This window comes from Dermacentor silvarum, chromosome 9 (assembly GCF_013339745.2).
Source record: "Dermacentor silvarum isolate Dsil-2018 chromosome 9, BIME_Dsil_1.4, whole genome shotgun sequence".
In the NCBI taxonomy this organism is placed as follows: Eukaryota; Metazoa; Arthropoda; class Arachnida; order Ixodida; family Ixodidae; genus Dermacentor; species Dermacentor silvarum.
In genome coordinates this window covers 38,003,532-38,075,620 of record NC_051162.1, presented here as the reverse complement: position 1 = coordinate 38,075,620, position 72,089 = coordinate 38,003,532, and the positions used below count along the sequence as shown (strand labels likewise).

At 46.2% G+C, this 72,089-nt stretch overlaps 1 protein-coding gene across 1 annotated transcript; it reads right to left on the bottom strand.

The window, feature by feature from the left end:
• Nucleotides 1-21,034: 21,034 nt before the first annotated feature.
• Nucleotides 21,035-69,058, bottom strand: LOC125939817 (uncharacterized). The gene is made up of 4 exons (XM_049655268.1): nucleotides 68,738-69,058; nucleotides 56,172-56,855; nucleotides 54,009-54,134; nucleotides 21,035-21,364 (listed from the first exon to the last, which is right to left on the bottom strand). Exons 1-4 carry the CDS (start codon nucleotides 69,020-69,022, stop codon nucleotides 21,035-21,037), a joined length of 1,425 nt encoding a protein of 474 aa, XP_049511225.1. The 5' UTR covers nucleotides 69,023-69,058.
• Between the last annotated feature and the right edge of the window lie 3,031 nt (nucleotides 69,059-72,089).

The window sequence follows — 72,089 nt, the reverse complement described above, 5'->3', positions numbered from 1 at the left end:
AAGCACTGCGACGATTTTTTTACGCGACGTTTACTGGCGCACTTTGGTTGGCAGCATCTTGGTCCAATGAGTGTTGCTGCTTCTGCATCTTGAGAGAAAGGGTAGGGAGGTGTTTCACTGTCATCAAAAATAAAGAAAAAGCGGATGCATAGAAAATTTTCTTTCACACATAGGCGCATCTTCGCATCAGTCGCTGAAAACGTAGTAGACTTGCTTCAGGCAACGTGGTGATTGCCTATTTGGAAAGATGCCGCTGCGTGTTCCACTTGACGAAAGAAGGCACATTGTGCGTTTATTTATAGAGGGAATACCTCAGCGCGAAATCTGCCGCCGAACCAACAGGAGCCGGACTGCCGTGAATAGGATTATTCAAGCTTTCCGCGACGATGACAGATTCACAGATATGGAGCGCAGTGGGCGTCCAAGGGCCACGACTGAGGAAGAGGACCGCCTGATTACGGCCGCCATCGTGGCTGATCCTTTTCAAAGTGCAGAGGATATCCGAGAAGCACTCTCGCTCACGGTATCGTCTGAGACTGTACGAAGAAGGCTGAGTGAGCATGGCCTGCAGTCTTTCTTAGCAGCACAGAAGCCCTGCCTCTCAGACAGCCAGCTACAAGAACGACTCATGTTCGCTACAGCAATGAAAGATTGGACAACAGAGAAATGGGGCGATGTCATCTTTAGCGACGAGTCAACTTTTTCCACGCGCTGGGACCAACGGAAGCGGGTTTGGCGTCCACTAAACTGCAGGTGTGTTTACAGTGTATTGGCAGTTAATTCACGAAGCTAATTCTGCATCACAACATGTTTCACGTAAAATGAGCTTTTGGACATTACGAGATTTTTCTGTAGTGGTATTATGTTGAAAACATTAACGATTGTTTCATAGTACTACTTACTCTGAAGCTAATTAAAAGCTGCCAGTGAGTCTTTCAGTACTATCTAATGATGTTTGCACGTTTTCTATTGCAACTCTATAGCAGCATTATAAAGTTCATACGCAAGAGGAATCACAACATTTTTAGACGCGCCGCTGGAACCCAATTGTATGCTATTTCTTGCAGATATCTGCCTAATTACACACAGAGTGTTCTATCCATTGGACGGTGTTCCGTGAGCGTGTGGGGAGCAATCAGCAAAGATGGCCTTGGTCCCCTTGTGCGTCTGGAAGGGCCCTTCACTGCGTCACGGTACTGCGACGTCATCACTAGACACCTCGTTCCGTATGCGCTGGACGGTCCCTTCAGCGACGGCTGCTATTTTTTTCAACACGACCGCGGCCCGATCCATAAAGCACGTATCGTCCAGTCATTGCTAGAAGAACATGCTGTTTGCCAGCTTGAGTGGCCTCCATGTGGCGCCGACTTGAATCCCATAGAAAATGTCTGGGGCATGTTGAAGAAACGGCTGTCCACACGAGCCAACCGCGGCCGCACGGCCGATACGCTGTGGCAAGCGATCGCACAAGAATGGGAAAGCCTGCGCGGTCGACCGGAGATTACTGAATCTTTGTACGAGTCGATGCCCACACGCATCAATAAGGTGCTAGAAAACGGCGGACATTTCACTTCCTACTAGATCATTGAGAGACCTATGTTTCATGACACTTCCGTAAATGTCTTGTGAATAAATTCATCCCCTTCAGACACGAATTATGATGCACTGTCTGCAAATGCGTCAAATGCGCATGGCATCATTTCAAGACGCTCACTATTACATTCCAAGAAAGAAGACGAAGCAATGTGCTGTTTTGTGCGAGTTTCAGTAAAAAAAATTAATTAGCGTATAACTCATTATCTAATTATTCTGAAATCCGTCAGCTTCAATGCTTGCATAAAAAGAATCAACTATTAGGCCCGAAACGCATGCACACTTGCTTTTTCGGTTGTATTCTTGTCGACCGGAGAAAAAAAATACTCTTGACGTTGGTCTTGGAACGCGGCAGGTCGAACGATTGTCTAACATGGTAGTGTCTCCAGCAAAGTGATCATCTGCAGCAATACGCAGGACAATGAAGTTAACTGACCGCTAGTTGTCCCATCAGGAAGCGGACACGAATGTGCACACTGAGTTTTAGGTCATTTGAAGAAACACGTGGCGTGGGACGCGCCTCCGAAGTTCGAGTCCCCAAACGAGGACGCCGTGTCGCAAAGGGTTATAAAAAGAGTCATCGCACCCGATTATTTCTTAATTTCCTAAATGTAACCACTATAGCAGCGCTGTGGTTCGGGCTTTGCGCCGCAAAACCTGGGCGCAGGCGATCAAATCCCGGCCGCTACTGTCACTTAGCGATGGGGGAGGAACGGAAAAATTCTGCCTACTGACTAAGCATCTGTGTCCCATGGCTGCCTCACCGCTCACTCACGCACTCACGAAAAAAAAAACAGCGTGGCTACGCGAAAATAGAACTGATAACAGCCGAAGAATACGCTGTCTGATTACTTGTACTGATATTCTGCTCTCAAAATATAAGCAAGTAGCCCTGGCTAACAAAGAGCGCGTCACGTTGAAAGAGATAGGTAGAAAATATTTGCGCACAGTGCGAAAATAGACAGGCCATAGATTTAAGGAGGGATGCGTCTTCAACGTAGCGCTGCTGTCGATCGCTGGTGACGTAGCGGAAGTGTCGCGAAGAAGCTCTTGGCCACGTGCTCGCGTGGTCCGCAAACTTTTGTGGTTGACTGTACGTCGACGTCGAACACAAGATGTGGGATGCCATCCTTCCGTACGGACCTTAGCATACAACACGGCCATGCAAGAAACGACGCACATGGCGCCGTTCAACCTGGTCTACGGAAGGAAACCGGCAACGACGCTTGACGCCAAGCTACCGGATCTCTCCGACGAAGAAAATCTCGACGTTGCCACCTATTTGCAGCGTGCCGAAGAAAGTCGACAGCTCGCCCGCCTGCGCATCAAGAACGAGCAGAGAACCGACCGCCGACACTACAATCTTCGACGACGCTACGTCGAGTACCAGCCCGGAGACCGTGTTTGGGTCTGGACTCCGATATGCCGACGAGGACTTAGCCTACGTTCACACTTGGGAAGCGGCAAGCGGGCGGAAAGGCCAAAGCGGCCGGAAAATTTTTTCCGCGCCTGTCCAAGGTGTTCACATTTGTTTTGCAACCGCCGCGGCCGCCGTTGCCGTTTTTGTCCACATCCATCTAGTCTGCGTACGTTTGTCGGCGTGGTGGCGCTCATTATCGCATGATTTCGAGCCGTATGTTCATTCATTGACCCACGTACCGTCATCAAAAGTGATCATTTTGCGCAACTTCGCGTGTCATCTGCGACCTTCGGTAAATTCCTCGTTGGCGTTCCGTAATTCTCCTCACACGGGCGCGGTAGCGTTGAGTCACAGGTTGGCGCCTAGGCGTGATAGTATTTCTTTAATAGCTTTTATTTACAAGTTGTAATAACAATTCATCATTTCGTATTGTCGGCGCCTCCAGGACACCAAAGGGGCAACGGGAACACCACAGCTAAAACCCGGGCTGGCCCTTATGTTGGGGCTCGCCAAAGCCTGTGCGTACTACAAGAGACCTACGCTCCCAATCCATCGTCGCGACGAGAAAAGCAGCCCGCGACTTCGGCAACATACCGTGCACGTGCGAGGAGAATTATGGAGCGCAAACGAGGAGTATGCCATGGAAGTGGAAGAAGAAATGGCTTTTATACTTCTACCTACTTGTTTTCTAGAAATGGACTATGAATAAACGGAAGACGCGGACACCTCGGAAACGGAGGTGGTGGGTTCGCCTGACTTTGCAAAAGCGCGAGAAGTTGGGTCTCGCCAAGGCTTCGTTGCCGCACCTCCGGTCGCGCGACGTTTGATACTATCGCGAGTATTGCTGACAGTACGTTTTAGTACCACTCTTGTCGCAGAGAAAGGGGTGGTTCTTGATCGCGTCGATCAGCATTGCAGCCTACACCTTTGGTGCCATGTTCAAGTTTACGACCGGTTTACATGCTAGTGTAGCTTCCAGTGAAGCAAACGACTTTCCGCCGCGTTTCCGCTTCGCCATGGCGAAAAAATCGCTCCGAGACCGATTTGGCTCGCCGCCTCTTTTTCTGCCTGTTTTGCCGCCTAGGCGGGCGGATTTTTGCAAGATTTTGCTGCTTCCGACAGCTTCGAGACCAAGGCGTGAATTTAGCCTTAGCGAGAAACTCTTACGTCGCTATTTCGGACCATATAAGATCATCCGACGGATTGGCGCACTGGACTATCAGGTCGTGCCAGACAGTATTTCGCAATCAAAGCGGCGCCGCGCACGACCTGAAGTCATCCACGTGGTGCGTCTTAAGCCTTTCTACGCCCGCTGACGAACTTAGGTCCTTTGTTGCTTTGTTATTTTTGTTCCTTCCTGTACGCGTGGTTTTGTTTTCGCTTTCGTGTTTGTAGCATCGGGACTATGCTTTTTAAGGGGAGGGTATTGACTCGTATACATGTTTATCTTTCACCGGTGGCCGCTTTCCACCGGCTAACAAATGTTAAACATTATCGCTTGGCGCAGGGCGCGCCTTTATCGGAAGTTTCTAGAACGTTATCGATGCTTCTTTCCGTTGCCTGTTTTCACCGACGCTTATGTTATCTGATTGTATGACCGACGCGAATTGTCTAGAACTTTCTGGAAGACCCGTGGGCATCATGGATTAATCTGGAACCTTCGATGACTCAGGTATAAAAGCCGACGCGTTTCGCCCCTGATCAGATTTCGACGACCGCCGACTGTGTTCGCCGCTTTCGTTGTGCTTCGAGCGCAGCTTGCTTTTATGGGCACAGGTTCGCCCAATAAAAAATAAGTTTTGTCATACACAGTTTTACGACTGTTTACTTCAGCGTCACTACTACGTGACAGTATAAATATTCACCAAGATAATTTCCAATAGCATCAGGGCGACACTTGACTTTAACCAACCAAGGGAACAGGCTGGCTTCAGGAAGGGATATTCTACGATGGATCATATCCATGTCATCAATCAGGTAATCGAGAAATCTGCGGAGTGCAATCAAGCTCTCTATATTGCTTTCATAGATTATGAAAAGGCATTTGATTCAGTAGAGATACCAGCAGTCATAGAGACATTGCGTAATCAAGGGGTACAGGAGGCATACGTGAATATCTTAGCAAACATATACAAGAATTCCACAGCAACCTTGGTTCTCCACAAGAACAGTAGAAAGTTACTTATCAAGAAAGGGGTCAGGCAAGGAGACACAATCTCTCCAATGCTATTTACTGCATGCTGAGAAGAAGTATTCAAGCTATTAGACTGAGAAGGCCTAGGAGTGAGGATCAACGGCGAATATCTCAGCAACCTTCGGTTTGCAGTTGACATTGTCGTATTCAGCAACAATGGAGACGAATTACAGCAATTGATGGAGGACCTTAATCAAGAAAGTGTAAGAATTGGGTTGAACATGAATATGCAGAAGACAAAGATAATGGTCAATAGCCTGGCAAAGGAACAAGAATTCAGGATCGCCAGTCAACCTGTAGAGTCTGTAAAACAGTACGTTTATCTAGGTCAATTACTCACAGGGGACCCTGATCGCAAGAAAGAAATTCACAGAAGTATAAAATTGGGTTGGAATGCATACGGCAGGCATTGCGAAATCCTGACTGGGAGCTTACCACTGTCGTTGAAAAGAAAAATGTACAATCATTGCATTCTACCGGTGCTAACATATGGGGCAGATACTTGGAGGTTAACAAGGAAGCTCGAGAACAAGTTAAGGACCGCACAAAGTGCGATGGAACGAAATATTTTAGGACTTACGTTAAGAGGCAAGAAGAGAGCGGTGTGGATCGGAGAACAAACGGGGATAGCTGATATTCTAGTTGACATTAAGCGGAAGAAATGGAGCTGGGTAGGCCATGTAATGCGTAGGATGGATAACCGGTGGACCATTAGGGTTACAGAATGGATACCAAGAGAAGGAAAGCGCAGTCGAGGTCGGCAGAAAACCAGATGGGATGATGAAGTTAGGAAATTTGCAGGCGCAAGTTGGAATCAGCTAGCGCACGACAGGGGTAAGTGGAGATCACAGAGAGAGGCCTTCGTCCTGCAGTGGACATAAATAGGCTGATGATGATCATGATGATGATGATGAAGAACGTGCCAACCTTTGCCGTACACTCTATGGCGGTGTACCGTAGCGACCATAAGGCTATGATCCCTGCGGTCACTAAATAAATGAAAACCTCCGGATCATATATATTTCTCATTCTTTAATATTTCAAATAACCAATTACACCATCACATCTTAATAGTCATAATTTGGAATACATAATTCCCACCGTAGTACAGCTTCGCTGGTCTTCCATCTCGACCCCAGTAGAAGGGCTGACAATTATTTTAATATATATTTTTAGACTGTATATTAACATTTGATGTGTTACAGAAATATTTTGCATACTTTTACACGCATCTCGCTCATCCTGCACAACGTCTGTGTCATTCTCTATGTGTAAGAGTGTGTGCTAGGAGAGAAATATATTGAGGCACGCAAAGTGGTAGAATTCTAAGGTATAGAACTCGAGAGCTGCAGCTTCGAGCTGAACAAGTAGTGCCGCCTGCGACGCGGAGCGCTACTAATAAGTCGTTGTTCAGCGAGAATATGTGCGGGCGAAAGCATAGCAACTCGAAAGAACGACGCAGAATCACGCTCAAAAAAGAGTGTAATTGTGTACTGTTGCGTGTACTGCTACAAGAGCTACAGAAACACCACCGGTAAGCTCCCAAAGATAAAATTTCATTAAATTTCTGGGAAATTTACCGCAAAGAGCTACGGGAGTGCGTGGATTCGGGCCGTGCGAGGAGTGAGGTAAACAAAAACGCTGTTGAATTTTTAGCGTTTCTTTCTTTTTGTTTTGTTTTTCTACCATTAGAAATTTGCTCATCGTGGTCATGAACTTTGTCTTTTTTATCCCCGAACCGGGCCTTTGGCAGCCTGTGAAGAACCAAACCAAACACAGCCAGGGCCGCGTCGTATTTACACCGCCCTTGGGATTCAGCCTTACATGTGCAGCTCGCTCCCACAATGTGCCTTCAGCGTGAAGACAACTGAGTAATAAAAAAGCGAACGAATGAGACAGAGTGAACGAATAACAATCGTTTTGCTTACCTGAAGCCGCAAGTTATAGTCGACGCTTTTAATTTGCGCTACACATCTTACCAATAACATCGGAGCTTGGGGCCCACTGCACTCATAATTTCTTCTCTAACGCCGTAAACACGATTGCTGACGTTAAAGATCATTGCCTCGGAGCAAGCTGCTTCGTTTGGAATACTTTTCCACGCTTTCAATTCTGCGAAATCCTCAAAATAAAACACGCTGCTGGTTTTGCACGGCCATTGCTCCCGTAGGCCGGCGTTGCGCGCGGTAGAAGCAGGGTAAGCGCCTGCAACAAGTCGCGACGTGTCTGCGCGCACCGCCGCTAATCGCGGCGCTGTCTGTTCTAGCGCCTCAGCGCCACCATACCAGCTCTCGAGCTCCAATAGAGGGACGCGCGTGTCACAGTTGTTTAATGGAGTAAACGCAGTACAAAGCTTTCTTAAAATGAGGAACAGTGTGTTTCGAAATTTTTGATAAAAGATTGTTAGAATGCACGCTGTATTAGCGCAAGTTTTGACTAGCTTGTCTCACATTTCAGGTTTTTTTCGGGACACCCTGGGATCGTACGACAACCTCTACGCCATGCTAGGCGCCGTAAATCTTCTTGCTGCAGCGATGTTGTCTATCCTCGTTTACCGTGACTGTGTTCATCGTAAATGCAACTGGACGTTGGAGAGCTGTAACCGACCACAGCTTGCATTGGCGAACGTTAGAGTGCTGACTTGAGCTCCTGCTTTCGTGGGGACACAATTGTTTATTGACAAGCCTCAGTATTTTCCACCGCTTGGAGATCACAGTACACAGCTTCGACTTGAAAATTCGCACAGTGGAAATATTTTGCGAGCATTTCATTGGTCTTAGTTAATACACAAGTAGATTTGTTACAATTGCCGTAAAAGTAATCGTGTTCTAGCCGCGTCCATTGTTGCGGGGAGATCCCATGCTAGGAACAAGGCGTTTCCCAAAATGCGCAAGGGGCGGTTATAGTGCAGCAGCTACATTCAGCTCTCCGGCACTTGTTAGAGGCTGTTTAAAGCATGCTTGTGCAATGTGGCTGTAAACGTCTTGTGATGATAATGGTTTGAAGACGTAATTTCATCAACGAATAATCGTGCCACGAAATTTTTGTGCGGTCTGGCCAGTCTGCAACATGTCGATTCTCATTTCCTACACTGTAAAAAATTTCTTCAGTTTACGGTGAAAGTTGAACGTAAAACGTTGCCGGACACTTTTCCGTAGATTAAAAGCGGAGTTTCCGTAAAACGGACCGTCTGTAAAATTTTTGTCCGTGGAATGGAAAACGGTGATTTGCGTAGTTGTGACCACGGAATTATCTGTATATTCCAAATACAAAACGGTGAGCTCCGTAGAATGGAAATTCTGTAAATTGAGCTCTGTAATTTCCTAATTAAAAACGGACAGACCCTGGTGAGGAAAGGTGTGCACATAAAACACACAAAAAGAACAAAAAGGAAGACAGAAACATCTTTTTTTTTGGTTGTTCTGGTGTCCATGTTTTCTATGCTTGCATTCCTGTACCATGAATCCGTACGAACTTGTTCAGCTTTATCTTGCTTCGTATCAACAGGTGCTAAATTTCTGTTTTGTAAATGATGATGCGGGTTTCTCCATCCAATGAGAAAATTGAAAACTTTCATTGAAATAAGTTATACCAAGTTGTACATTACAACATGGATAACTCACATCAGATATAGCTTGAAATGGGGCAGAATCAATGCACATAAGCGGTCATGCACCATACTGAACATGCTGTGTGTGCACGTTTCCTCCTTGTGTCACTGTCTTCTACACCGCTTCATCTTCGTGTCAGTGTTGCCATGTTGTATTTGAGTTCCGTACATGACGTGTACAAAGCAGACAATAAAATTCGTGGCCAAAAAGCAACAAGCCACCTGAATCCGAACGAAACTGCGTGTTTATTGTGTTGTACTAAAAAAAAGAGCTTGCATAATAAGACACAAGAAGGATTGGTTGAGAATCGCAATGACTGATTCCTTGCAGATGCCTCCTGCTTTGCCCGAAAAGCAAAAAAAAAAAAATCAATTAAGACTCTTTAATATTAGTAAAATCTCGTTACAAGAGACACTGCTACAAGAGACACTCGGTTATAAGAAACATTTGAAAATGGTTTGGTTGGTTTTCCTATGTTCGCCATGTTAAAAAAATTGCATACAAGATACACTCGGTTACTAAGGACAACTTTTTTAGGTCCTTAGAGCAAATTGTTCGCTATTTATAAGAGACACAACCCAGACACGCTCACGTAACGCGGCTAACGTCGTACTTACCGGTATGCACTGCAATTTTCATTCCTTTGGCTCGATTTTATTCCGTTCCGCAGCCGGCTGTCATTCCTCGCATGGTTGAGGCTAGAGCACTGCACGGGCCGATTTTTGCGGCCCGGGCCCGGCCCGGGCCCGCTTTTACATTGGGCGGCCCGCCCGAGCCCGATCAAAACTTTTATGGCGAGACCCGGGCCCGGCCCGGGCCCGGGCCCGGAAATAATCTACGTAACCCGCCCGGCCCGGCCCGCCACCCCTTTACCTTAAGCCCGAGCGCGACCCGAGCCCGAGTCGAACCCGGCCCGAACCCGGCCCGAGACCAAAAAATACATGTTTTTCAGAGTTGAGAAGCCCGAGAATAACTCGCAGAAAGCCCGAGCCCGGCCCGGGCCCGCGTCAAAAAACCCGAGCCCGGCCCGGGCCCGGGTCAAAAAGCACACGCCGTGCCCGAGCCCGGCCCGAGCCCGTGTAAAAACTCCTCTACCCGGCCCGGCCCGGCCCACGGGCCGGGCCGGGCCCGGGCTTTCGGGTAAGCCCGAGCCCGTGCAGTGCTCTAGTTGAGGCTACTAATTGCAGTGAATTTTCTGCCATTATGCTTCTACAATCGCCGTCGCACTCCCACACCGACTGTGCGACAAAATACCATTGAGTTAGATTTCCATCACAGTGTCTGCGGTGCTGCTTGCTTTGTATGCCGGTAGTACATTGTACTCCGGAGCCATTGCCATATTTCCATGAGACAGATCTGTTCGCATCAAAGATGTGTTTAAACACACTTTGGTGCTGATGTATAATAAAGTGGTCTAGTGCGACTCCCCAGTGCTTTTAGAATTTTCGGTTACAAGAGACCTTGGTTACACGAGACATGTTTCCCGGGTCCCTTGAGTGTCTCTTGTAACATGGTTTACTGTACTACTATCATCACCATTTTTACTCGGATACAACAATAAATTATTTCCAATTCACAAATGTAATTACCAGTGCTTTGGTCAAAACAAATGGTTCATAAAAAATGTCATACTCAGCCGTGTTGGTATATGTTCTTACCCTTATAACATGAAAAACTTCAGATGAAACCTACCCAAGTCAATTGATGGCTCGCTTGGAACAGGCAAAGCTGTCAAGTGCACATTGACATTCAGAGATTGCATTTTCTGCATGTAGGTAGAGCTACCACGACTTTCAGCTTTCACTGCTCCAAAAGAAAACCTTGCAGATTCCACTATTTTCCAAAAACAATGAAGCACTCTTGAAACGAGCTCAAACCACTCATGTTGTACAATTACGATGCAAAACACGCAAGCCAGAGGTACTGTCCAGATCACAAGCGTATAAATTAGTAACAATATTGACACGTATACATGTTTATCTTTCAGCGGTGGCCGCTTTCCACCGGCTAACAAATGTTAAACGTTATCGCTCGGCGCAGGTCGCGCCTGCATCGGAAGCTTCTCGAACGTTTTTGATGCTTCTATCCGTCGTCTGTGGTCAGCGACGCTCATGTAATCTGATTGTATGAGCGACGCGAATTGTCTAGAACTTTCTAGAAGACATGCGGGCACCAGGGATTAATCTGGAACATTCGATGACTCACGTGTAAAATCCGACGCGCTTCGCCGCAGATGAGAGAACACCGACTGTGTTCGCCGATATCGTAGTGCTTCGAGGGCACCTTGCTTTTGTGGGCGCAGGTTCGCCCAATAAAGTCCGTATCGCCATTCGCAGTTTTACGATTGTTTACTTCAGCGTCACTACTACGTGACATCTGGTGGAGGTTCATGCACCGAACGCCCCCGCAAAGCCGCGATCCAAGTCCGAAACAAGAGGACAACGCCAACGTCGCCAAGGACCAGCGAGGTAGCCGTAGGCAGCAAGGACTTCTACCGTAGTACGGACTTCTTCCCGAGAAGACCACAGCGATCACGGTCAAGTCAACAACACCAATGGCAGCCCCAGCGTCCCCTATCCTGCTGCAACAACCTCGGGAGCCACCGACCTTCGATGGATCATCGGCTGAAGACCCTGAAACCTGGCTGGAGACATACGAGAGGACCGCGACGTTCAACAAATGGAGCGACGAGGACAAGCTGCGCCATATCTATTTTTCGTTGGATGACGCTGCTCGGACCTGGTTTGAGAACAGAGAGACCACCCTGGTGACATGGAACCTATTTCGTGAGAACATGAGAACCTTCACGAGTGTCGTACGAAAGGAAAGAGCTGAAGTTCTCTTAGAAACCAGAGTTCAATTGGCGAACAAGAACATCGCGATCTACACGGAGGAGATGACTCGCCTCTTCCGCCATGCCGACCCCGACATGTCTGAAGAAAAGAAAGTTCGGTTCTTTATGCGGGGTGTCAAGGAGCAACTATTCGCAACCCGTCCAAGACTGTCGCAGAATTTGCTTCGGAGGCCACAACGATCGAGAAGACGCTTGAAATGCGCGCCAGGCAATACAACCGCCGTGCCCTGGCCAACTACGCCGAAGCTCAGACGCTAGGCGCCGACGACCTGCGAGAGACGATCAGAGCGGTCGTACGGGAAGAGTTACAGAAGTTATGTCTAAGATCGCCGCCTCAGCTGGACTCGATCGCTGACATAGTTAAAGAAGAGGTTCAGCGGTCACTGGAAGTGCCAGAAGTTCCGGCATCGCCTCAGCCACAACCGGAAGTGATGACCTATGCCGCCGTCGCCCGCCGTCAAGGACCACCTCCGCGCTCGCGCCAGGGCCCCGTAACGCCACAGTTCCGTCGTCCACCACCGCCGCCGCCACCAGCACGCCCGCCCGTCCCCCAGCGCAGCTACCCGAGAAAGACAGACATTTGACGCGCCCCCGACCACCTCCCGCTATGTGATCACTGCGGGGAAGCCGGCCATATCTACTGCCGATGCCCATACTGCGAGATGGGCCTACGAGGGTTCGCCGTCAACACGCCACGTCCACAGCTTGGCGAGTGGCGACGCGATAGCGCCGACTACATAGCCGGAACGCAGTGGAGACCCCGACGTCCTTCGCGATCACCATCGCCGGGACGCTACCTGTCGCCGCAGCGCCGACCATACACTGGCCCAACCCGGGGCCGGTCCGTGAGCCCCTATCCGGGAAACTGAAAGCAGCAACCGATGGAGGTGAGGTAGCTGTACGACGCAATGCCGAAGTTCCTCCGCCGCCCAGGAAGAAGATTCGCGAATCTTCACGACGAGGTATCAGCAGGCCGCCTGGAAAGAGCCTTGAAGACAACCCTTCGCCGCCGCAAGAAGGCCGGCCGACGCGACGTAGCAGCAGCGGAGCAAGCCGACGCAGCCGTCATCGGACGCCATGACTTAACCGTAATCCTAGACGACGGTCTACCGACTTAGACGTGCTGATCGATGGTCATAGTGTCACCGTTCTCGTCGACACTGGAGCCGACTATTCTGTCTTCAGTGGCCCGTTCGCCGCCAAGTTGAAGAAGGTGAAAATGGCCCGGCAAGGACCCGATATCCGGAGAGCGGGAGGCCACTTAATAGACAGTTTTAGTTTAGCGTGCGCTATGCCATTGTGTACGCTATAAAATAGCGGGTCATCACTGCGCATGCGCAGAGCGCTATCAGACCGATAGCGTATAGCGTACGCACGCTATTTCTCAGATAAAGCGTTACCGTCTTTGCGTGGTTTGCGTAGTTTACGTAAAACATGGCGGCGGTCCCCGCTGCCCACTTCGAATTGGATTTGGCGTGGCTTTTGTAGAATTCGCTTCGTTCGTAGCAAATGACTGCGTAAACGGCTTTCGCTTAGTCTCAGGCCGCTTCGACAACAGTATATTATGGATAACCTTGTGGAGTTTTCGAGATCGCTTCTTGTTTCGAACAACACGAAGCCTAACGAGGGAAACCTTCGAGATATGTCAGCGCCACCTGTCGGTGAAGTCGAGAGATAGGCGCGACGATGGCATATGGCCTCTGAGATTGGAAGATCTCGCCGGCCAACTAAAACTGTAATAAACGTGCGCTGTTTAGCGTACGCTGTACTATAGCGTATAGCGTACGCTATTAGTTGCGCACGCTGTACTAAAACTGTCTAACAACGCCGGCTGGAATCTGCACTGCGCGAGTCACGGTAAACAACCGCACTTACCCGGCGAGCTTAGTAATCCTGCAGCACCGCTCCAGGGATGTCATTCTAGGCACGGACTTTCTAAACCAACACGGTGCAGTCATCGACTTAAGGTCCAAGTCGATAACGCTTTGAACGCACAAAGCGATACCGCCGGATACATGCATCAGTTACCATGCCTTGAATGTGTTAGAAGAACAAGTCACCGTTCCGCCGCGCTCCAGCGTAATGATTTCCGTCGGTACCGAAGAGCCTGCAGACATGGAAGGCGTCATAGAGGGCGATCATCACTCACTGCTCGACCGTGAACTTTGCGTCGCTAGAGGCATAGCTGAGCTACATGAAGGGAAAGCAAGAGTGATGCTCACGAACTTCAGCCACGAATACAAGCACATTAACAAAGGCACCATGGTCGCCTACATCGACGAAATAGTACAAGCCAGCAATGCTTTCGCCTTCATGGATTCTAGTGCACCTGCAACAACGACTGTAGTATGTGAACCAACTTTCGACGTCAACCAGAACCTTCCCAGGCATAAGAAAGAACAGCTAAAAGCTCTGCTCCTGCAATACAAGGACTGCTTCTCGTCGTCGTCAATGGTTCGACAAACTCCTGTCGCGAAGCAACGCATTATAACCGATGAATATGTACGCCCAATCCGTGAGAGCCCGTACCGAGTATCGGCGCGCGAACGCGAGGCCATAAGGCACCAAATCGACGAAATGCTACGCGACATCATCGAGCCGTCCAAAAGTCCGTACACGTCTCTTGTGGTGTTAGTGAAGAAGGATGGAACCCTACGTTTCTGCGTCGATTATCGTCGCCTCAACAAGATCACCATGAAGGACGTATACCCCCTCCCACAGATTGACGACGCCTAGGATCGACTCTACAACGCAAAGTATTTTTCGTCGATGGACCTAAAAACCGGCTACTGGCAAATCGAAGTCGACGAGAGGGACCGGGAGAAGACTGCCTTTATAACACCAGACGGACAGTTCGAGTTCAAGGTTATGCCGTTTGGTCTTTGCTCGGCACCTGCGACTTTCCAACGCGTCATGGATACAGTACTGGCCGGCTTGAAGTGGCAGACTTGCCTCGTGTATTTGGACGACGTCGTTGTGTTTGCCTCAAGCTTCGAAGAACACCTGCGGCGCCTTAAAACAGTTCTTCAAGCAATCAAGACCTCTGGACTCACATTAAAGCCAGAAAAGTGCCGCTTCGCATATGATTAGCTCTTGTTTTTGGGGCATGCCATCAGCAAGTCGGGAGTGTGCCCTGACTCAGAAAACTGCGGCCATCTCCAACTTTCCTCCACCCGCTGACAAGAAGGCAGTGCGTAGATTTCTTGGACTGTGCGCCTATTACAGGCGCTTCATGAATGACTTTTCACGGATCGCCGAGCCACTGACATACCTCACGAAGACCGACGTCGAGTTCAAGTGGGAGACGCCGCAAGTCGAAGTATTTAAAGAACTGAAGCGACGCCTGCCATCGCCGCCAATACTTCCGCATTTCGACGAAAACGCCGATACCGAAGTGCACACCGACGCAAGCAGCGTAGGACTTGGCGCCGTGCTTGTGCAGAAAACTGACGGACTAGAAAGGGTCGTAAGTTACGCTAGCCGGTCGCTATCGAAGGCGGAAGCAAATTTTTCCACAACAGAAAAGGAGTGCCTCGCCATCATCTGGGCTACATCAAAGTTTCGCCCCTACCTCTATGGCAGGCCCTTTAAAGTTGTGAGCGACCGCCACGCCTTGTGTTGGCTAGCTAACTTGAAGGATCCTTCAGGTCGCCTCGCACGAAGGAGTCTTATCGCCGTATTCAGAAATGCAACTTAGCTTGAAGCCCATGCTTGACTTGATTTGAAGGACGCCTGGCGTGAACATTGCCTGGACACTCATTGCGTTTGCTTCGGCGCGTTCACAATAGGCGTCACTTAAGTCAAGCACGGACTTGAAGCAAAGTTGCATTTCTGAATACGGGGGTTAGACTTCAAGCATTCGACATCACCGTCGTTTACAAGTCCGTGCGAAAGCACTCTGACACCGACTGCTTGTCTCGCGCACCCATCGAACCGCCGCCACAAGACGACCAGGATGACTACACTTTCTAGGGACCCATAAGTGCCGACGAATTCGCCGAACAACAGCGAGCCGACGCGGAACTAAGGAGCCTTGTAGACTACCTGGAATACAAGACCGTCATTGTGCCGAAGGTGTTCAGGCGAGGATTGGCGTCGTTTTTCTTGTAAAACGACATTCTCCTAAAGAAGGACTTCTCGCCTCTTCGAGTCAACTACCTCCTCGTGGTACCCTCAGCATTGCGTCCAGAGGTTCTGCAAGCTCTCCATGACGACCCAACGGCTGGACACCTCGGTTTTACCTGCACGCTCGCCAGTATACAAGAAAAATACTACTGGCCTCGCCTCTCTGCCGACGTCGCCCATTACGTAAGGACATGCCGAGACTGTCAGCGACGCAAAACACCGCCGACAAGGCCAGCCGGACTTCTACAGCCGATCAGGCCACCTCGCCGACCGTTCGAGCAGATCGGGATGGACTTACTGGGTCCTTTTCGGACGTCGACGTCCGGAAATAAATGGATCGTTGTAGCTACAGACTACCTCACCCGCTACGCCGAAACAAAAGCCTTGCCCAAAGGCAGTGCCGCCGCAGTGAAAATTGACAGTTATGGTCGTCAGTGCGTCAACATACCCTCTCCATCTCCTTAAAAAGTTATAATTATGCGCTGTGTTCACCCAAAATGTTGCCGTTTTGTCAGTCTGTGCTTTTTGAAGCAACGTGTAGCACTTTCGCGACGTAAAGGAACATGCAACAAGTACACATGGACCCCATATGTGGCAGCTACAGGTAGTACCATTTATTCTGTCCATTTCTTGACTTGCAATCCCAGAACCAAACAAATAATGCAACATTTCGTTCCAGACAGTTTTACTTCCGTGACGCGCTTAATTTGGGAATTTTTGTAAGAATCCCGCCTCTCCTAAAGAAATTTGAAAGCAAAGCTCAAAATATAGCAATGCCCAAACATGAGTGCTTCTCGAGGATTTTGAGAGTCAACGAGGGCAGAGCTATTTGCCCCAAATGTCTACGACTTTCATGGCAACTGGATGGCCAAATTTCGTGCTGTTAAAAGATGCAGAGAAAAACACACTGAACTTAAAGTATGTGCAACGTTATGTTTTCAAAGCTTTACTTCTTCATATTGTAGCAGCGATACTCCGTGGTAATTTCTTGGAATCATTGCTATTTGCCTGCAGTCTGTTGCAAAATATTCTTAGAGCCATAGCCACAACACTTTTTCTTTGGTATTAACTAAAATGCGGATTCGGCAAAATCCAGAAAAATGCTTCCAATTGAACAGGCGCTCCTATATTTTATTTTTAAAGAAAATTCTTTTTCTTGCGCAACTAACGATGAGGGTAGCTACAGGGGTTTGTTTGTATGGCACCTTTATATTGTTGTAGCGCAAGGCTGAACAACAGGCACCACAGAAGGCACGTTTGACATGTACACAGTGTTAACTTCCAACAACAGATTTATTTCCCGTTCTCGTCACTATATATACCCTCAAAACGACACACAACACGTGTAAAGCTTTGGTTAACATGAACTAAACAAAACCCGGAAGCGCACGCATGCAGTTTTTTTAGCCACGCAGATTTAGACATGTACACGTTTAACGCGAATAAAGATAATCAAGCTCTTTCGAGGATAATGAAATTGAAGGCTTACTGATGCATGCGTCACGAAATGTTCATATGTTTGTAGTGTCTATTGTTAAGCGCATTATCACGCACCTGCTTCTATTCATGATAACTGCTTTTTTGAATCTACGTTTGCACTTCCATCTTTCGCAATGAAGGGCAAGAAAACCGTCAGCAACCAGGGTATTTACTTTGTTACTGTGTTCTCATAGCCTGTCATTTATACATCTACCAGTTTGACCAATGTAGGACCCTCCACATCCAAGAGGAATGCGGTATACAACACACGTGATATAATCAATGAGTTTGCTTTTATGTTCCTTCTCGCTTGAAGAGTCCGGAATTCTTTCTGGCCTTGACTTCCTACACAGGCTCATGAATTTACTAGGCGCCGAAAAAACAACATTGATATCAGTCATTCCAGCAATCTTCTTAATCTGTGGGAGAAACTATGCGTGTAGGGGATGACAGCAAACTTTTTCTTTATGTCGCTTCTTGTACCACATGCCTGCTCGGAACCTTTCGGTGTGCCTTTTTAAGCAGTCCTGCTGTGACTGACATGAGCACGTGGCTCGGGTAACCAGAGCCGCTTAAACAAGAGACTTGCCGTTCGAAGCTATCGTGCATTAGGTGCAGGATAGCCATGTGACGGGAAGATTAGATTCCTTGACATTAATTTAGTGCTCACCGGTAACAAAACCTGCTGGTGTTAAGAACCTAAGGCAAGTAAGCCACTTTTACCATTTCATTCCACACATACAAAACTTATGAAGAGGGGAATCACGAAGGCGTGTTTCAGTAAAAGCGCTGAAGAAGCCATGCCAGCACCTAATGCACAATAGCTTCGGACGGCAAGTCTCAAGTTTAAGCGGAGCTGGTTACGCGAGCCAAGTGGAAAAAGGTTCCGAGCAATTGGATGGTACAAACACCGACATAAAGAAAAAAAAAGGTTGCTGTCGTCCCCTACATACATAGTTTCTCGCACACAGTAAAGATTGCTGGAAGGCGTGGCATCAATATTGTTTTTTCGGCTCCTAATAAATTGGGGAGCCTGTGTAGGAAGAGAAGGCCAGAAAGAATTGCGGATACTGCATGCGAAAAGGAACATAAATAAAAATTGATTGATTGGATCACGTGTGTTGTATACGAAATTCATTTGAGTGTGGACGGTCCTACATTGGTCAAACTGGTAGATGTATAAATGACATGCTACGATATCACAATAACAAAGTAAATACCCTGGCTGCTGACGGTTTTCTTGCCCTTCATTGCCAAAGATGCAAGCGCAAACCTAGATAAAAAAAACAGTTATCATGAGTAGAAGCAGGTGCAAGATGATGCGATCTTTGTTCGCGTTAAACGTCTACATCTCTGTTAATCTGCGTGGCTAAAAAACTGCATGCGTGTCGTTCCTGTTTTTTTGTTTTAGGTTATGTTTACCGAGCTTTTACATGTGTTCTATGACGTTTTGAGGGTATATATATATATATATATATATATATATATATATATATATATATATATATATTATATATATATATATATATATATATACAGTTACGTGAACTCGAAACGAATCTGTTGTTGAACCTTAACCCTGGGTGTGCGTCGAACTTACCTTTCTGTTGTCCCTATCGTTCAGCTTGCGCTACAACAAAACAAAAGATACCATTGATTTCATTGTCGTCAGGCTCTGACACCAAATAAATCTTGTTCACCAAAATTAAAAGTGGTCACCAGGCAGGTCTAGTTGAATTTATCTTAACATGCTCTACTGTCGGTGGTGAAGATGTTGCCAGTTTATAGGCCTGCAAGAAGGCACTAGTTAGGTTTTTTTAGGGCAAGAAGGCAACAGAGTATCTTACCTAAGGCAAGTAGTCACAGGAGTCCTGGATCAGCAGAAGAAAATTTAGAGAATCATAATGGTCGGAACTGTTATGTCACGCATTTCTGAGCCACGAATCCCTTGTCTTTGTCTCCCTTTCTTGTGTCAGTTTATTTTTGCTGCGCTATGTTACTTGTTCAGGTATGCACTATGATGAGGAGCTTGTTTCGGAAAACTTCAAATGTGTACCTAACCTTTGTCTCACTTTTGCATGCAAGTAAAAATTATGAACTTTTCGCTGTGAACAGTCATCTCCATCTGCTGTACACTTGTGAGATAGGGTTAACAGTATTTGAAGGTTTGTACATTAAGGCAGGAGAGCAGCACTTGCTGGATGGATCATCATTTAATTTGCAGAAAAACGCAGCAGTGTGCAACAATTATATCACTAATGACCTTGAAAATCTTGTTAGTTATTCATTTGTAAGCACCTGTTGTCAAACAGCCTGATGACTAAAGGTCCGAACACATTATACACGAATATAGCATGTACTACTACACAAAAGACAGACAGACAAGAAACTTTATTTTGTCCTAAGGGACTACTTTGTCGTAGTCGCTGGCCACACTTGCACCGGGGGCGGAAGACCGTGATCTTCAGCCCTTTCGCGTGCGCTTTGGACAGCCCGAAGCTGGACTTGAAGATCGTCGCTCTTGACGGCTTCTTCCCAGTCTTCTTGCCTGTTGAAAGGCGAGTGGTGCAATGCTGAACATTGCCACAGCATGTGGTTAAAGGTGGACCTTTCATCGCCGCAGTCGGGGCAGCGGGGATCCACACCCAGAGCGTATTGACTCAGCCTGGATCGAGACGGAAATGAGCCCGTCTGCAGCATTCTCAACAGTGAGGCCTGGGGTCTGCCGAGCTTCGGGTGAGGAGCCGGGAAATGCCTGCGTCCCAGATGGTAGTGAGCCGTGATGTCATGTAAAGTAAGCAGCGGGTCCGTGGCCCAGTCGATGCCCCGCGAAACCGGGTCCCTCAGACCGGCGCGGTTGACGAGACCTCGCGCCTGGTCGTGGGCCAGCTCATTGCGGTTGATCGAGCCGGGAGAGACGTTCCGGCCCATGTGAGCCGGGAACCAGGTGATGACGTGAAGGACCGTGCCTGGTTTGCGGGTCCTAAGCACCGCCGCAGCCTCGGCGGAGACCGAGCAGGCGAGAAAGGCCATCGCTGCCGACCTGGAGTCCGTGAAGATCTGGGTGTGCCCAGGATCACACAGACCCAGCGCCACTGCCACTTGCTCTGCGACGGACGCCGTCGAGTGTTGGATGGACGCAGCATTCAGGATTTTGCCCTGGGGATTAACCACCGTGGCCGCGTACGAGTTTGATCTGGGATACTGCGCCGCGTCGACAAAGGACGCGAGCTCTGGGTTCTGCAGGGCAGTCTTGATGAGTGCTCGGGCCCTGGCTGCGCGCCTGGCCTCGTTGTGTTGTGGGTGAACGTTCTTCGGGAACGTGGAGACTCGAAAGGCGTCCTTTTCTTCCTGGTGGAGGGGGACGGAGCACGACTCCGCGGCCATGGCGGTGAGGCCCGCCATCTGGAGCATTCGGCGGCCGGACTTGCTGGCAGACAGGCGAACGATCTGTGCCGTTTTCTGTGCTTCTACGATTTCGCTCAGGGTGTTTTGGACTCCGAGCTGCATCAGCTTATCCATGCTGGTCGTCACAGGGATACCGAGCACTCGTTTAATGCTCTTGCTGATGAGTGCGTCAATCTTGTTCTCCTCAGCGCGCGACCGATTTAGTAGGGAGGCACGTAGTTGATATGGCTCATGAGGAAGGCGTGGTAGATCCTTAGGAGGTTGGCTTCGCTGATGCCACCCCTGCGGCTCGTCACTCGTGAAACGAGTCTGAGCACGTTCTCCGTCTTCGCCCTCAGGCGTGCGATCGTTTACACGTTGCTGCCCTTAGCGTTGATGACCAGTCCGAGCACCCTGAGATAATCAACCCTCGGGATGTGCTGACCCGTATTCGTTCTGAGATGCATCGGTACTTGATCCAGCGGCGTGTCGAACTTGCGGCTCTTTCTGTCGGGCCGATACAGCAAGAGCTCCGACTTGGTCGGCGAGAGGACCAGTCCCGGGCCCTCGAGGAATTCTTTCGTGACGTCTAGGGCCGCTTGCAGAGCCCGCTCCACCGCTACGTCCGACCCGCCGCCGCACCAGATGGTGATGTCGTCCGCGTAGAGAGCATGATTTAGATTGACGCCCCTGATTCGAACCTGTAATAGAAGCTACCCAATACAGTATCAGTGTAGTGGTAGGTCAAATGGCTCCTCAATGCATGTTCTTCCTGGGAGTTGAAGCTACAATCAGAAGGTGGAAAATTCGGGATCCTTTCTGGCAAACAACTAACAATATCTCTACCTGTACTCAGCAATACAAAGGTAAATCGCAAGTTCTATACTGATAAAGAACAGTTCAGAACTGCCGCCAAGTGAGTGCAATAAATAAATGATTTCGAATTTATCCTCATGTAAGAATAGGCGTGTTTATTTGCTTTACATTACACAAAATACTGGTCAGAAAAATATTGAATTCATTCAACATTGTGATTTGCAAAACAGTAGGTGTAAGAGGTTAAGGTGGGAGACCCTCAGGTGGTATGTTGCGATGTTTCGATAAATTGTTTCAAGGAGCGCGTCTCGCCTTAACCCTTTCACATGCCCATTAGTTGTGTTGATTGAAAACTTGTGCATCTGTAAGCATTTCATGTATCTGAAGATGTAAGAAATGCGGTGAAACTAAGTTTTCAACCAACACAACTAATGGGCATGTGAAAGGGTTAAGGCTAAATAGATAAAGAGTTTTCAGTTCTTTAGTGAGTTTGTCAAGTTTATATAATGTACACTGCGTGCAAAAACTCAGTGCAAGTACATCAGATTTGCAAACATCAACTATTTCATGTCTACCAGGCTTGAATAGCACCTATCCAGACACTCGAACATTATGACTGGTGCAACACACTGCGAAAAACAATGAAAGAAGTGACATACATACAATGACATACACCAAGCAAAGTACTCAACCATCTAGCTTCATACTTGCTCTGCTAAAACAATTTGCCTATGTAATTCAAACTTGCAGCTTTATTTCAATCAGAAGAGTTTCAAGATGTACGGGACACATTTTAAAAAAATGTCACAGTTTCGCCCTAAGGGCGAAGCAATGAATGCGATAGCAACACAGCAATGTCATACGAAGTAAGGTGAGCGGCTTTGGTAGCAATACGAATTGTAGTAAACATGATCTGATTAAGTAAGCAGGTGTGCTGCGGCGTAAGTAGACCGACATGAAGAGAGACTCGATGACCACGAGAAGGCGCGTGTGAAACGGTGGTGTTGATGGGAAGCGCTTCCCGTGGGCAGCGCGTGCGAAGGGACACACCTGTAGCGCTGCACTGCCGATCCGGGCAGCATTGCGTGTGTAGCGTGCGTTGGAAAATGTGGCCCGACTATTACGAACTGAATGAACAAGCGTGGTGTGAGCGCGCACAAACACGAAGAGATCACACTGAATGACAGCAGACAACGACTGTCAAAACGCTGGCAGCAAGCATACGCCGCAGCGGGCGAAGGTACGTGCGGTCTATCGCTTCAACGGAAACTGAGCGGCGAATGCACTTAAAGGTCAGAGCCGTGTGGAGATAAGAGACGGTGCGAGCGAGCGACGAGCGCGGTTGTTGGCAGAGAAGTGCGCCCCCCCCCCCCCCCCCCCCTTGCTCCCTCCGGCGCTGGCTTCCTGCTTCCTTGCTTGCGCGTGGGAGATTGAGTGCGTTCGCTCTCCGTGATAGCGCGCGTCTCCGCACGCTTCCTCTCGGGCATACGGCGCGCGGCGAAGATTTTATCTATAGGGAACCTCACGGCGACGGCGACGGCGACGACGACGGCGACGACGACGACGACGACGACGGCAGAAATCCGGTTCAAGTGTCCATATAATTGCTATCGCAATAATATGCTTACATTAATCAATGCTATTGCTGTTGATGCACTATCTTGGTGTATACAACTGTGTACATAGCGCCTGAAAGGATTAATCATATTCATGTAATCTTTACTGAAACTCAAGGCATAATACTCATATTTGTTTACAGTTTTGTAATGAGATAACACGACAGATGCGGAAGTTAAAAAAGCATATTTATAGAATGCTATAGAAAACAAGTCGAAAGCAAGTATCTACAACCTCTCGCAATACCGAGCTATTTCCCATGAGTGTTCCAACATTTCCTTGTGACATGATGCACTGTTTTCACAGACATAGCTTGAATTGACCTATCTCAAGTTTTGGAAGCAACTTAAGAATTGCTATAACAAGCAGATTTGACGCGCTACCGAGACTGCAGAGCCACTTACTTTTTTTAACACCAACACGTGTAATGAATTATGTCAGACATATGACACAGTTTCTGATTATATTCCCAAGCATGAATCTCATAATTGCCATTTATGCAACAGTATACCTATGCGATTACTTGGGGACAGCACGAAAACACGGGAGAAGGCTAGACAACACGAGCGCAGGCAAAGAATTTTGTTTACAGACAGACATATATATAGTAGGCTTGTGTGTTTTGGGTAGTTGCAGCTGCAGGATAGCGGGATAATGTAAACAACAACCGCACAGTTGATGAACTGCTGTTCTGCCTTTTGCTACACTTTGCGTCAAGGCTCGGTCCGAGTCACCTTTTCGCACACTGTACCCCGATTGCTCGACATAAAAATAAAAGGAAAGTTCGAGCTTTTCCAACAGTCTATTTGAGACTATGACTGTCCTTGTGAATGAGATATAACAGTGGCCACCCCAATGCAAGGAAATGTTAGACATGGGTTCAGAAGCTCTCCTCCACTTGGTGATACCTCGATTTCTTGAGGACGCATTTTGGTGTTCCTGTGATGAGCTTCACAGCCAAAGAGTGTGCTAACGCGGAAGGCAGAATACCCTCCTTAAAACATTGGGCATACCTCCAGCACACAGAACACTAACCAAAGAAAACTATGCAATCCAATGGAAGATCACTGTCTAGTGGTAGTTTTTCCGCATACGTGAACTCATCTAGCACTTCAGAGAAGAGAAAGAAAATCACTCTACCCATTTAGTAGCCTTACTTCTCCAGATATAGACGAGAAAGCTGACAATTAAGCAAAATAACTTTACAACACTGGTGCCCACCATAGCTAGTGTTTTACGGTTACCTGACAGTGTTCTTGTCTGTGAGAAGTTGCAAAGCAAGGCTACTCAAGGCGTTCAGCCACTTTTTAATGTCTCCTCCACAGTGCCAGGTGTGCTCATGGAAGTAAATCTACTGGAAGGCAAGCTCCAATATCTGGCTTGAAGGTTTTCTGTGGTGAGAATTGTGCTGGATCTATGCCCCACGCTCAAATGTGTCTTGGCCTTTCCTATTAGCGCACTTGAACACTGAAGCAAATTGTTGCGACCGGAACACAAGGGAGCACTGTTAGCACCACCACTAAGTGGAGGGGAGCTTCCAGACCCAAGTACGTTGCTTTTAATAGTGTGTTCGCATTGCCTTTCGCCATGCGTTGCCAAGAAGCATTTAACGGAGCTGAACATAGGTGAAGTCTCCAGTCGGAGTACTTCAAGAAAGCCAAGGCCTACCACTGCTATGCAATATGTACACCAAAGGAAGCTGTCAATTCAAGCAAATTGCTGGGGAGAGTTGGAACTACCTTTTTTATTGTTAGGGCCAAAGAAACTGGGCAGGTACGAAAATGTCAACCGGACCAGGCCAGGACGTGAAGTTTGCATCAAGAAGTATGTGCTGGAGATCATAGGAAGTGCAGTTGGCGCTGTTTATAACATCCTACTGCCCTGCAGCAGCAATTAGGTAGGACAAACAGGACGATGACTCATGGACTATCTTAGGAAATAAGCACAGACCCTTGACAAAAGATGGGGAAGGAACATAGCTATCGATGCTGCTTTGTGCAGTTGTATATCAAGTTTTGAGCAAAGAAGAATCCTCATGGCACATGTTCAAAACATACAAAACTCGCAGAATAGCCCCCCCCATATGCTCGTGTGTAATAACTTAATCTTCGAAACAAATTGAGGTATTCAGATGAAGAGCGAGAGCGTTCTGAACTGGGCTGGTTGGTACATGTTTAGGAAGGAAGTGCCACAGACAGGATAAAGGGAATATGTTGCTGTGCCCATTGACTTCACTTCATTCTGGTAGTAGTGCTGTTCATTCCCTTCAAAACATTCGTATATTTTGGTCACCTGACCACGTGACACAGCTGCGTGCTCACGCTACATTTTACCTTGTTATGATACCTTCCAATGTCAAACGCAAATCTGTTGGGGCATCTTCACCTATTATAGTAAGCTGAACAGTGGCTAACAGTGAGCTTAACTGTGGATATACTTAGTTACCATGGAGCATGTGCATGACAGTGTTAGAGGTCAGCATGCAGGTGTTTTTGTATACTCATAGAGGCAAACTAGACAAAGAATTATTTTATTGGTGCATGTTTTATATGTTGCCTCAAATCCCGAATTCTGGTGCTATTAGTGTTGTTTGAACACCACTCATGTGCAGCCTAGACAAGTATGGAACAATGCCACTTTCAAGTCGACATCCTCATGCTGAACCAATTAGTTGCCACGGGAAAAACAAAACATCATTTATCTTTTGGATGCATCTGCAACAATTATTATACTTGTATAGGCATAGTCATTCCACCATTTGCAGTCAATGTCCATTTGGACTGCATATGCAAGACTGATATACGATAGAATGGCACAGCTTACCAGAACAAATAGCACAACGCAAAACTGCTTTGCCACTGGTGTTGCAAGCAGGCCCTCATGGCTGAGAAACTGAATGCAAGGCGGCACACAGACATCCTTCACTGGTGCAACAGCTGCAAATGAAATAATGATATCAGTTACTTTCTGACCGGTCATCGAAACAAAGCACAAACATTTTTATATACAATAACACTATTGCATATAAGCTCGCCACTGGGTTACTGTTATTGTTGCGAGATAGGTCACAGTATTTTATAGAATGCTAATGGCCTAGTTTAACTCATTTGCAAAAAACCTTTGTGAAGTACCTTCTACTCGAAAAATGAGCTGACAAAATATTTTGCCTTGCATAACCTACAACACACGTACACATTCTAGAATAGTTATTGCAGTGATGCGTGTAAGATGAAAATTAGTTTATGCAGCTCGAGACAGTAAGTGTGAACCTCCCTTCAACATCAGTGTTGACATATATTTTGGTTAGTTTTTATACTTGTTAGGAATATATATAACTTTGGAATGTCCATAATGCACGCTTGGCCACCGCTACTTTATGTCAAAGTTACGTTAAAAATTACTTTTCGCATAGATTTGTTTTACAATTACGGCCGCATATGGGCAGAACTTAAGCGGCAATCCTCCTTCCCAGAATACGTGATATGCTCACTTACTGCATCAGAACGTTAATCGTCAGCCTGGTAGCTGTAAAAAAAGCGAATACAAATTGCCAGGTAGAAAAAAAATGTACAGTTTCGCCCTAAGGGCGAAGCAATGAATGCGATAGCAACACAGCAATGTCATACGAAGTAAGGTGAGTGGCTTTGGTGGCAATATGAATTGTAGTAAACATGAGCTGGTTAAGTAAGCAGGTGTGCTGCGGCGTAAGTAGACCGACATGAAGAGAGACTCGATGACCACGAGAAGGCGCGTGTGAAACGGTGGTGTTGATGAGAAGCGCTTCCCGTGGGCAGCGCGTGCGAAGGGACACACCTGTAGCGCTGCAATGCCGAACCGGGCAGCATTGCATGTGTAGCGTGCGTTGGAAAATGTGGCCCGACTATTACTAACTGATTGAACAAGCGTGGTGTGAGCGCGCACAAACAAACATGAATAGATCACGCTGAATGACTGCAGACAACGACTGTCAAAACGCTGGCAGCAAGCGCACACGCCGCAGCAACGGGTGAAGGTACGTGCGGTCTATCGCTTCAACGGAAACTGAGCGGCGAATGCACGGCGCATAAAGGTCAGAGCCGTGTGGAGATAGGCGACGGTGCGAGCGAGCGACGAGCGCGGTTGTTGGCAGGGTAGAAGTGCGCCCCCCCCCCCCCCCCCCCCCCCGCTCCCTCCGGCGCTGGCTTCCCGCTTCCTTGCTTGCGCGTGGGAGATTGAGTGCGTTCGCTCTCCGTGATAGCGCGCGGCCCCGCACGCTTCCGCTCTGGCATACGGCGCGCGGCGAAGATTTTATCTATAGGGAACCTCACGGCGACGGCGACGACGACGGCGACGCTGACGGCAGAAATCCGGTTGAAGTGTCCATATAATTGCTATCACAATAAAATCCGTTTCCTTTGCAACGAGCCTTAAGGGGTATCATGCGGACAACTTTCAATTGCGATCGTGCACGATTGCTTGGGCTCTACCCCAAACGAAAGGGCACCGTGACACCCGTGTTACCTAACACTGTAGATGGCACAAGGTTACGGCAGTAAGCACTCTCCACCGTCATTTCATTGTAATGAAGGGACATGCACATCGAACATGCTCTATGAGGTCTTCACATGAGCAATCTTCCAATCCCGGGTGTGAACACTGCGATTATGCACGCCCTGACAGGGCACTGCGTCCGAAGCTTATAATAATGGCTAAATGTTCACTGTGATGCAACGCCGAGCACACAGCACAACACAGTACTAACTGGAATGCTAACGTCAGTAAACCAGCGGCCACATGCAGACGACAAAAGAGCTGCTAAAGGCGTCAACACCGCTAATATTGCCTACGCGTCTCAGTTGTAGTGAGTATGCATTCTACACAACAAATGCAACACCCCTTCACCACAGACTCGAAATGTCGCTTTGTCAATCCTCATGGCCAAGGAATCTCGTTAAAGAGCGTGATCACACACCACAATTGAGCCCATCACCCGCCATCGCGGAGCATTTCGCACGCGCGATGTGCACCAACGACGAAAAAAGTACACTTGAATCACTTGCTTGTGTAACAATCCAGCGACGATTCCTTCCTATTTAAAGTGAAATCACAAATGCGACAGGAATACCACCTCCACCGTCTGTCATTAGGAGCCACTCCTACGATTGTTTGTGCCGGAGAAATGCAACCCGGCGTGTAGGCACGATGAAGGGGTAGTAAGCAGCGCCACCGCTCAAACCTATCCTGCTTCTTTTTGTGTGTTTACTATACTCGCACGTTACACGCACGCGAATAATGTTCAAACAGCGTTATCTATGGTGGTATTATGTAACTGGCAGTGAAAGTAGACAGTGTCTTTTCGTTATAATCGTAGAATCCCACCGTTTTTCAAAAAACAGAATGGTTTATGTAAATTTTACGTAGGTTCTTGCTGTAAAATTACGGAAATTTTTTTTTACAGTGTAGGGTACGTATGTAGAGAATCTCTTGTGGAGTGCTCTTGCCTGTGTTCTTTCCTTATGATAATTTGGATGCATATTGCTGGGTACTGGTGCCACTGAGATTGAGTCTCGTATGATCGTTGGGAGTCTCGATATGTCGTCCGATCTTGTAGTAGTTTCCGCATTATTACCGAGTTGAAGTGGCACGCTTCTACCGGTGGGAATCAATTTCAGTCTGAAAGCAGACTAAAGAACAAGCAGACTGAAAGTCTGGATTGTTCTGTGCGCTTCTGCGAGTTCCTCCAACGTGTTGTGGAGCCCTAGTTTAAGTAATCGTGCCGTAGATGCATTTTAGGGAATTCTCAATGCAGTCTTTGTATAGCCTTTGTAATGTCTAGCTTTTCAAGTTCTGCTTTCTACAGGGCTAGATACGGGGCCAAATATGCGATGCGGCTCGTGATAAACGTGTAGGATACGCAGCCTGTTCTGTAGTTTGAGGCCGTGCCTTTATTTTGCAACTCTCTTAATGAGCCGCGTTGGTTCAGCGATGTTTGAACTATAGGGAATGTCGCTGCGCCCCACCCGTCTTAGTGTATGGCAAGGCGGAGGATTCGGAAGGACTCTACTAGTGGTATTTCGATTCGGTGAAGTGATTCGCTCGAGTCGCGATGCTTGTAGGCTGGTGGTCTACCCCCAGTTCACAATTTCAGCTCTAGCAGTTCTAATTTTTGGGGTGCTCATTGTACTCCGCATTTGTTTAAGTAACGTGCGATACGTGTTTCTGCCTCCTGTAGTGCGCTCTGTTGCTGGCCCGAAGATGGTACTTTGGTTCATATTGTTATATCGTCTGCATAATATGCGTGACTGAGTCCTTCTATTTTGCTTAGTTCTCTAGGCAATTGCATCATTGTTATGTTGAAGACCTAAGACGATATTACAGGCCCTTTAGGCGTTCCTTTGGTTGGCACCTCGAGCTTTTTGGTTCTTAGATTTCCTATACCAATGGTGGCCGTTTTGTCTGACAAGAAGTTTTGTACGTATCGAAACAATCGCTCACCACCGCCAGGAGCCTGGAGTTTGCGGTGGTCTGCCTCATGCGCCAGATTGTCAGAGTTGCCAGAATGTAATTGTGAGGTTTAATAGGTCTTCCTTGAGTTCTAATAGCACAACTTGCGTAGAACTGAGTTGCCTAAAGACAGATATTGTGTGGGGCATCAGATCATTGTCTTCGATAAGAGAAGCGAGGCGTTCGTGCACCACGTGTTCCATCACATTTCCAGCACACGACGTCAGGTAAATTCGGCGGAGATTCTCTACTCGTGGTGCTTTGTTGGACTTTGTTATCATTACGATTTCGGCATTTTTCTAATCAGCTGGAATTTGATCCCTGTCCCAGAACTCACCCACGTATTATAGTAGATTGTTTACGGAGGATTTTGTTAGTTCTTTGTGCGTTCTTGGCGAGCTGTGTCTAGTTAGGTTTGTCAGTGCCGCCCCGAACTCTGCGTGGGAAAAGGGTCTTTCCTGTTCTTGATTATGTGTGCATTTGTATGGCTTTTAATTGCTCTTGCTCGGGGTTTTTCCTACCGTTACCTTATTCTTGCTTCCTTCCAATACTTGCTCATCTGTACCTTGGTAATTGTGGAGTGACTTTGCAAGGTGATGCCACTGTAGTGTCTTGGTTTCCGCCATTGATAGAAGCTACTTGATATTGTGCCAAGACCTTATCGAGGTTATCGCGCCTTGAAGTAGGTCAAACATATGGTTGCAATTTTGCCTGCTAAGCTTCTGAGCGTGCACATCTCATAATTGAGTAGTGCAGGCGATACGTTGCTTGGGTGTCAGGTTGTTTCATCTTCTTCCACCATTTGTGAAGTCCTCTTCGGGTTTCCTATAGGCGGAGGAGTTGTGGGTTGACTGCTGGTGTGTCCGTTGTCAATGGCATTTCCTTGATGTGTCTTTCGGCTTTTTTGACAACTACGTACGTAGCCAAGCAGCTAGGTCTTGAATTTTGCCGGCGTCATCACTTTTCCTGAAAGCGGCTCAGTCGGCGATTTTTGCTTTCCTGGTTAGAATCTATGTATTACGGTGCAGTACTTCGAATTTTATAATACTGCTACCCACAAGGTGATAAATAGAAAATGAGATGAATCTGATTGATCCGCGCGTTTCGAGAGCAGCTAACGTCGTACTCCTTTTCCAACTTTTCTTTCAACTAGTTATCAGCGCGGCATCCGTGGTTCTTCGCAAGAGCTCGTGGCATTTCCCCACTGGCAGACGAAGCCCGCCGGGAAAGTCAGTTTCATCGGCCGTGTGAACTTGTAAAGATAGACCTACTAACTAAATCAAAAAGCAGGGTGATGTGCGCGCACAACCAAACATGCACACATCTCACTCGATGACGGCGGAAACTCGCTGTCACAACGCTGGAGTGAGGCAGCGCGCAGCACAAGCGAGCGAATTGACCTTTGTGGCGTCTCTCGCATGAACGCGAACTAAGGCGTGAAAAGATAGCGCAGGGCGGACTCTGTCCCCGTCGCAGATGCTTTCAAGATACAGCGGCCATGACGGGCGCAAGCGACCGCCCGGGCAACCTGGAGTAAAACGTGCCACCCTCCCTCCCCTCCCTCCGGACGCTTGCTTGGAATGGAAGACGGCGCCTTTCCTTTCAGCATCTCTATCCTGCGGGCGCCAGATATAGCCGAGGTCGCCGCCTGACCCTCGCAGGCTTTCACTCGCACACACAGCGTATGGTGCGTGGCGATGATTTTATTGCCCTTGGATTTTATATTGAACTTCACGGCGACGGCGGAAATGCACCTGGAGTTGCCATATAATTGCAATCGCAATAAAAAGTATCATTTACCTTGGACAATAGGAATGCCACAAGTTGTTTGGCATTATGATAGCGCGGTTGAAGTGGACGACGATACTTTTATTGCAGCAGTGATATCTCAACTGTTCATGCTGGATAACAATATATATCCAAATAATGGAAATTCTGCAATGAAACGCCGTCGAAGGCGCTTCATATATAAGTCGTGCATCTCCTGTGATAAATGTTATCGATGCTCATTAATTTGAGTTTAGCAAAAAAGCTTAAGACCAGTTATTTAAACGACGGAATTTTCAGTTTCGTGATTGCACGTCATCTGCGTATCATGTGGTGCACTAGTGAGTCTAAAAAATTGCGTAGCTTGGACTGGAGGCGCAATGCTAAACAGACAGCGGAGGTGAATAACAGCTAGCTAGTCCTAGCTTTTGGGTTAGGCTAAGCCGTACCAAGTCATCCCCAGAATTTTCTGGATTTTATTGATTGTTGACTGATTATTGATAAGCTATTGATTGACTATCGATGATTGCCTAAGCTTAAGTAGTCCCAACCATGCTTTGCTAGACTTAGTCAGACTCAGCTTCGCTAGTTCACAGGGGTATGTGCCATTGCGCTTTGACCCTTCCTGCGGAACCGCTAGGATTAGCCCACGATTTCTGTTCGGACGTCACGGACTAACGCTCGGCTTAAACAGCTCCGCTGTTAAAATGTAATGTGCTATGGTTGTCCGATAATAATTTCAGACGGTCACGCTTTACACTCTTGATGCATTTGTAATAAGTGCCCTCGAAGAATTATTACGGTGTTATTTACTGTATATACTTCAGTTGTAGATAACCATTCATATATCAGAAGCAACCTTATACCGTAAGTTGTTATTATAAATTTATAATGTAAATATCTAAGCAATAATTCTTGCGCTCACCCGAAATTTCGCTAGGACCGTGGCTTACGCGTTTTCAAATTTTGACGTTTTGTTATCAGTTCGATTAAATCTCTTCGGTCCCACGAGTCGTACTGACTTCGAAGTGAAGCTCACGGATGTTTCGTGATGAGTCTACTGAAAGGCACCATGACAATAGCTCTTGCAACTTTCATATAACGCTAATAATTGCGAAGCATGCACGCACGGCAAAATCCCGGGCAACAATAAGATTATCAATTTCGGTTCACATAAACGTATAGCTTCGTACAAGTGTGTCCATATGCAAGGGTGTTCAAGTGCAACAGGTAAATAGTTGCTAAACAATTTATTTGCTCATTGAAGACGTCCTGAACAATATTTTTTCACGTTGGATAAGACATGGTATATTCATGTGGAATTGTGGCCGGCTAAAATTTTGCAGATTTTGTTTTAAAGAACTGGTGTAGTGTTTGGTTAGAATACTGTTCTTTAGAGGTGATAACGGGCAAATCGGCCCTGGTGAACAATGATTTTGAACTTTTCAACTTGTGCTCAGTGCTTGCCTCCTTCCTCTTTTCAATGACAGGTCTGTCGCATTGCTTAGCGGTGAGTCGTGTATATCTATAGGTATCCATAAGAAAATTACACCAGGATGTCTCACAAGTTGCTTCAAGTTGGCTGCTGCTATGTTAAGCAAAGGTTAGGGCCACTAGACTATTATATCTTAAAAGCAACCCACGAAGATTATCTACATTAAATATGAGGTTCTGCCAATAAAATGTAATAAAAATTATTTTGCTTCGCAGAAGGCCTGAGCATAGAGTTAGAGCGGATGTTTAGTTTCAATGTAATTACTCTAGACCACAGCTTCGATGTATCTAGGATACACATGATCTTGAAGGCCAGGATAATGTCACCATAAACGTCTTCTGTCGCAATGCGGTCGCGAAGAGGGGTACAAACGGCGCACGTTGCAATGAAGCTACCACTGCTTTTATTCCGTAAATAATCGGCGCCATACAAATTTGCACATTCGGCACAAATTCCTAACAATATCAATATTCACCTCCCCAACGGCTACCGCTGCTACAGGCACGCAACCTTCGCGGCTGTTTGAGAGTCCCACAAAACAACTTTCAGTTAACTGTCGCGAGAAGGCGCACGACCACCTCACTTTAACGACATCCGTAATGTTATTCCGTAACATTATCCGTAACGTACGTAGGTTCAGACGAGTCTGCAGGATGAGGAGATCATTTGCAATTCGGCGATCCAATACAGCGTCACTTCCGGGAGCTGAATCAGTCAGTTTTGTGGGGATGAGCATCCCGAAAGATGTGGTGACGAACACAGGCGGGACAAAGGCGAGCGGGAGCGACCATCGAGTGGCGATGGAGATTGGCTAGAGCGCTTGGTCGATCTGGGAGCGTCAGGGCTTATCGAGTTATCGTTTGATTTACCGAATTATCACCATTGCGTCGGATCCCGAAGTCACTGAATAGTATCGGCTGGTCGAGGAGGTCGAACAGTAGGGCTAAACCAAGGGCGACTTACGGAACAGACCAGTGAGACGCCTACATTTGCCAATTCTTCCCGCACAACCGCCTAAATCACGAATGTTCTGTCGAGAATCGTTAGAATAGAATGCCAAAAAAAGAGGAAGGAGAGATGGTTACGCAGAATCGTACAATTTCGCGGCGCAGAATCGGCACAAGGCCATCAACTGTAGATGGCTGAAGAGATGAATGAGCGCCGGGCATTAGGACGTAGTAGCGGGATTCGGAAGCTCCATGAACTGTTGGGCGATGCGAGTGCTCTTCACGCCGAAACGTTAACAGTTGATAAGACTTGGGAGATAAGGAAGTTAAGCATCATATGCGATTCCTTTCAGGACATGGTCTACCTTGCCAGCCTCGGACCTGTTAACATACACAATGTCCGTGATGTATAATTTGGTAGTTGTTTGAGCCGGACAGGGGAGCTCTCTCGTAGCGGCGCGCTGCCGACCAGCGAGCAGGCTGACGAGGTCGCGTAACTTGTGTTTGAATAAGTTCCAGCTGGTCATTTTGTGTTTGTGAGCGCTATATGTCATACGAGAGCTGTCTCCTTGAGTTAAAAACACGCATAGATTTGACGGCATCACTGTCGGGTCCCATCGATTGTGCGAATCGACGTGCTCGCATTTACGAAGTCATTCGTAGGCGTGAATGTTGTCGGTGCCGGATGAGGTGCCAGATTCGCCTATCTGGGATGAGACGACCAATAACTGCGGCATCGCAAGCCCTGGTGGCGTGGTGGAACCAGTCGCCTCGTCTATCGGCATGGTAGGACGGCCGAGGACAAGTGCGCGACGGAGCTCCGTGTTACTCCGAATCCCAGCACCTACACCAACAAAAGCTTCGGGTGGAGATGAATATATATGACAAACGTTTTACTACATTTACCAGGTAGCAGGGTACAGCCAATATGGAGACAGTCTAGCCTAGCAAAACTGCATCGGCTTCTTCGTCCCATTCCCATTGATGATCGTCGCCTCTGTTTGTAGTTCTGCTCGTAGCACTGACAATATTGTCTGGTATATTTTAAGTGTGCTCCTGCTTATTGTGCAGGCTCTATCACGGCCGCCGTCTAGCTGCGCATTGTCACCGATGCCCTGGTCATACGGCTATTTCAGGGTTCCTACAGAGCCTACGTCACTGGCTTGTGCTTGATTGGTATTTCGTGCCGACCACACCGCCGTCGGAGTTCACCACCGACGCAAGAGAACTGCTTTCGGACTTCCTGCAACAGCTTTGTTTTAATACGTTCGAAGCGTTCCTCCCCGCACCAACATTCCGTTTCTCCCATAGGCGCTGGAAACAGTAAAACAGACAATATCTCTGCTACAACTCGATATGAAGATGTTCGCCCTACATGTGCGATCACATTTACCCCCATTCATCATGACGCCTTAGCTGTATGCTGGGTCAGCCGTGCACGCCGGAGCTACCTGAGACTGGTAAATGCCAATACGCGTTTGCTTTTCTAGGACTATGAGATATTAATATACACAGTGCGGGTAGAACCAATTCTTTACGAATGTGCAACCTGCTTCAAAATTTTGCTAGATTTTATAGCATATTTATTTAAACACCGTAGATATTTCCACAGAAAGTCTGAGCGTTCTTTATTGTTCCGTGCACGAAGGGATACCCTCATCTTAGAACCATACGTAATACCTTACCCTCGCCTTACTGTATGAGCAATGCACACAAACTCCAGTACAAAGTGAACTTGCAGTGCAGCCAAAGCTTCAGGGCGCGTGAGCGCACTTGAGCGACTCGCAGGATAGAACACGTTGATTGTGTCAGTCCGCCACATATGGCTCCGCGCACGTGTCGCGTTTTATGAGGAGAACGAAGCAGACGACGAGGAGCAGACGACACCACAAGCAAGTGGTGGGCCTGGCCGTCCGCAACGGCCTTTTTATAGACAGACGTAAACAAATAAGCGCATGTGTACTGTTGTTCGCTGACACTTTAGGCTTGACAGTGCTGCCGTAGGCGAGTTTTCCTAATAAAATGAACGTTTGCTCACACCGTAGGCCACAGTATGAGCAAAAGCGTGGGCGCAGACGCGACGTCGCTTGACCTTAGTGCTCTATTGAAACTATAAATTATATAATAGAAGTTTGGGGATAACATCATGGAAGACGACAGCGCACTATGTAGCTGCAACAAGCATTCATAGTTAGAAGCGTTTAGTCGTTTTTTTTCTTCATTCCATCTAGCATGGAGAATTATAGCCTAAAACGCGTTTTAAATATAATCACCCGCCGCCCTACGAAAAAGAGAAAGCTCAAAGGAGAAAAAAACAATCGGTGTAGCTTGCACTAGTGGCGCAAGGCTGGACACGCATCGGAGCTGATCAGTTGCTAGCTGGTCCTGGCTATACGAAGTGATTTTAAGTTATACGAAGTAATGCCAAGTGATGTTAAATTATACAAAGTGTATGAGCATTTCCTCGTGGTCCGTGGCATCAGGGAACGCCTCGCGAAGCACTTGCAGTCCGCGCACACGTCGGGGAAGTGGGGTGAAGGTAGAGTGTCCTACACAATGGGGCTGCTGCTTTGCCTAGGGGGCGCTGCGAAAATGGTGGTAAAGAGTGCCCTCTGTCCTGAACTGGGCAGTACCAAGCTCGGTCTTCTGCTTCTGAAAGCACGTTTACAATATGTACATGCCACTTTCGTTTGTGTTGTTCCACGGCCTGTAGCGAATATCGAGCGCCGAGGATTTTTTCAGGGGTGGCACGCTGCGTAAAGGCAAGAAATTATGCAACGCCGAATACGTGTACGCCGTTCAAGAAATAAGCGGCGAAGTTTTAGCGCGCTGTCAACCGCAAGTGAAGCGAATCGCGTACGAAGTTGAACTTCAGGTAAGGCTTGCACGCTGTTAGATTCAGGCGGCGAACGCGAGAAAATGCTTGCTATAAATGAATTCGCAGCCGCGATACGGAGACATCGCGGGTGTGAAACTATTCGAGCGCTACCGCCGCGACGGCAGCGGTCTTTCAGCATCCCGCGAAACGGCGGGTCTCCTGCAGCCTTTGTTGACTGCAGTTGTGCCTGCGCTGTAGTAGCGTCCATCTGTGCCTTTAGCAAATTAGAAATAACTAATGCAATGCATATATATATATATATATATATATATATATATATATATATAAGCGAGTAACGTACGTGCGAATTGCGCTGCAGCATGATCTCGTGCGCTGCTCGCTTGATGTAGCTTTTAATGACACCTAGCGCTCGAACATCGATGTGCTGTAATCACTACTGCTTTGCTACGCTGCCTCAACGTGCTGGCTTGAGGTCAAGGATGAGCACATTTAACTCTCAAACCTGTGCTTCTCGTAGTGGGGTAGTGAAGTTATCCAGCGCGCCCCACGCTCTGCTTCATGAGGCCTTGAAAGAAAACGGTGGAAGTTTCGATATCACTTAAAACGCAAAATTTATACATCCGCGTTATCTGTCTGCTATGATAGGTTTTGCCTGTATTTTCTTTATCGGACCTTCAACTTGCCTTTGGCTGCAGGTACGACAAGTGTTTGTTTACCTATGTATTGTGATATGGAAATAAATACTAACTTCTCTTGTTCTTCAAAACTTCGTCTTTAGGAATGCTGATTAATGAACACTTGCTGATTCCGTCGCGAGAATATGGCACATGACGGGATCACTTGGTCATGGGCTCGAATTTTGCAAAGCCAATTTTGAGGGTAGGCCGGACAAATTTCAGGCGTGGGTCAAGTCAATTTAGGGAGTGAGCCAAGTTGGTTTTCAACCTGTTTAACTCTATTTTCCTGTTGGGCAAAGTTATTTTTACAGTGGGCCGCCTAAATTTTGGGGTTGGGCCAAGACGGTTGGGCCAGACGGCAAAGTCATTTGGGGTTGGGCTAAGACGGCAAAGTCATTTTTTGCGTTGTGGGCCGTGTCGCTTTTCATTGATATTGAGACGGGGCGTCATTATTTCGTCACGTGAGTTCTGGTACCATATGATGTTTACACCGGCCGCCAGATTTTACGTTTCTTGGTGCATGTAATCCTTTCGCATTATTAAGGCACCCTAGGTAAACTTGTCTGTGGCGCGAAGTGTATTTTGCGAAAAGGGGACAGAAGAGAGAAGACAGTGAAGCGCCAAACTACCAATCGTTTAATGACAGCGTCAGAACACGCAGAAAGAAAGTTGATTTCTGCGCGTGCGCAGAGAGCCAAGGTATGGCATGGAACCACATGGTCATGATAACAGTTTGTCAGGAAAGCACATTTCTGCAGAATACAATGTGATGGATGTGTCACTAACACAATCAGACCCTTTCCTTTTAATAAAGAAAGCTTCGAACAACTCCCTCGAAGTTTTGTCGCCACTTTTGCCCAGATTTGACACTTGCTTAAAGCGTGGCTCACAATGACAGGCCTTACAGTGTGCAGGAAGATGCGCATTGTCACACTTACCAATACTATTAGCATGCTCCCTCAGTCTGTCATTAATGCAACGTCCCGTTTGTCCAATGTAGGACCTACCGCAGTCTATGGGCATTTCATTGACCACCCCTTCAATACAGCTCCTACAGGGTTCGTGGGCTGCTTCTGGCAGCCCCGCGGCCCATCGCGTGTGATACGAGGACATAATTGAGCCATTTTATTGGGAGCTGAAAAAACAACGGGAATGCCATATCTGGTAGCCACCTTCTTGAGGTTATGGCTCAAACGGTGAACATATGGGACTACCTCTGGCTTAACACGCTCCCTTTCATTCGGGTGCGCCTTCACATTGGCAGTGGAGGCTTCCAAATTTCGCAGCAGGGACTAAATCACAGAATTTAAGACAGACTGAGGGAAGCCAGCCCTTAACATTCGATTAAAAAGTATTTACTAAAGTCTTTATAAAAGTCTTTAAAAAGTCCTTATTAAAGTAAAAAAAGTCTTTATTAAAAAGAAAGGGTCTGATTGTGTTAGTGACACATCCATGACCTTGGCTCTCTGCGCATGCAAGGAAGTTAACTTTCTTTCTCTGTGTTCTGACGCTCTCATTAAACAGTTGGTAGTTTGGTGGTTCACTGTCTCCTCTCTTCTGTCCGCTTTTCACAAAGTGCATTTCGCGCCACAGACAAGTGTACCTTGGAAATATCAGCACCAACTGGTCGTCAGGCGCGAGTGTTGCAACGGGTGGTGTCTTTTTTCAGAGACAATGATCTCTGTCTAATGATGGATAAGGAAGGCGGTTTTGTGGCTATTAGGCATGCCTTTAATGAAAAGCACTAGAGGCAATCAAAAAGAATTTAAAACCTGTTGGAGCCAGCTTATCAAAAGTTAAGAAAACCATGATTTCTTTCTGTGAAGAAATTGGCTGTGAAAAATTAGCTAAGTAGATTAGAAACAGCAAACAGGATTCTCTTACAGCTTTCTTCAGTGCCAAGACCCATAAGGTTGACGTCCCGTTTAGAAGAATTATTAGTGAACGCGATACGTGGCAATATCAAGTTAGCAGTTTTTTGCTAAAAGCTCTGAAGCTTCTCGGTTTTAATTACCCTTTCTTGACTAGAAGCTCGGATGAAGTTTTTGAATATTTCCGTGGAAGCCAAGCAATAGGCTCTGTGTTCTCCATTGACGTGAATGACTTTTTTTAATCGGTTCCACCTCATGAGCTTCTAAAAACGGTTATGCAGTGCACAGATGAAAGTGGCGAAGCTGGTTTTGTGTCACAAATGGAGATGTCGGCATCTAATTTTCTTTCCCTCTTGGATGCATACCTCAACCCCACCTTTGTTTCTTTTGAGCATGGAATTTTCTTGCACAAAAAGGGCATTTGCATTGGTTCACGTGTAGCACCCATCTTATGTGACACCTATTTATCTTACTTTGACCACGGACTACAATGTGTTTTTGCTTCCTCTCATCCCAGTGTTCTTAAAGTTTTTAGATACGTTGATGATTTTTTAGTTGTTATTGACAATAGGTGCCCTTTGCGATGTCACGAAATGGTTGAGCAGATTTTAGAAGTTTTTAGAGTAAATGCAATAGGACTTACATTTACTAATGAGCTTCCGAAGGACTGTACGTTGCAGTTTTTAGACCTTAACCTAACACTTATGAATGATCACGTTTGCTGTGCGTACATCCCTCGAGGTAAAAAGAATTGTTGCAGTACGACTCAGCGCACGCTAAGACTGTGAAGCCTGGAATCGTCTTACTTTGCCTGGATTCGGCTCTGCGCAAGTCAAGTGTACATATGATGCAGGTGAGTTTTCGCAATCAGCTTGACAGACTGTTAAGGGCTGGCTTCCGGCAGTCTGTCTTAAATTCTGTGATTGAGTCCCTGCTGCAAAAGTTGAAAGCTTCCACTGCCAATGTGAAGGCGCACCCGAAGGAAAGGGAGCGTGTTTAGCCAGAGGTAGTCCTATATGTTCACCGTTTGAGCCATAACCTCAAGAAGGTGGCTACCAGATATGGCATTCTCGTTGTTTTTTCAGCTGCTAACAAATTCGCTCAATTATGCCCTCGTATCACACGCGATGGGCCGCGGGGCTGCCAGAAGCAGCCCACGAACCCTGTGGAGCTGTATTGAAGGGGTGGTCAATGAAATGCCCATAGATTGCGGTAGGTTCCAAATTGGACAAACGGGACGTTGCATTAATGACAGACTGAGGGAGCATGCTAATAGTATTGGTAAGTGTGACAATGCGCATCTTCCTGCGCAATGTAAGGCCTGTCATTGTGAGCCACGCTTTAAGAAAGTGTAGATTCTGGGCAAAAGTGGCGACAAAATTTCAAGGGAGTTGTTGGAAGCTTTATTTATTAAAAAGGAAGGGTCCGATTGTGTTAGTGACGCATCCATCGCATTGTATTCTGCAGAAATGTGATTTATTGAAAAAATGTTATCATGACCATGTGGTTCCATGCCATATCTTGGCTCTCTGCGCACGCGCGGAAGTTGACTTTTGTTCTGTGTGTTCTACGCTGCCATTAAACAGTTGGTAGTTTGGCGCTTCACTGTCTCTTCTCTTCTGTCCCCTTTTCACAAATTGCATTTCGTGCCACAGACAAGTTTACCAAAGAAATATCAGCACCAACTTGCCCAAGAAGTTCTTTAAGGCACCCATAACGGCGCCAGGGAAAAGTGCGCAGTTTAGCAACATGCGTTCTATGTTTTAGGCTATGCAACTCTGTCTGTCTCTCGCTGCTTCACGTCGTGGCAGGCCACTCCACTATCGACAACTTGAGACAGCTTTTTATACTCATTAGGAAGGTCATTGAGGCAGGTATATGCAGAGACTTACTTGTATAATTTGTGCAGACTCTGCAAGGAATATTTCTTGTTATTGCTAGAAGCACTGCTCTCCAGGCTACACTGTACAATAGAGCGAAGTGATTCTATCGAACGCACCCGCTACCGAGTACATTCAGAGCCAAGCGGCACCGAGCATTTCCGTCTCACAGCCTGCAAAACAGCGAGGTACACGCGCTCAAAGTGACAATAACTTAAACTGCCTGAGTTAGGTGTGTAGGGATCTGCTCTTAACGCAAATACCTTTTTGGCTCTCTCACCGGTCTTCGTGGTGGTCGGTGGTGGTCCTCGTCAATACAGATGCGTCTATCGGAAGGCCAGGTGCCTTCAGACAACTGATTTGTAAGGCACGCTCGTCCCTGAAAAGGTATTATGACTTTTTAAGTCGCCGGTGCTGTCACGCGATAGTTGTGAGGTGTCTGAAAATTTAAATGATCTCGTGGATGGCTCAAGAATGGCTGCCCTCATTGTTTTTTTGATGATGATTACTATTACTGATGTATGTGGTGGCGCAAGAGCCAAGTGTGGCCAAAGAGCGCCATACTGATGTTAATGAGTTGGCAATATCGCAATTGCATAGTAGACGTGGTATGGCTGTGTAGGGGTCTTAAAACAGTCGCTGTAGAAGAGCGTAAAATGTTATCGTCATCAGCCTATATTTATGTCCACTGCAGGACGAACGCCTCTCCCTGTGATCTCCAATTACCCCTGTCTTGAGCTAGCTGATTCCAACTTGCGCCTGCAAATTTCCTAACTTCATCACCCCACCTAGTTTTCTGCCGTCCTCGACTGCGCTTCCCTTCTCTTGGTATCCATTCTGTAACTCTAATGGTACACCGGTTATCAATCCTACGCATTACATGTACATCCTGCGCGTAAAGTGTACGTGTAACCAAATCATTACAATTAATAATGAAGTGTACCATGAACGCAATAGTAGCATTACTGATGCATGAGATGGTAAACTAAAATATGTCTGCGGTGAAAATTAAGACTTATCAATTAAAAAAGTTAAAGTCTGCTTATCAATCTCGCAAAGCGAACATGCAAACTATATATCGTAATGAATGTTCTACGGTAGCATATTTAATGCTTTGACTGGTTAGAAACAGCATTGTCAATTTGTTTTCGAAGCATTATCCGAATAGTTTTTCAAATTTTTCTGATGTATCATTTTTCTCCTGCACAAAATCAATAAACCTCCAATGCGTTGTTGCAGACTTTGTATCCTTACTGCACCTGTATTAACCTTCACATTAAAGAGTAATTGCATATTTCGCTTACTTCAGTGCATCTAGTTTCTTCTGTTTATGCTGGTCGAGACATATCGCAGTATTCTAAGAAACTACTTCGCCATAAACATCCTTGCCTTTCCTTGCTTCCCTATCTCTACTTCCTGTAAAACACATGCAACAATGTGAAGAGCAGGCACAAACCTTGTTTTTATAAGCAGTAGATAACACATTAAACAAAAGCAGATAAAAATTATGCAGGCAAGTCAGCCGGTTGCATTCCTTCCGGAGAATGATGTCATCTTTTTAAATGTGTGTCGTTCTTGCATGTCTACGGCTCATAAAGTGTGCAGGTTCATTACGAGGCGTTGGCCTTGCCCATCAAGATGAGGGCAATGTTGCTAATGAGTCTGCAATTACATGTATTACTGCATAAACTCGTATAACCATATCCCATCATTCCTCAGCCCAGATGGCTCCGAGTCATATTCATCAAAATTCTGCTTATTCGAATTGGCTCTGACTCATATTCACCAAAATTATACTCTGCTGAGCATTTTCTAACCCATGTTCATCAAAATTCTACTTAGCCGAGCTTGTTTTGACTGATATTCACCAAAATTATACTCGGTATATACGGCCGAGCTTGCTCTGACTCATATTCACAAAAAGTCTACTTAACTGAGCTTGCTCTGACTCATAATGGTCAGACTTCTACTCAGGCGAGCTTGCACTTAGTCATATTCACCAAAAATGTACTTAGCCGAGCTTGCTTTGACTCATATTCACCAAGATTCTACTCAGATGAGCTTGCTCTGACTTATATTTATCAAAATTCTACTCAGACGACCTTGCACTGAGTCATATTCACCAAAATCTACTTAGTCGAGCATGCTCCGACTCATATTCACCAAAATTATACTCAGATGAGTTTGCCCTGACTACCACGTGACAATATTCACCGAAAGTTTACTCAACCGAGCTTGCTCTTACTCGTATTCACCAAAATTCGACTTAGCCAGGCGCACACGAACTCAGACTCGTGGTGAGTTCGAAGTCTTAGTGTGCGTACGTTTGACTCAGTTCCCCGAGCTATGTATACATTACATTATGTGACCTGTGCGGTGCATGAGCAAACATTGCATATGAGTATGTGTTGCATCGGATGAAAAAAGGACAACTGTCCACATTGCCATTAGTTTTCTAGAGTTTAACTCACCATTGCGTGAAAGTTTCGCCTCATGTCGATTCAAGCAAGTACATTGGATCTGCATCATACTTTTTGCAAATCCTGCTGGCTATATATATATCTTGGCCGTTACTGGGTGGCCACATTTGTACATTTCAACCCAAAGTTGAATAAATAACTGCAGTGCAATATATTAAAAAAAGATGCTTGCATCACTGCAGGTACAACAATCAGAACATGATAAAAACGCATGCACATAAGATGCACACAAATGCTAACTACATAAACAGACGGAATCAGTTGGCCACCACCTATTGCAAATAAAGAAAGAAAAAGCATAGGCCAAAGATGCAACGACCACGCATAACCATTCTCCTTGCCAGGTACATGGGCTATAGGAGAAACACGTGGAACCCAGCGATTACCTCGAGGTAGCACCTATGGACGTTTTTTTTGCATTAGCAGCTGACCGCTCAACCACTCATGTGTGTTCAGTGTTTATTTGTACTTAGGCACACCTTTTATTGTCTATATCTTAAAAATGTAATGTGGTCTCCTCAAAAATTTGAAAATGTGTGCATTCTGAGGCCGGCAAAGGTGAATATATTTATTCTATTCCTAAAGGTGAAAGCTCATACAAAAAACATAATTGTCAGTGCCCCTTACTTTCCCTCAGAGCATACGTAGTTTGGTATTGACATCTGAGCAGCTTTTCTACAGCAAAAATGGGAATTAGCTTCCCCTGTTTTCAGCATTGGCTTAACGCAGGCAATTCAGAGAGGCATAAAGTTTTACTGATACAGATACAGATAATACGGGAATACCACATTAGATTGTACCATGACGATTTCCTTGCACTTTCTTATTTTGGTCAAATATTCTAATTTGAAATGGCACGAATTAGCATGCTCTAACACTTGTCTAATATAGGTTAAGTACATGAATAGCTTAACAGACTGGGACGCCGGCTTTTATTTCCAGGAAAGTCACCATAGCACCTGCTCCAGTTGCATATGTTTTCGATTATCTGGGGTTTTCAGCCTAACTTTTAAGATAATGTGCTGTAGCAGGTAGAAGCACACACATGCTATTAGCGGATAGTTTCGATAGCTTGTAACTTTACACTTACGGCTATAAATACAAAATTTTAGTGTTCAATTTTGTTAATAAACAAACAAACGTACTCCTAACAATGTATTTATTGTTAGCTGTGGGGCTGCGCGGCTGCGCTACCTACTGCAGCACATTAACTTAAGCTTCTTGATACAGATTCACAGCACAGTAACAGCGCGAGAAAGTAGACGACACTAATGTATGTCAGAATGATATGTTACTACGTACACAAGCGACTGCATCTCCTAAAAAAAGTGGTTTTGGCTTTTAGGCCTTTCGAAATATTCAGAGAGCACTTGTATGAATAATTACAACACACGCGCCACGACGGACGAACCAGGCTGGCGCTAAGATTAAAGTTCACAACACAAATTCCATTACACATTCAGTAATTACACACAGGTCATTTGCGGCTTCCTTCAGGGGCAGACGTGAGCTTTTGGTTGGGTGCTTGCTGCTAAGCTTGGTGCAAGAATATTGCTAGAAGCCGGAACCACTTATCCGAAATTACGAGCTATAGACACACATCCTTTATTGAGAAGCTGACGTTGAGCACGGATATAACGCGAGGGTCGCTGCATTGACATGACGACTTCGTTGCAGCTGAATTCCGAATACTGCATATGTGATGACAACAGCTATATGGGCTATGTTGTATCGCAGGAAGAACGACACGGGCATAAAAGACACAAGAAAGCACACAGCGCTGAACGACCAACTGTGAACAGCTGTTTACATCAGCCATGTCTCCTCGTATTGAACTTCATAAACCGCTTTTGCACACTAGTTTGGTTGTTGAAAAGCAGGTACCTGTGAACTTTCAGTTTACCTCTACGTTTACGAGCCCTAGGCATCCTTTCGCCTTACATAAAAATAAATTAATGCGCCTCATGCGCTAAAAAACGTTACTCTCAAATAAATGTGGCGCAAAATCTGTGTACACGATTCACGTGTGCCAGCAAACAGGGCATCACCTGCGCTGAGTACCACACAGCTGGAAAGGGCACAGTATTGCACACAAAGGCTCTGTTCAAAAATGGGACAGTTCTTCCGTGCCACTGTTGCACTTTTGCCGCGACAGTGTCACTTCGAATCTCATTCTGTCCATTTTGTAGGTTGCCAGTATAAAAGCAGACACCGAGGTAGCTATTGATTTCAGACGTCCACTTCACATCTAGAAATGTGGTTAGTTTTGAATCCCATACACCCAGCCATGCACCCGCGCACTTGTCACAATTCACTTTAGCACCAGACACTTTACAGAAGTCCATGAGATGCTGCACTCCTTGGTGGACTTCTGCTTTAGAGGCACACATAAGCGTAAAGTCGTCGGTGTAGCTGAAGACTTTCAGAGAGGTATCTGCGAAACTGAAGCCTGCTATGTCACCGTCGTTCGGAATTATTCGGCACAGGGGTTCCAAGTACAGAGCGAAAAGAACTAGTGGCATGGGACATCCTTGCTTAACGGACCTGTTGAGCTCTGTTGTCGGCGTTGTTTGCCCGCTGATCACCAGTCGCGTCGATACTTGTCTGTAGCAAGCACTTATGTATTTAAGAAGGCGGTCCCCAATGTTGCAGGCCTTAAGCACGGTAACGAGAAAGGCGTGTGCTCTGTCGAAAGCCTTGCTCATATCAACTTGCAAAACCACTACCCTGGATCCATCTACGGAAGTAGCTTGGCACATTATTCGCATGACATGCAGATTATCACTGACGCGACGTCCTTTGATACCGTTTGATTGATCGTTCCCGATGGCTTTTCCGAGGGCAATGTCAAGCCATCTAGCTATAATTTTAACTAGAATTTTGTAATTGGTATACACCACGCTTGCACAACGTGCAATTATGGGAACCACGTGGTTGCATTGTAATGACGATTCCAACACAACCTCCTTTGGGGGAGAGAAAGAGAATGACAGCGAGAGAGAGAAAGAAAGAAGGATAGAGAGAGAAAGAAATAGATAAATGAAGAGATAGACAGAAAAAAAGCAAGATAAAGAAATAAAGAAAGAAAGAAAGAAAGAGATAACCTAGCTGCAACCAAGAGACACAATCAATCGGTCAGCTTCGCTGTGTCTTGAGCTGTGCGCGGCTTAGTGCAAGCTTTCGCCTTTCTTCAAGCGAGGCTTGTACTGCCTCACAAGAGACCGCAAAAACTCTCTCTCAAGCCGCGCGAAAACAAAAACTGCTCGTAGGGCTGCGGATTGAAATCTCCGGTCTCCTGGTTGCGAGACGACCACGCTAACCAATTCAGCCATTGTCGGTTTTTTTTTTGAACAGTCTGTCCAGTGGCCGTAGTTACAAACGAGGACACGACAAACAGATATATACGCGAGAAACGAATGCAAGTCATGCGGCTCAAGAGCAACTCTTGAGCATATGCTGTGGGAATGCCAAGGGCTAACGAGTAGCAACGGGGAGACAGCCTCTAGCGAAAGGCTCCTCGCGTTGGTGTGCTATGCTGCTCAGTTCAGCCCCAGAAGATCAACTGTGGGCAGTCCAGCGGGCCGACGACGCCGCCAGAGCACAAGGGCTCGTAGCAGACGCCTACACAGGGTGAAGCCCACCCTATTACCTTGCCGGACAAAAATGAAGTTTTCACCTACCTATATTTTTTACAATAAATGAAAATACGTATGTACAGGAACTACTTACAATAATACGAGCACCAGGTGGACATAAGTAATCACACGTCAACGAGCAGTCCATATTAAAAACGTCACAAGCAGCAACACCTTCCATCACAACAAGAACTTGGAAGATGAAGTTAAGCACCTAATCAAAAGTGGATACCAATCCGACTGACCTTCTTGGATGTAAATGTCCTTTCATCTCACACTCTTTCAAAAGCGGGGTTTCATATGAACAGGTGCTCGGCACGCGCTCGTGTCACAGCTCCCACGTTCGTCATCGTCGTCTGCTTTCACAGCTGGCTGCGTTGCCGCTAATGATTCCCGGGTAGAATTTCACTTCTCTTCTGTTGTCGTAACGGAGAGGCCCCGTTTGCAGGGGTATGGGCCATTCAATGTCTTATGCAATGAACAAATCTAATTTTGAAAAAAAATTCATGGAAATCCATCCTGAATGAACGCGCTCGGGAAAGCCCTCGTCGTCCGCATGCCGATTCTAGCGTGAGGGCCTCCAAAGCCCAGGCTAAACATCATCGAAGAGCCGCGGACCCCGAGTTGAGGGAGCACGATGTTGAGGCAAAACGTCAGCGAAGAGCCGCAGACCTTCAGTTGCGGGAACGGGATGCTGAGGCCGCATGTCAGCATCGTCTAGGTCTCCAGGAACCCGACAAAGGTGTTGCACGCATCAGCAAGCTAGCACCTACTTCCACAGTGTGACGGCCAGGTTTCAACGCGAGGTTCGCAACCGGAACTTCGGAGCCAGCTGCAGTGCGTGTGACTGGTTGTTGTTCGAGCACATCGTGGTACTCGTCAGGGCAATTTGTTCGGAGGAACACCACAGAAACACACGACAAGCTTCGCTTACTCCCATTTCGTCGACAGTGCAAGGGCTACTCATATTGTAAAACAACGGTAATCTAAGCGCCTAAGATGATTTTTCATGCTTTTGTCAATGACTCTGAGCAACCTCTCAAGAACTGCAAGAAACACTGCTCCCACTCTTCACTCTCTCCCTCAAATTTCCTTCTTTTTCTTCGTTCACCTAATACCAGCTATATGGCGTTCAATTTCGACCTTCCAAGTTCAGTGAGAATCGAATATAACATTAGAGAATAACCTACTCTTTACTAGGGAAAATCTTTTTTACTTGTGAAAACGCTTTTAAATACAGACTTACTTTGTAGGTGGATGTCATATGTAAGTGCCGCTAAATGCCGCTAGCAGATCGGAGCGGCCACCCAAGCTCCGTGACAAAGTCAACGGGCGCACGAGCACGCGCTCGCTCAACGGTGCCTGCGTTCGATTTCTGGTGGTTTGTCTGAGTATCGGGTGATCTTATCCTTTTCCTTGTTCATTTTGACGTATTCTCTCCGTAGTATTACCCGCTCCAGCTTAGGCTGATGTACAAGAACTCCCCCGGGAGTGGTTTTTTCCCTTGGACAGCTTCTCTTCCTAATCGTGAGATACCTTTGGATTTCTTCCCACGCAGCGGTGTAACCAGCATCCCCGTGGAAATTGTTCCAGCGAGTGGAGGCTTCATTAAATTGAATAATACTCAGGCTACCCAGGAGGCTCTTCATGCTGTTACTCCATTGTACCAGACCATCTCGGACGTTAGGCAGTTTGGCCGAGGAGGCATTGTTTGTAGGTCACCAGACCAGACATGTGTTGCGGACTTACTCAAGTCCACTTCTTTCGCAGCCATTCCGGCGAGTGCATTTATTCCTACTCACCTCGCGTGCACCAAGGGAGTAGTGCGAGGTGTCGACTCGAGTCTAACCCCGACAGAAACATTGGAAAAGTTATTTGCAGCTGGAGTGATTGCCGTATATCGATGCAATCGAGTGTTGGATAATACCAGAGTACCAAAAGAATCAGTGATAGCCACTTTTGCTGGCACTTCCTGCCCAACAGAGATCAAAATATGGCCCCTTATATTCAGAGTAGATCCACTTGCACTGCGTCCGCTTCAATGTCGCAATTGCTGGCGATTTGGCCATAGTATCGGTGCATGTAAATCAAGCCAACGTCGCTGCACATGTGGGGAAAGTCACGCTCCCAGTGATTGCGATTCCGAAAATGTGAGATGCTGCCTTTGTGAAGGAAACCATCCGGCCGATTTCTCTAACTGTTCTGTGCGGGCCCAAGAAGTGCAGATCCTCGAAGTTATGGATAAAAGATGTTGCTCCAGAAGAGAAGCTGCAAGTATTGTAAACAAAAGAACATTTGACTATACTGGAGTTACAGCTAAACAAAATACGATACTTGGCTCATCTATCACTGCAACCATAGAAAATGCTGTTGAAAAGGCCGTGGCTAAGGCAATGGATCAGTTGCTGGTAAATCTTGGTGAAAGCATCGCACAGGCTATTTCCTCGCAAATTAATACGTTAATGCAAGCTACTGGTCTATGCTCAGCCGGTCTATGCTCAACTTATAAATTTAGGGCAGCAATCTGTTGATGGAAAGAGGGAGAGAACTGTCTCGGGAGATGGCACAGCGTGCAATAGCTCCCCTCCCACTCATTCTGCTTCCGCCAACCAGATCATTCAAGATTGTGAAATGAAAGACACAGAACATAATGCTCGTGCTCAAAAAAGAGCTATGTCAACAATCAGTGAGGATTCGTCTTCACATCCCCATTCGAAGTCCAAGAAATGTCAGTCGAAGTTTTCATTGGAGGATAGTGCACCAAAGAAGTCCCCTTCGACAGCAGCACCTTCTTCACCGTAGGACTGTTAAAGGTTCTTCGGTGGAACTGCCGATCACTATTATCAGCTTCTGTAGATTTGTTTTCTCTTACAAACCAACTTAATCCAGATATAATAGTATTACAGGAAACTTGGTTGACATCGGAGAAAAACTTCCATTTAAAATTTTACAGATATTTTCGACTAGACCGCCCTACAAGAGGTGGCGGACTAATTACATTTATTTCAACTAAAATATGTCATAAAGCCAAAATTTTATTCAAATTGATGGATTCTGAGAGCGAAATTCTCATTATAGAACTGACTCTACCTGGAAGTTTCCCTGTTTATATTGTAAATACTTATTTTCCTTCCGGTGTGCAGGACACTCGCTCTCTTGACAGTGTTCTAGCAAACTGTGGGTGGGATGTTTTACTTACTGGGGATTTCAATTCACATTATTTTTCATGGGGTTTCAAGACAGATTCATGCGGTAAACGCTTGTGGAACTGGTCATTACATATTAACCTTTATTGTGTACATTCTGGGGCAACTACATTCGTGCGTGGCCAAAATCAGTCTGCAATTGATATCACATTCTCTAGCCGTAGTCTCTCTGTCTTCGTGGTCGACTGTTGATTGCGCCTGTAATAGTGATCACATCCCGCTGTTATTTGAAATAGTCCGCTCTATTACATCAATGAATGAACAAGCTCGAACGTTTGTAAACTACAGTACCTTTAAGAAGTCCTTGCGATCTGTGATTTCGTCACTTTCTGAGGCGCCCAATGAAGAAAAGATGAAGATTATTTGTTCAGCCCTCGAAAAATCTAGCAAGCAGTCGGAATTCAGAATTCGTTCTAATAATGGTCACTCCTACAACCCTTGGTGGAATACTGGCTGTTCACGCGATTACAAAAAAAGGAAAGCAGCCTGGAAAAAGTTGTTATATAACCAGTGTCCAAAAAATTGGAGTGATTATAAATTCTACAGAACTATATTTAAACACATAGTATCTAAAGCGAAATACGACTATGATTGCAAACATTTCGAATATCTATCTAAATCCAAAAACTAGTAAGCTGCTTTTCACTTTTCTTCGTGGCAGAAAGATTCTTCCGCGTCCGAGTAACATTGGCTCGATTGTTTTGACTAGTGAAGAAATGATGCAAATGGTAGAAGAAATTGCAAAGGGTTTAGAAATCCGGTTCACGTCCTTGTTATCGCCATGTTCCAAGTTACGCATATGGTCCGATGATTTTACGGAGATCACCTATGTTAGAACTGGCCACAGCAGTGGAAACTATGCCACATGCCGCCGCTGGTGTTGACGGATTAACCTCAGAAATGATAAAAATTTTATTCAAGGAGTCCCCAGATCATCTTGTAGACGTAGTGAATTATTCTATTCAATTTTCGTGGATACCTTCCAGTTGGAAACTCGCTAAAATTATTCCGATTCTTAAAAATAATGGTGACGGATACACTCTTGATAATATTCGAACAAGCGCTCTAACCTCCAATTTAGTGAAAATATTAGAAATAATTCTAAATTTTGGTCTTATAAAATTAGTAGAGGACAAAGAAGCGCTAAGCCCTTTACAAATTGGCTTTAGATCTGGCTGTTCCATTTGGCATGGTCATGTGGACCTGGAAAGCCGTATAAAACTAGCACGTCGCCAAAGACAAATTGCAGCTCTAGTAACTTTAGACATCTCAAAAGCTTACGATAGTTTAGAACACGAAGTTTTATTGAATCAAATAATTAACCTTGATTTCCCAAAATACATAACAAAATGGTTTAGAGAGTTTCTGACTGACCGAAAATATTATTGTTCTTTGAAAGGATGTTTTTCAAATAGACGTCAACAATCGCGTGGAGTTCCAGAAGGAGCTGTCACGTCCCCTTTACTATTTAATATATTACTAAGCTCTATACCTTGTCATAATGACATATACACATATGTCTACGCAGATGACATTGCTTTCTTCACATCTGACATTGACATCCACTCTTTATATAATCGATTGCAAACATACCTGTGCGCAATAGAAAACTGGTTACTGAATATTCGCCTCTCCCTAAATGTCAGTAAATGCTCAATAATAGTTTTTCCTTTATTAGATCCAATACATATAAACCTAACCTACCGCCTGCAGAACATACCTCAGGTGGTCTCGGTAAAATACCTGGGTATAATATATGATGACCGGCTAAATTGGCGCACACACATTGAATACATAAATAAAAAGGGGGTGCGAGCGATTGGAATGCTAAGAAGGCTTTGCAACAGTCGATCACGAATGCGGAGAGATTCTCTTGTGATGATTTATAAAATGTACATTGTTCTCCTTGTTCTCCTGGAACGGGAAGCTTTACGCCTGTAAGTTCGTTGCCAACAATGTATTATACCTAGACACACATTTGCCTTCTCTTTTGTGCAGATTTTAGTTATTAACAATCGAAACATTCTTAAAAATGTATGAATTCCCTATAAAATTACAAATCATTTTCATTTCCCAGCCTGCAATATTTTTTCAGTCTTCCTGGCCCCGGTTCCACCCTCCTCAGGTCGTTTTCGTGCCGGCACTAGTTGGTCCCTTCGATGTACGATTATGTGAGCTCCCTCCAATTTGCAGTGCGAGAACCTCCAAATTACTTTCGATGATATATTTCCAAACAACGCAAAACTCCTTCCTTACAATATATTATATGGCCTATTAGAAAATCACTTATCGGAGTTAAAAATAAAAGCCGTCATAGCGACAGATGCCTCGCAATCAGAAGAAAAATCTGGAATTGGAATTTTCTTTTCCGCGTTCGACTGGTCGTTCTCCTTAAGACTTCCAGACTATATACCAGTATTTTTATCTGGGTTTGTGGCGGTTACATTGGCTCCACGAAAAGCGCACTCATAAATCTCGGAAATTGTAATAGTAACGGATTCTTTGTCATTATGTTCAGCTCTCACTGCAAATAGTGGCTCACAAGTTTCGCGTACATTGCAAAGTCTTATTCATTCTAACTAATTACATTGGTATGGGTGCCTGGTCACAAAAGATTAGTTATAAATGAATTAGCTGACAGCTTAGCGAGAGCTGCCCTTAGGGGTCCAATCATTCCGATTCTTCCTGTATCAGCTTACATAACCGCGGCTATAATTCAGGAGACGGGGAGTCATGCAACACTCCTTGAACCTGCCATTAACAAATCTAACTGATTATCGACACCTATTTCCTTGGAACAGAAAATTCTGCCATAATAGAAAACTTGAAGTCCTCTTTATCAAATTCAGATGTCGCATTCCTACATTAAACTTTTATCTACATCGATCTGGTCTGGCGCCCTCCTCCTTGTGCTCATACTGTGGTGAAAAAGAAACAATAGAGCACTTCTACCTGTCATGCCGCCATTTTTCCTCATTAAGAAAACATGCTTTAGAAGAAAAATGTAACAGTACTGAAATAAATATTACAATACCCAATATTCTATCTTTTGGTGCCTCTTCTCTCGGACATTGTCAGCAGCGTTCAGCTGTTGTGGGGTATATAATTGAATCAGGACGATTTTCTTGCTGAATTCTTCGATTTTATATGAATAAATTCCTTTCGTCATTCAAAAATTTTCAAAAGTGATCCATATTAGATTCCGATAATTGTTTTCCTTCAATCACCCGATTCTTGGCCAATCCCCCATAGTGGGTACGAGCCACTTTTAAAGGCAGGCAAGCAAGGAAGCAAGCAAGCAAGCAGGAGCATGGCGGCACGAGGCGCGTCTCGCAGTGTTGGAACCAGACGGACAGCAGTTCCGAGCTCCTGGGGTGAATGAGGTGAGAGGTCCTGCCAGGCGAGACGTCCGTGGCAAGGTACGGAGGATCGCGGAGCCGAGCGTGGACGAGGGCGTCCGAAGAACCAGGACTCCTGCTGCCAGTGCTCGAGACACTGGCTTACCCGAGGGCCGCCGGTCCCCGAGCTGCCGCACCTGAGCTGTGCCGAGCAGCGTTCGTCTGGCACAGATGTTCCTGTTCTAGACGCGGTCCTCACGTGCGACCGCCGCACGTGGATTGCGAGCGGCGTACGAGCTGGGCACCGAGGCCGTGCTTGACGTGCGACTGTAGCACGTCGGTCGCGAGAGGCGCGTACGAGCCGGATACCGAGGCCGTGCTGCTGGATAAGGCGTTCCCTGGCTGGTGCCGCTGCTGCTCCTGAGCGTGCCGAGCCAGAGAACCGTGCTGGACGGGGCCTGAACGTGTCGTCGTTGCAGTCGGCTCGAGCACGGGTGAACCCGCAGTGCCGTGACGACAGAACCGTGAGCCTCGCAACACGGGAATGTCTGAGCCCGTTTGTCCTTGTGTGTAGTGCCGTGTGTGAATATACTGTCGGCCGTTACGCAGTGATTAACTCTCTGTATATATATATAATTGGAAGTATTTTTGATATTGGTAAATGCTCCCAAACGACTGTCGTTCTTGTGCATCACTGCGCACAAGCGAAAGTGCAGAACAGTCCTAAACACTACAGTGGAATATCCCAAAATTAGCTTTAGCCAAACGGGCTCCTACGGCACTTAAAGTTTTTGCGACTTTTTTAACGAGTAGATGACAAGTGGTAATGGTCACGAAATATTTTTAGGGTATCGCTCACTGACTCTTAATCATGTAACCCAGAACTGGTTATATTCATGCACTCCGGAACGCTTTAATCGGGGCTAAACTTAGAGCCAATAAATATCTTCAGACAACAGGCACATTTACAAATAGCGCACACAAGCATGTTTGAATTTTCAAACCTTCACGCCCTCCTTGTGTACTTCGTGCTTTATTTTAGCGAAGTTGCCGTTGCTTAGGATCCCGGAATTTTTCCCCGTCCATCACGTCGACAGAAAACCCAGCGGGCCAATCCTGGCGGCAGTACAGGGCCGGGAGCAATGGCTCATATCCCCCTCTAAGGCATAGGGGTGAAACGAACGTACAACACAGCTTTCGTTGCAATACGAAACGCACAAATATAAAAGCCGTCAAACCACATGATTCATTAGGAGGCGCGCGCACTTCCGCGTTGACCAACGTACGCTGATTCCAATCCATCGGCGGTGGTCATCGTTGTCGGAGACTAACGTAGACATCTCAAAACCGAAAACAAAGAGCGGTTCCCCCACATCGTGGATGAGTCTTGCAACCTTAACGTCAACGATCCGAGTCAACCAACTGACGTACACGGGTCATGCATCGATTTACCTTGGCCAATAATAAATTAACATAGCCACCACAAAGCAGTTACAGCAGTAATTTCAAAAGTAATAAATAAAACTGAGGTTTCTAAACTGCATTGAAACTTGTGTGTGTCATATATCACTTGCATATGGGAATCGGTGTTTTAGACAAGTTGCCCTACATTAGGCGCAAGATATGTACAGTTTCGCTGACCAACCACTTTCACAGGAGTAGGTTGGCGTCCAGCGGTCTGCATCCCTTAAATTTGTGTTTGCAAAATTACTATCTCGTGTCTTTCGTCTGCGTGTGACCCTATAAAAAAGAAATGAACACATGTGAGCAGGAAGATTTTATATTGCATGCAACAAATGTGTTAGGAAAAGCGATGTTTTTACAGAGCACGTTTAATGGCACAAGTACTTATTGCAACACGTAAAATGCCCCTCACTCTCAGTCGGCTACGTCATTTGGAACAAGTTCCCACGCTATCCAAAACTTGTCGTCCACGACGTATCCTTCGCGTTCCAGATCGCCCAAGCGAATTGAACCGCCTAAGTAAGCACCGGGGTTTGGCGATTCTTCGGGCCTCCCGAAACACTCGAGTCGGCGGCAAATAAGCCCAACAAATTGGCGCTGTTTGCTTCGCGATGGATGCACGACTGTCACTCGAATGTTCTGATTAAACGGCCACTGAAGGAATTCGTCGATCACTCCCTTGTGCAGCTGAACACCAGCATACAGAAAAATATGCGCTCCCTGTTTCTTAAGATACACTCCTGGCGACACGTAATAGCCAGATATGTATAACTTTTCACTCAGGCAATCGTGATAGCCCTTTGAATGCACGATGTCTTTCTTTGCTTTCAAATCCTTTACAAAGAACTCGCAATGTTTAACACTCACTGTGTTTAAGGCCAGTTCTTTTTGGTTACTTAAGGCCCTCTGCGCGCTTTCCTTCATGCTGTCGTTTGTTTCACTAATGCAAGCACCACTTTCTGCGAGATTTGTACAGATTGTCCTTGTTGCAACCTGCAACTCTTTTCCAAAGGTTTCCTTCAGCTCATTAACACTTTCACAAACTTTCTTGAGGACGCCGCTGTCAGCCGTCAAGCGGTCCTTAAAAGCCACTTGCAACGTGTTTACGGCATTGTCTTCTTTCAGGCTGTTGACAGTTCGCTTCGTGTCTTCCAAAGCTCCCTTCAGGAATTTATTTGAATTCTTTATGGTTCGCCCAAGCTCATGCAGCTTTTCACCGTGAGCAATCAAAGTATCCTGAACTGCTCTAACAGACGATAGAGTATCTGCAGTTTGTGAAGGAACGCTCTCCAACGTACAACTTCCGATTGAGCTTTGTAGCAGCGTTTCTTTCATATTGTTTATGCAGTGTGAAATACTGTCGAAGCGGTCACTATAATTCGTGACGCAGTCTAACCTGTCTTTAATTTCCCCTACTCGCACGTCTATGGTTGCATTCAGGGCCGTAATCACGGCATTTTGGTCACTGTTGGATGTTCGCAGTGTCGCAGAAGTCGCAGACACCGCAGAATTTCTGCATTTGCTCTGTAGATGCGCGCACATATTTCTACAGAGTACTACTGTTGAACATTTAGGGCAAAGTGCAGAGTGGTAGTCACAGTCTTGGCAAAAATGCTTGTTGAGCTCTGACGCGGCCAAAACCATGTCACAGCCATTTTCTTCATTCCAGCATTTTACCTGCAAAAAAAAAACATTTGAGGAATGTGCAAATTGAAGCGAATGTTGCTACCTTCGACCTGCTGCGCATATTTCTTTGACTTTTATCAGTGCACATGCGTTGGCACGTAATTCTTAATCACTTTTTCCAAACTCGCGTTTAAGCGTGATATCGTGGCATACTTTCGTTCTCTAATCTTTTTTTCATCCTAATCAGCAATTTGTTTCCAGTGAATTCTATCACTGATAGAACCGTATCACAACAGCGGAGAAATAAACAAGCAGGAAGCATGTGCTTCCAAACCCTATAACGGATCCCTTAGCTAATCAATATATGTATTCACTAGCGCCCCTTCCCTCCTCCCCAGTACAGAGTAGCAGACTAGAGCACACTACCTCAGGTCGACATCTCTGTCTCTCCTATCAATAAAATCTATCTATTCACTAGTGCGTGAAGCTTACCTTTCGGACGTCGTCCAATATACTGACTATTGTTCAAACGAAGTTAAGCTAATGCAAAAAAACACTTTCAAGATGTCCAAAATTCCGGGGCACACTGAAATTTAATGGTGGAGGATAGCTAGGGCCTAATGAATGATTGAGAAACATGGCCATTATTTAACAAACAAAAACATGAGATAAAGTAGAAAGAATGCACATAAGTATAAAGCAGATCGAAATCCCTTGTTGGAATCTATGGTAAACGAGCATTTCACAAGAGGTTGCACCTAAATGCTTCCAATTTTAGTTATAGCCAACTATGCGCAAATACCTCTCCGAGTTCTCCCGTTTCACTTGATTTCATGTTCTGTTTCGCTTTGCGTTACTGGAATGCACACGCAATATAAATTTCTGCAACACGTTTTGCAGCGTACCGAGTACGTTTTTGCCAGCCAAGAAACTTGTCGGCTTTCAGGATGCATTCCGGTAACATAATTCAGGTAGCAATGCCACACACACCCACAATACCAGCTGTTTCGCTGCAGCGAACAGCGCTAATAGAGGGAAAGAGAACAAGCGGACACTGCGCTAAGCATGACGCTGAATGCAAAAAGAAACGCTTATTCCCTTGAAGGTGGTTGATAACAGTCAGAGGCGACAAATATAAGAAACACGACAAATACCAGTGAATCCAACGGAGTTCGACTCTCAATGCCTCTAAAAATCTCAATGGTAAGGTATTTTGCTTTTACTGAGCCTAACAAAAGAAACGTTCACAAAAGACAACTCATTGCAATGAATGAAGAATGCCGCACATTTTAAACGTACAGGCAAGAAAAAAAATATGGGATCTGCTGGATTGTTGCGCCCGTTCCAGAAGCAAGCGCCTTTTGTGGGGACAGAACATTGCGCATCCGCGACCTTTCAATGCGCATGCTTCTAAACACATTTCATGCCAGCTTGCTGTCGGAATCTTGACTGCAGAACATTACGCTAGGACATAGCTGTCATTTTCGTTTATTTGAACAGCATGCACACTAAATTTACAGGGACCGACCCAGTAGACATCATAAAGCGTTTTGTGGTGCCTGTTCTAACGGTACCTGTCAATTCAGCGTGCGCTGGGATCAACTAGACATGCACAACCAACTCGTCCGCAGTTCGTCCAGAGGATACGTCACTTTCGGCCGGAGGACTGTGCAGTGCATTGTCACACGTTACAATGGCCGAAACAGACAACTCGCCTAGAGTAATACACTGGAATCAATGCGGGTCGAAGAGCACGCTGGCAGGAAGTTTGGGTAGCGGCAGGCATGCGAGAATTAGAGTACGCACTTGCGCAATGTGATGTCGCGACAGAAGAGCACTTGCTTCGGGAAGGGTGCAAGAAGGCAGTGGCACGTGCTCGCAGGTCCTGTATTATACTGTACTTGCCTGTACATTGTTCGCGATATGTCCTCAAGATGCGCGCACCTTGTCTCGTGCATGCACTTGACACACCTGATAGCCATATTGCTGCCAGTCTTTACTTGCAAAGCTTTGTATGCTCCCGCACGTGGTCGTTAATAATACGACCCGTTTACCCAACGAAAGAACAACCGCACAAAAGTGGAACATTGTACCAGGACACTCGCATTACATGGAATAAATCAGGGAAGGCTATGGCTCCGCCCAGCCAAACAACGCTTTTCACCAAACATGCACCTCTGTTTTATTTACATGCACCTCTGTTTTATACGGGGCGCTCAGATATATAGAGAAAGAACGGTGCGGGGGTACGATTAAGTAGATGCCGCTTTAGTGGTCACACACTAATGCATAATCGCACGTTGTTACTGTCATTTTGTGTTTTCGTAACAAATGCATTTGAAGGTTATACGGAAGCTCATCTTCATTGTAGGGTAGACCATACGAATAGCGAGTGGAACGCACTGTACAGAACTCCTCTGGAATCGCCGAGTGTGACTCATGCCGCAGGTTTTACCAGTAGGACGGGCGCTATTAACCGAATGGCAAAATGAACCGTGTTTGTTCTGTGCAACAGGAAATACCAGGACGCCGATGCATCTTCCATCATTCTTCAGATTGCGTGAACCGCCATGGATATATGCAGTGACAAATCGTTTTGACTTTTCGTTCAATAAATTTTCTTTTTCTATTTCGTCTCACTTTTACTGTACAATGTATCCTCAATATGCCCACCTGTTATGCTCTCGATCGAGAGCGGCAGTATTGTAAATAAAATAAAATAAAAAATGCAGGTGTAACTTATCGCATTGACATCGAACGGCTGCTTTCAGTCTCTATGTCTGAGCCGATTTCGACCGGCAGATTTGGCCCTCATACGTGAATCCGTGTAATTGAACATGCGCAGGATTCACATCGCACTCAATGAAGAGGCTTTAATTTGACACCTTGGTTATCCCTGGTACGCCCACACGTTGGTACGTGCACCGTTTTCAATTCCGCGGTGATCATTTCTCGTAGGAAAACAGGTACCAAACAATATCTACGTAGCTTAAAACCGTTACTGGTCATTTCTCGACATATTCTATAATTGTGCATAGGTAACTTATCTAATAAATAAGGGATGTAACAGTAAATTCCATTAATAATAATATAGGTTAGTCATCATCATTATCATCATTAGCCTATATTTTATGTCCTCTGCAGGACGAAGGCCTCTCCCTGCGATCTCCAATTACCCCTGTCTTGCGCTAGCGTATTCCAACTTGCGCCTGCAAATTTCCTGACTTCATCATCCCATCTTGTTGTCTGCCGACCTCGACGGCGCTTCCCTTCTCTTGGTATCCATTCTGTAACCCTAATGGTACAACGGCTATCCATCCTACGCATTACATGGCCTGCCCAGCTCCATTTCTTCCGCTTAATGTCAACTAGAATATCGGCTATCCCCGTTTGTTCTCTGATCCACACCGCTCTCTTCCTGTCTCTTAACGTTAGTCCTAAGATTTTTCGTTCCATCGCTCTTTGTGCTGTCCTTAACTTGTTCTCGAGCTTCTTTCTTAACCTCCAAGTTTCTGCCCCATATGTTAGCACCGGTAGAATGCAATGATTGTACACTTTTGTTTTCAACGACAGTGGTAAGCTCCCAGTCAGGATTTGGTAATGCCTGCCGTATGCACTCCAACCCAATTTTATTCTTCTGTAAATTTCTTTCTCGGGATCAGGGTCTCCTATGAGTAATTGACCTAGATAAACGTACTCCTTTACAGACTCTAGAGGCTGACTGGCGATCTTGAATTCTTGTTCCCTTGCCAGGCTATTGAACATTATCTTTGTCTTCTGCATATTCATTTTCAACCCAATTCTTACACTTTCTCGATTAAGGTCCTCAATCATTTGTTGTAATTCGTCTCTATTGTTGCTGAATAGGACAATGTCATCTGCAAACCGAAGGTTGCTGAGATATTCGCCGTTGATCCTCACTCGTAAGCCTTCCCAGTCTAAGAGCTTGAATACTTCTAAGCATGCAGTGAATAGCATTGGAGAGATTGTGTCTCCTTGCCTGACCCCTTTCTTGATCGATAACTTTCTACTTTTCTTGTGGAGAACCAAGGTAGCTGTGGAATCCTTGTAGATGTTTGCTAAGATATTCACGTATGCCTCCTGTACTCCTTGATTACGCAATGCCTCTATGACTGCTGGTATCTCTACTGAATCAAATGCCTTTTCATAATCTATGAAAGCCATGTAGAGAGGTTGATTGTACTCCGCAGATTTCTCGATTACCTGATTTATGACATGGATATGATCCATCGTAGAATATCCCTTCCTGAAGCCAGCCTGTTCTCTTGGTTGGCTGAAGTCAAGTGTTGCCCTGATTCTATTGGAAATTATCTTGGTGAATATTTTATACAATACTGAAAGCAAGCTAATGGGTCTATAATTATTCAGTTCTTTAAAGTTTTCTCTTCTTATGGATTAGTATAATGTTGGCGTTCTTCCAGCTCTCTGGTACACATGAACTTGCGAGGCATTGCGTATAAAGGGCCGCAAGCTTTTCAAGCATGATATCTCCTCCTTCTTTGATTAAATCTACTGTTATTCCATCTTCTCCAGCAGCTTTTCCCCTGGTGATGTCTTTCGAGGCCCTTCTAAATTCTAAACAAAAGCAATGACGGCAGAACTCAACTTACCGTGACTGTCGATTATAATACGATTAGCATTCGAACACTAGCAACCGACCGTATTTCTTAAGTCACGTTTATTTAACACCCGCAGTGGTCATTGTGAGACTTACGTTGCTTCGGCTATATGCGACATACTCCGGTATCGCTTCACTTTGCTAAGGCAGTCGCTTGCCGACGTTGCCCACGAGCGTGGCGGCCTGACAGCCGTATACCGCCGACAATGACGACGATGGCATCACGAATTATGACGCTATGACGGCAAAAACATCACGACAATGACATAACGATTCCTACATAATTACAATGCTATAACAACGACAGCGTGACGACGACGAAGTGAGCACAATGGGATGACGACCCGGGTATTCAAAACGACTTATAACCTTGTCACACGGGTTGTCTAACCGCGGTTAATTTTGACGGCAGTTAAGGCTAACTGCAGTGACACGATAAACCTAACCGTTCTTCTTTCTGGGGTTTTACGTGCCAAACCAGTTCTGATTATGAGGCACGCCGTAGTGGAGGGCTCTGGATTAATTTTGACCACCTGGGGTTCCTTAACGTTCACTACAACGCAAGCACGTGGGCGTTTCTGCATTTCCCCTCCATCGAAATGCGGCCGTCCAAACGCAACCGTAGTTATTCCACTAACCATGGTTGTCGCAAACTGAGCTTGGTCACTTCAGTCAAAGCCATAATTGACAAAATGACGGCCCCCAGCTCCGACGAATGCAGCTCGGCTCGCACCGAAACATCCAAAAGCGTGTCAACTGGCCTGTCGCGAAAGACAGGCCAGTTGAAGAAAGACCCTCCACAATCCCCTGCATAAGCCCATAAAGTTGGCCCCTATTCCGCGTAACATGCACCCGGAGTATCACTTCGTCAGAAGGAAAGCATGAGCCAAAGCAAAAGAAATAGCCTACGACACTATCTGCGCGGCTCTCTGGACAGATGCCGCCAAGTACTCGAAAAGCGCGGCCTGTTAATCAGCGTGTCAAGACACAGACAGGTGGAATGACATACGCCTCGGTTCGTAGATTCAACGTCGCCGCAGCGGAAGTGGCCGCCGTTGGCCTCGCCGTCTTGGAATCGAGACAGGTTGAGGAAATATTGCCACGTAGTAGTGACGGTGAATAATACAGCACAAAATTGCGAATGACGAAACTAACTATCTTTAGGCGAACTTGTGCCCACAAAAGTTACACTCAAAGCACAGCGATAGTGGCGAACACGGTCGGCGATTGTCGAAATCTGATCAGCGGGTCAAGCGCGTGGGATTGATATATCACTCGTGGAAGGTTCCAGTGTTATCGCCGGTGCGCACGTGGTTTCCAGACACTAATACACAATTCGTGTCGCGCATACAATCTGATAATAAAGGGTTAGGCGAGGACAGACACCACATAGCATGAATGACAACATTCGCGTAAGTTCTAAATCACGTAGGCCCGTCTTACGTAGGCCCGCCGGTGAAAGCGGTCACCGAAGAAAGACAAGTACACGTGTCAATTTATATTGTCATACATATATATTCGCACATAGTGTCAATGACCATGTCAAGCCTACACCAATGGCAATCTGCATAAAGTAGCATGCGTCCTCGACCACCTCTATGAAATACTCCATCCCACGATAATGTCGACACCGTGACACTATGCATTCAGCAGAAACCCTCCTGCGCAGATGAGGGCCCGTGGCCATGGCAACCACGCACGGCAAGGAACGGCGGACGACTCCATTGCACAAGCACTATACTCTAGCCATGCAATACTACCGTCTTTCGAGAAGAACAATGCCGCCACCACACCCATATCTCACCAGAACTGAATCCACTGCCCAACACATATTCTCACCTTGCGCTCCTCAACGCGACGTACCGCACCCTTTATCAATCCCTTCAGTCCTTTCTGTACAGAGTGAGTTACCCTATACCATACTACATGGGCCTACCGAAATTAGTCACAGGCCCACGGGACACACGCAGCACAGTCACAGTGTAAGCTGGAGGAGCTCCATTTTCGGCAGCACGTACACGGAGGTCATCGTGGAGGAGTATTTTGCGTCGTTTTCACGAGAACGAACAGAACTGTCCACCCGATGTCTACGGCGAGCTGTGGCTTGTATTTCTATCTGCACACAGCGGTCTTCTGAGCCCGACGTTGCATGGTTGCAGCCGCGCGCGTAGCTCTACGATTCTCTTTTTCAGCAGCGCTTCGTACCTTGCGAGGAGGTGCCATAACGTGTACCGAAGATCAAACAAAGGTATCGAGACTACGCGGCGCACATGTAACATCCCTAGACCTATGGCACGATACGATGCTGTTGATGATGGTTATTTATTTTAGTGGCATCGCCTTTGAAACGGGATGGTGGCAAAGAGTCACCTAGCCCGCTTGAGTTAACTGGATCTAGCTACATGACATTGCTACATTTCGGGACACATGGTGGAATTCCACTCAACTGCAATGCAAATTTTGCACTTATCCATGCTATCTAGCGCACATGTCACATCACGTGACAAGTGGCACGATAGGATGCTAACGATGATGATGATTTATTGGCATCCTCTTTTAAACGGGGCAATGACAAATAGTCGCCTAGCCTGCTTGATTTAATCAGGAATACTATACGTGTGTTTCATTCTGGCATTTTTGTATGCATCTCGTTAATCACATTTTACTTATTCAACGCTTCTCTATCTACCTTGTACTGCTACCTAGGCAAGTGCTACATGGTGTGCTACCTGGTGTAATAATAGGCAACTACAATGAAAAGTATGCACGTGTGGACGCTACAGGCTCGGCATCTCACATCGCGCGTCTCCTCGCGCGCTAGGACGCGTGTATAGGGAATTTTCCCGCTGTAAGCTAGCAAGTGGTGGGGTGGCTCAGCGGTAGAGTAGCTGACTCCCACGCTGTGTATATATATATATATATATATATATATATATATATATATATATATATATATAAAGGCCAGGGTTCGATGCCGACAGATATCTGGTATTTCTTTTTCTTTTTCCTGGCGATAGCTGCGACGGACACCGTTGACCGCGGTAGCGGACAACATCGCCAACCGAAACTGCATTTGGAATGAGCTCAAAGACAACAAGTATGCTATTTGCCACAGGTTTTTCTTTTTTTAATTCCATAAACATAAAACTGACGATCCCAAATATTCGGTACTTGTTCGCACCATGTCCAGCTGCTTTTCTGCTGCATTCTCTCGGGGATCGGCCATTTTTCAAATACAAAATGGGCGCATCCTTGCGCGTGATCTTGTTCTGACCTTGGCGAAAGAAAGCATCACATTTAATAAAAGACAAATGGGTGAATTGTGAGTAAATGTGCATCGAAATGACAAGTACCCAATCCTAGTCGCGTGGCCTCGTGCTTTACTGACACAGTTAAGAAATAATTTCAAGTGGAGCCACAGGCAATGAGAGTACTCACCGTTACAGTACCCAAATAGGGCTGCCAGGATGACGTCGGTGCACTGCTTTGTAAGTGGTATATTGTTTTGGTTTGTGGCGATGAGCGTTTTTCATTAGACGATCACTGTACCGATTTGCTGATGAAAGCACGCGTCTGTCGTGCTATTAATTTTCTTGTTTATGAAGATTTTCTACGTACAACTACCATAAGATGGCGGTAGCGATGACTACCATTCACTCTATGAACAGAAAGATGTCACAAGGGACGTACTTTGTGTCAACATACTACTAGGGAGGGGTTTTGTAAATATATAGTAATCAAATCGGATGCACATGCAGGAACTGAGTGGTCACGAAGCGGCACGACACAAGAAATTGCTCATCTGTAGCATTGTAAAATATTCGGATACGATTGCGTTATCAGAGTATGTTTTGACAAAGCTTTCATTCGTGTGTACAAGCAACGCTGCTCTTCAGAATCCATTAGCAAGTACAAAGCACGTGACCTAGTTGGGCAAATGTTTACCAGGAAGGGCCTCACTCAACGCAGACTTGAGGCTTTTCAACTTGCGGATACCACAACGTGAGGCTTATGGCGCGTGAAAAGACAAGGACGAAGGAAGGGGTGACACACTACAGGCCAACAAGCCAAAATCACTGCATTACAGTGTACCACAAGTACATGCGAAGAAATAGAGGCGGTATCAGACTGACGGTATGGCGAGGCTGGCTTAATGACGATGGTGTGCCGAGAATTACCCAACGTCGATGCAATGACAACGAACAAATGACGACGACGTTATAGCCACATTGGCATGACAAAAAGTCGCCCGAAAAGCGAAGCATCGTTTGCGATAGCAAATAAGTAGACAGCTATACGAAGTAAGGATAGAAGTTTTATCGGCTGTGTAAAGTTGTAAATGTTCGCTTACTAACTAAATAAGCACGGTGTCACGCGAGCACAGGTAAACATGAACACATCTCGCTCGATGACCGCGGGAGCCCGTCATGAGCGCTGGAGTGAGAAAGCGCCCCAGCGGCAGTGAGCAAATTGACCTTCGCACTGGCTCACGCTTCAACGCGAACTAAACGTCGAAAGCGCAGCGCCTACGAAGCTACCGGCACTCGCCGAAGGGACCTTGGCCCATCGCAGATCGCTTTGAAGATGAGGTACCCGCAGGCGCACACTTCGGCCGCGTCGCAGATCGCTTTCAAGACTGCTCCTTGAGCATCAGCCGCCGAAGGAGAACGCACCCTCCCCTCCACCTCCCCCTCCCGTCTCCCGTTGCGCGTCAACGAAGACCGTGCGACTCCGGCCGCCTTCCGATCACTGTTACCGATTTGCTGATTAACTCAGCACGCGCCTGTGACCGGGCGCTTTATGAAGATTTTCTACGTACAACTACCACAAGATGGCGGTAACGATGACTACCATTCACTCTATCAACACAAATATGTCACAAAGGACGTACTTTGTGGCAACATACAACTAGGGACGGGTTTTATAAATATATAATAATATAATCGGATGCACATGTAGGAACTGCTCTTTTACCGCGGTTGCCGGTTCACCTTCGCACGCTTTCACTCACACACACACAGCGCATGGCGCGCGGCCACGATTTTAACGTACGGAACTTCAGAACGACGGCGACGGTAAAAATGCGCTTGGAGTGTCCATATAATTGCTAACGCAATAAAATGCAATGTGCATAAGAGCACGACGACTATGTCGGCGCTACAATCGTGACGAGAGCATGACAACTCTGGATTTATGATGAAAGATTTATTTACACTTTGTGATAACGTCAATATTACATAGGAGTCACGACGGTGCCACGATGACTATGAAATGACAGGCGATTGAGTGATGAGCATGATATACTGACAGAGGCATGGCGGCGATGAAGGGACGAGATGGATTGACGATGAAAGTTTCACGACGTCAGATCCGAGTGACGACCACAAAACGATGAAGATTGCATGGTAATGAAGGTATGACCACGATGATATAATTGTGATGGCAGCGACGATAAACTAATGCTGGGCTTTTACGCGCCAAAACCACCATTAGATTATAAGGCACGCCGCAGTGGGGGACTCCAGAATAATTTTGACCTTCCTGGGGATCTTTAACGCGCGGCCGCCGTGGCAGGGATTCGGTCCCGCGACCTCGTGCTTAGCAGCGGAACACCAAAGCCGCTAATCCATCACGACAAGTGACATAACGACCATGGAATGAGGATGCCAAGCGGGGCACGATGTCATGGCAACAAAGGATTGACTGCGAAGAAATCAAGGCGACCAAATTACGTCTATGGCGCGTCGAACTAATGAGGGAAACAAAATGGCGACGATGATGGCATAGTGACGAAGGAATGACGATGGGCTGAATAAAAGGAAAGTGACGACGACGGCACAATGGCTAAGGCACCATGACGATGGCTTTACAATGACATGGTCACGACCACAGAACCACGAAAACAGGATGCGAAGAAAGGAACGACGACGTTGGAAATGAAGGCGTTAAAACGACAACGAAGCCGCGTGTCTGATGGAGCTAACGCCTGCGCTTATGACGATCATCTGCCGCGCCGGGTCACCTCGCCTAGCTCTATATTCTGTACAGTCGCGATCAATTTGAAGGTGATCACTCTAGCGGTGACCGAAACAAGCAGCAGCGCCACGTTATGTCACCACCTTCCGTGGCGAGGGAAAAATTGGAGTAGCTTCCCTCTCTCTTTTCTCTGTTCCTTGAGCAGCTGTCACTTCCTTCTAGAAAGTGGCAGCCTTTCGTAGTTTATTTACGTGTCAAGAGGCAGGTAGCGTTGACACCGCACGTGTCTTATTCTTCCGATACTGTGGGAGTCCACGCAATAAATTGCAATGTTATCATGCGAGCGTCAACCCATGCAAGAAATACCCGCCTTGCGGTTTTTTATCTTACAAAACAACAACACAAACACAAAAAAATCGTGGCGAGTTAGTCATAGGGGGGGGGGGGGGACGGTTGTAGCCCTGAGGAGCCTACGAAAGGAAGAAGGCTCTCTATCTGCACAGTTCCGAAATCCGCCGTTATGCAGGTTGAAAGGCCCGCCGGTCGATGCTCTCGCGATCACCTTCAAATTGACCGCGACTGTACAGGTGCACTATACCCGGGATCTGCCTATCGTACAAGGGAGCAGCCAGCAAATTGGAATAAAAGAGGCACAGAAAGCATCCGGAGAACAGACATTTGGGCAAGTTGATCAAGCTTCACCTTAAGAACAGCGCAAAGAACACATGGACAGGAAAAAATACATGACTGGTGCTGGGCGTCCGTCCTATTGTATTTTTCCTGCCCATGTGTTTCTTGCGCTCTTCTTAAGAATGAAGAAAGCATCGTTTGAAAACGAGCATGTGGAAAAATCGAGAACGTTGCGTGCCTCATATCTAGGGTACGCGGTGGCATACCTGTGTGCTCGTGCTTCTTAGCTGATATTAAAACGGTGCGAAGTACGTTATGTGCTGTTGCTCACAATCACCGTGGCTGAATCTCATACCAACACTTTCACTGAAAGTATTTAATATAAATGACCAATATTACCCAATATGAAAAACGACACAAATGAAACATGCGATAACTCCCCCGCACCCGATCTATTCGGTGTTTTCGTTATTGACACTTTTGCCCTAAGCTATTGCACTAAAACTAAATTTACTTTAGTTTGCTCGATGGAAACAACGATCGTGAATCGCGTAGTTAAACTTGAGCTGGACACCACGCATTTGTCAATACAAACAAATTTCTTCTCGTAACATCAGCAAATATACCAGGGGTAACGTTTCCCTTAGGAAAACAAGGAGTTTTCCGAGCGACAGTTCAGCTTTCTTACCTTCCGTTTGAGCAGGTTATTCACAGTAAACTTTCTCCAGTCGACGTCTTCTTCCAGACCTCGATGCCCATCTAGGGGACAGCAGTGCTCATCTCCATGCCGGCACTGTTCGTAACACTTCTGGCAGACCACATGAAGGCAAGGCAGAAGGGCGGTCACTCTGGGCACCAGTCCGCAGGCATTGCAAGTTTTGTATTCCGGAATGGGCTCCACGAAGTTCAAAGCTTTCCAGTCCAGTTCACGAGAAAACCCAACTAAGGTGTAGCGCTGGTTCTGGGTTGCCATGAGGGACGCCACGCCCGCTCACAGTGACTGCCAGGCCTGCTCGCACTTGCAGTAACTTCAAAAGTTATGAATATTCCTCCCTAGCGACCGTAGCCAGAACTATTATCGCACTGACATAAATACCCGAGGTGCTCAGCCCCTTCGAACAAACGCTTCTTTCACGAAAGAAAACAGCAGTCAGAAGTAGTCGCTACGTCCGTATTTTGTGTAATCTGTTTTCCAAGTTGCCTAAACAAGTTTGCGCAATCGACATCTACATTTTTAGCTGAAGTGCCGCCTGCTGTATCACCCCTTACTTTGTCATGCGAATTTGACAGTCTTTTTTTAAGCAAGGCATTCTTTGCGAACTACTGCGCTTTGTGATACTGTTGTTTTATATTATGGCATAGACATGTCGCCGTCTTCTTTCTCTGTGAGTGGAAGGTGTTTCTATTAGTGTAGGCGCGAGAGAACATGACCAGTCACGGGATACTATGTTCCCTGGAACACCACGAGAAGAGGTTGCCATCCTCGCATGTCTGGTGTCTCGGTATACGCTGCCAAGGGAGCAGTTTCCCTGCGCCGCTCGCACTGCTGCTCGCTGAGCGCATGCATGAGCATCCATGACATGACTCGTAATCACATCATGTGACATGCGTGCATGACGTCAATGACATCACATAAACACGAATAAAATGACTGTATGAAAGTCGTGACAAGCCATCGATGATATAAATTATACAATGACATGGTATGCATGTAGGATATAACAAAAACTACACGAAATGTTATCAGACGCATGAGACTTGACAGCCTAAATTAGATGCATGACATGAAAGACACGCACGACCACGGCAACATACCGATTGGCCCAAGGTAATGCGTCACATGAAATGACTAACATGATGCAAAATAGGGCCGTAACTCACGAAATAAGTCACTTTAGTGGTCGCGACCATTATCGAATTCGTTATCGATCGCTTGATTTTTTTTCAACATAAAATGATGTGGTGCTTTCAGACTTACTGATACCATTGACAATGGCCTTAGGTTAGTTTCATTTAGATGGGGGTGAAATGAGAAAACACCCGTCTACTTAGATTTAGGTGCACGTTAAAGAACCCCAGGTGGTGTCCCCGGAGTCCCCACTACGGCGTGCCTCATAATCAGATCGTGGTTTTGGCACGTAAAACCCCAAAATAATTAGGTTAGTCTTCTCTGTTTGACACTGATAGGAAGTTTTAGCTCGCAATACATAATGCTAAGTTCGGCGTATTGCATTTCACACAAATCAATGTTCCTGGAAAAATGCATCATTCACCGTAGTTATCCTCCTCCCCCCTTCCTTCCCCGCTAAAAATAATTTCGATTCTTCGAAACCGTTGAGTATGTGGCGGCGGACATCAGAGGTAGGATAAAGCGAGCTAATTTAGGCGCTAATCAACTAAACCCACGTGGTTAACCTTTTAACTAAAAATGTACTAAATAGGTGGAAACTAAAGATTGAGAACTTGAGTACTTTATCAAAAACAGTTATATAAAATGATGTGTTTATTTCGACAATTATAGAGCATCTGGTTTTCGTGTTATGTAAATGTTTTATTCGCAATTTCCTGTGAAAGATCATCTATGTAAATGTATTTTTATGTATCGTTATTTTCGGCTGCCTCTGCTTGTTGTTTTTGTTTTGTTTTTAGGAGTGATGGGGCTCGTCAAGCTGCCTCCTATGCAGCTTTATTCCCGTCATACCCAACCACAAATGCACATTTCTCATGTACCATGTGGTTAAATAAACTCAAACTCAAACTAAGGCGCTTAATGGCCCATCACAATAAAATAATTCAAGTGACCAGTAGGTACAATTGATATGTGCGTTTAGGTTAGAAAACTTGCAATTCGCCTTGCATTTCTGGCGCAACAAATTTCCATATGCGCACGAAACCGAAAGACAGACGCTGATAAGCGCGTGCAGCCACGTCCTCAAGGTGCCGCCACTGGTTCTGAACAAAACTGGCATTTTAATAGCCTTACAGTGTCATGCAGCCAACTGACAAACTCTGCTAATGGATATTATTGAAAATACTCCTAGAAATAAAACACATTTGGTCCAATGGAGACGTACCGGTTTCTCCTTTGTAACAGCTGAATGGCAGAAGTCATGGAGGAAACGACAAGGGTAGAGCATGTCTCGGGAGAAAAGTAATGACGTCCTCGTAACGTTATATGTGGGGTTGCATCTATACCTGACCGCATTAATTCCACTGATAAGTATTTTATTATGGGGTTGCACGTGATCAATAACAAGAAAGGAAGACGCGTCTAAATGAAAAAAAAATGTTTCAACCTGAACTGCGTCGAATAAGTAAGCACATCTAAATAAATGCACGGAAGCGCGAACCTATATTCAAAACTCAAAGAGAAATACTCCGAATTAGATTATGAGTGCGAACATTAGGTTGTAGTTCTACGCCAATCAGCTTTGGTTCATCTGTGTTAGCGAAGGTACCACTCATTGGTAAATTAACGCGACACTCACATAAGTACATTCTGCTGCAGCGTCTGGGACGCCGCCAAACATTTGCTACGAGCAAACGCCGCTGATAGTGTTCGTAGCAACAGAAATAATAATGGCTTGAGAATTACATCGGTGCTGGCAGGCAGCACCTAGCGAGCCCTTTATTTTATCATAGTTGCGACGAAGTGAATAAAAGGCGGTATCAATAAAACGGCAGACAATACTTTAGAGATACCACTCACAGCTGGAATCAGGGCCGTGGGAAGCATACCATTTACAATTATACACTCGATGTACGTGTTTGTGATACTAACGGTAGAGCGAAGACGATGACGATGACCGCTAAAGGCTCCCCCCTCCCTCTTTTAGGAGAAGCGCCGCGATGTACGGGCGCCATAATAATAGTCTTTTGTGTCGGGCGGTCGGTTAAATCCGTTGTTTTCACGGTGGTAAAGTGGTCAAAGCGCATTAACAATCTCGGCAACGTCATCGACCAGTTGCTCAAGGCGAGCCTACCGGGCTTCGAGTCGTAACAGCGGAACGGTAGATGCCGTCGCCACAATGCCTCGTGCT

What these genes read in the sequence shown, in the direction of transcription:
- LOC125939817 (XM_049655268.1), bottom strand. Translation starts at nt 69,022, where the DNA reads ATGGCAACCCAGAACCAGCGCTACACCTTAGTTGGGTTTTCTCGTGAA. An exon ending in ATAACCTGCTCAAACGGAAG is followed by an intron (nt 56,856 to 68,737) that starts GTAAGAAAGCTG and finishes TTTTTTTTGCAG; the next exon opens with GTAAAATGCTGGAATGAAGA. An exon ending in ACGGCCTCGGTGCCCAGCTC is followed by an intron (nt 21,365 to 54,008) that starts GTACGCCGCTCG and finishes CTTCTATTACAG; the next exon opens with GTTCGAATCAGGGGCGTCAA.